At 40.6% G+C, this 72,089-nt stretch overlaps 1 long non-coding RNA gene across 1 annotated transcript; it reads left to right on the top strand.

Moving 5' to 3' along the window:
• The first annotated feature begins 18,474 nt into the window (after nt 1–18,474).
• LOC124545428 lies at nt 18,475–44,989 on the top strand. The gene is made up of 4 exons (XR_006967627.1): nt 18,475–18,519; nt 29,311–29,397; nt 40,970–41,106; nt 44,714–44,989. It is a non-coding gene; the product is annotated as an uncharacterized LOC124545428 (long non-coding RNA).
• Nucleotides 44,990–72,089: the final 27,100 nt, after the last annotated feature.

Below are 72,089 nucleotides of genomic sequence, written 5' to 3' on the forward strand. Positions count from 1 at the left end.
TACCTTTTCTTCACGTTATAACTGCCATCAGTTTCGTCGCTCCCAAGTCATCAGTGGGAACGTCAGGAAAGAAATCCAGTAAGTATATGGCCTTCTCGGTTGACAAGTGATCGATCTCGACGTCTTCCTTGCCCCCAACGGAATTACCAATGGTATCGTAAGCTCACAAAATTTACATGTTGGTGCTTTGTAAAGCTACCCTCTGGCTCGAATGTTTTATCAAATAACAACCCAAAGTTTGCGATACTGCCAAATGACTTCCCCCTCTCACGCGGAATTTGAAGTTAAATAGTGGTATTTAATCGGAGTCGCTTAGTAATAACATCTCGTCCGAAATTTCCATCTTACATGTACCCACATCTGAAACCAATGATGGAATTTTTCAAGTTGAATCGTTATTCCGGTAACAATTCTCGCTGACTAGGGAAATTTAACTGCGTGAGTCCAAGCATACACAGCTTTTTTCCGCATATAACGCAAATGAAGGGAACAGTAGCAGTAAATCCTGCTGTCCTACTGCACATGTCAGACATAATAATTAAAACAGTTTCCGTTCCGTGCAGCTAGTCACTAAGACATTGCACATTTTCCCTTACGTACCAGCTGGCAAACTCACTTAACATGGTTGGTACTCACTCACCTGAAACATTTCTGCACTAATTCTATTCTCATTACCGCCCTTACCCAATGATGTCTCTACCTACAGCTTATTAAACTCGATTCTATCTTGTTCATCAACAGCACCACGAAAACAAAAGTTAAAAAAAAGTACAGATAATCTTAGCTGTTGTGGACTTTTACTAACAGCCTACATTTTAAATAGATGACGTGTAACTAGCGTTCAGAAGTTGAAAATATTTAATATGACTGTCGTTGTAGCAAGTCGTATGGACTACTAGTATACTACTACAACTACATTTATCACTACAACTTAAATTTCTGAATTAACTTTAAACGATAAAAGTTTAAAAGTACTGTAGAATATGGCACAAGCATTCTTGGGAACCAGTATACATTTTTTTCAAAATTTTTAAATATGAAGTACATGACTAGATTATAGTACTTACGAGAGATGGGTGTAAAGTACACCTTCCCCGTTGGTGCCGGAGGAATTTAGTTGTAGGGAGGACGGTTCCAGTTCTTCGAAGAATGAAAGTAATGTCAACTTGTCTACAAACGTCATTTCAGTAACAGACACGGCTGTAGTCATACATTCCCCGCCCGACGTCGGCAGCATGCCGGTTGATACAACACTTCATTTAAACTTCCGACATAGTAACATTCCTACTTATTTTTAATTCTGAACTCAGTTTTACTTTCCTCGAAGCATTAAACGTAACAGCTCTGAGGCAGACACGGTGAAACAGACCACTTCAAATAGAACGCCGGCCACGCATCTTAAACATAGAATTAATAGAATGTAAAGCTATTATAAAATATAAGGCACATAGTGTTCTCAACCACACACCGCTGCCACTACAGAACTCAACCAAGGAGAGTGGTAGTAGTGGTAGTACTGAGTTGGTTTTATATATGTATATGTGTGTGTGTGTGTCTGTGTGTGTTAGGTTTCGCTATATTTATTAAAATCCACTGCTTGGTACAAAAACAACCTCGCAGTCATTCAACTCCTCAATAAGATAAGCTTCAGAGACGGTAAACAGGGAAAGAAATCACACAATAAGCTCTTGAACATCATAATAAATTAAAATCCGGCATTACTGGAACGGTACCATGTCCATCGCGGCATAATTCTTGACGTTTCCACAATGTAAATCATGAATCTTTGCCTATTGTCAGTTTGAAATAGTTAATTGTTACCTCTTCACCCACGACGATAATACAACACTTACTTGAACCGTAATAGTTTTTCTGTGATGCCTCCTCGACACATAGACTTTCTGTTGTGTCAAAGTAAGAAGAGATATTAAAAGACTATGCCTTGGTCAAGAACGTTTACTGATATATGCCGCCTTTCGCAATTGAAAGCTATGCAGTATTCATACACTTTGCCAACAACGATGGGTGAGAACGAAGCAAACAACCCCATTTATAAAATACTGATTGACATTTGTGCACGATGAGTGTACAGACGGTCTGTTGCTGTTCCTATCTCTCTGCTATAGACGTGCACAGCAACAAAATAGCTAAGGAGACACTTCCTGCAAACGTAACATACAGGTCCTTGTGTATTCTCTGCAATTCTTATGCTACATTCGTTGATATAAGAAGTTAATTGTGGAACGTGATGATGGCTCGAGATATGATAGAAACAAAGTAATAACCAAGTTCTTTTTCTTGCCCTCCTTTCTAGCGAACAACGCTTCGTCCATCTAGGGGCTAAACCACGACGCAAGCAGGTGGATGAGCTCTTACCAACCAACAACCTCACTGACGTACAACGGCTACTGACAATTCCAGGCCTGTTGCTGTTCACCACCGTAATAAATGATAACATCTTCAATAATAAATGCAGACTGCTACGATATCTGTCGCTCTTTCAATAATACGTGTAATAGCAGCACCATATGCAGAAATAACTCGCACGAATATTAATTTCCACAATTCTGTTGGAAATAAACTACTTCTTTTCCTCATGATGATTTGATTTATTTTGTCAATTCATCCCAAAACTTCAGTCTCAATAAAGAAGCTCTTCCTTTCACATTTTTCCTAACTGCCTACAACAAAATATCCTCGTTTCCACACAAGTTCAGTCATAAACGACTGATCCTTGCTTTGTGCAATAAGAAGTTAACAAAATAGAAGTTATGACTGTGATTAACAATAACACTGGTCAATCATTACTAAGGTATTAAAAAATTGTAATGACACACATAGATACCTGGATTTCACCCAGTACAACTAAAGAAGCAGCTAAGTGCCACAGAAACAGTACAACTAAAGAAGCAGCGAAGTGCCACAGAAAGAATACGACCGTTTGATGAAAGATATTATCCAGCAACAAAATACAACCTTACATTAAAAAGAATTCGTTAGAAAAGAGAAAATTTTGTTTACGGTGAATATACACACCAAGGGCATTAGTTAAAGGGTCGTAAAAGGTAGGAGAACCAAAATAATGCCAATCAGAGAGTTCAGATAGAAAAATGCAACTAGAACGCCATCTGAAATCGCTATTTCGTAAACAGCAGCACACCTTGCCTTGTTAATTCGCTTAAAGTGCTATTTCAGTTGACAGATCGCAATTTCACTCATGGGACCTTCTCCTCAAACTAAATCCATAGGGTTTTCTATCAAACCTAAGCCCCAGTTTGGTACTAGGTCAGTTTGGGGAACCATGTAACCCTTACTGCTGCTATTGTCGGAAATAATCAGAATGACGGTATACAATTAATAGTAGTTATCAGCAACGAATGATCCAGTCTCTGACGACGCCCTAATTCACACTCTATCTCTCTTCTGTCCTCTGAAACCCTACTCCTTTCTCATATTTTCATAAAGTCAGAAACTTCCTCATAACAAATCTGAAATGCAAATCGTCAAGTAGGAAGGTATTTACTGTATTGTATTGTAAAAATCATCCGACATTACGGTAAACAACATTGTCAACAAAGTATATGAGATAGGATACTTGGCGATTTGGGAGAAGAAGATATTGCAGGTCTTGTAAATAAAACCGTTTTAAATCCAAACTACACTGCAAGGCCAGCTTACGTAAGAGAGTCGCTAGAAGCTGCACCATAATGACACTCGGCGCCCAATCTCATGGCAAAACCACTTGGACTCCGATACCTTTTGAGGAAGGTCTGAAGTAGACGCACACAACCTGCACACTCTCCATGCCTATGTTTATCATGCGAATACAGCATTCACTATTGAAGGTACCTGGCGACTTAGCAGAAGATTTTATTGAGTGCATTCATTCTGGGATTAACACATTCACGCTAGGACTCTATCTACAAATTTTAACATCTAGCTTGCCAGACTCAGACCTGTGGTGTTGCTGTCACCTGTGGGAGCCACACGGCATGGCCCAAAGGTGAGTAAATTGTGTATATCATGGTGTTGCATGTGAACTAATAAATTCACCTTGGTTCTTTGAACGTTAGTACTGCTTTTATATATGTATAATAAAAATGGGGGTCCCTATTCAAAAAAACACAGTTGATATCGTTTGACCTATGGCAGCGCCACCTAGCGGGCCAACCATAGCTCCATCTCGTTTCCCACTTCAAGCTAGGCGAGCTTCGTTCTTTGTAGTTTTAAGGACCACCCTTTATATATATATATATATATATATATATATATATATATATATATATATATATATATATATATGTGTGTGTGTGTGTGTGTGTGTATGTATGTATAATGTATTGTGCTGGTGCTCTGAGTACACACTCGAGAATGTACATAAGGTTTGTCCCCTGCTTTGTCCCCTGCTCTTAGCCAGCAAATTCTATAGTTTTTTGTGTGACATTTCCCATGCTAATTCTGAATTTTGTCAACATTGGTTATAGTTTTTTTGGAATGACATTTTAAAGAACTGTTCCACTTCTAACATGGGCATTAGTCTCTGAAAGTTGCCACTAACATTTTTCAGAGGGCGATATGAAAATACTTTATTCCATATCGTCTTACAAGTGACCAAGATGGTATTCAGTAATACATTAGAAATTCCGCAAGAGCTGCGGTCGTTGACTGGTCGAGACACGCATCTGCTAGCTGCAGTGTCTCCTCAACGGATGTTCGCCAGTATCTGAGTGAACAGGGGACGAGTATGTCTAATTCTGGACAAACAAAGTTTTAATTAATCGCTACAGGTAGCAGACTATACTGGGCAGACTAACCTGACCAGTTTGCAAAATGCCGCTAGATGGTACTTGGGCGTGGCTGGTAAGTTGTGAAACCAAACATACTCGTTCATTTCTATGGCTCTGAAATAGCAGGTTTGGGTTGGCCATGACAGTGGCTGTTTTCATTTCACTATTTATTTCTTTACATTTGCTAGATAATACAGTAGAGGTTTCCAAGAACTGAAAGCTTTCCAGCTGGCTGCACGAGATATCAGTCCTGTGAAGAGGATTGGCCACCATAAAAATGTTAATCCCTGTGAGAGGCGCGGCCTAAGGTGGGCAGATAGGTATTCATGACCACTCTAACAACCCTACCCCTCTTTCTCCCTCCGCCGGCAGACCAACAAGCACTTTTTTTGTCGTAAGAATCATAGAATTCTCCACAGAAGCCATTTAGTCATATAAGAGACCGCTAGCCGGGTGTGGTTTCCCTCATGCCGTCTAAATTTTCAATACAACGTCTCATAATAACGTCCGGTTTAAACATAGAGAATGTAGATTTCTTGCTCGGTCATGCTATTAATTTCTGGCATGCCCACACGTTTTCGTTCTTTCTACTTGCGCAACATTGGACAGGCGTTTTTGAGAATTGTACCATGTGGTAGGGGAGTTCTTCTGCCTTCCTCAACACCTAAGAGCTCTATTGGGTCAAAAAAGAGAAAAATCTACACGAATAGGAGATCGTTTAACACCTTCATTAGGCTTTTTCTGGTCGGCATTTGCAATCTTCGCCACCATTGTCCAACGAATTTCTTCTCTGGCGAAATGCAGCGAAGATCCAAAGAGAAGCATAAGGAGATCACCTGTACATTTCAGCAGAGTAATGAATTCGCTCTAGGTTTCTGCAGAGTTGTCACTTCACTTCAGGTTTCTGCAGAGTTGCAGCTTCAGGCTAGGACAGGAGAGGTAACTGATGATCTGAACCTTGCTGCCGTTGGAAGGATTTCAGCACTTGATCTTTAAGTACAAATGGACTGCTGAATCTGACACTCGAGTTGTTGGTGCTGTCTTCCGATTTTTTCGCTCTTTGCCCGCCTGGTAAGACGAATCTCCGTTGCCCGCTTGGTCGCCTTTCAGACGCGAAGTTCATTCAGTTCCTTCAGCAGACGAGTGCGGATTTTAAGGCCACGAATCAAGCTTGTTGCCCTCGCTTGCACGTTTTGGCAAACGTATGGTGTTCCCTCCTAAGTTTCTGTGTGCTTGCTACATTTAACTATTCAACTTACGTGGTCACTGGTCTTATCGGCAAATTATTAACGTAACTGTGTTTCATCCTCCCCACCCATATGTACCAAGGATATACTTCTGAGCTATAATCTCTCGTCCGATTGTCAATAGTTTCTTTTAATACACTGAGGTGGCGAAGATCATGAATTAGCTAAATGCACGTATACAAATGGCAGTAGTATCGCGTACACATGGAATAAAAGGGCATTACGTTGCCAGAGTTGTCATTTGTACTTTGGCGATTCATTTGAATAGCTTTCTGACGTTATGATGGTCGCACAACAAGAGTTAACAGACTTTCAACACGCAGTGGTGGTAGGAGCTAGACACATGGGATATTCCGTTTCGGAAATCGTTCTGGAATTCAATATTCCGTGATGCATAGTGTCAAAAATTGGTCAAAAGGGCATCTTGTGACTAATGCGCTTTTGACATATTTATTATTTTATAAATGAAATATAAGTACGGCCAGTCTTTCACGGTAATTCCATACTCTTAATTTGTATCATACGTTTTTAGTCACAATTCTGAGACCATGTTACAGACCATTCTTTGGTTCAACTTCTGTGAAAGACACTCCTAGCAGTGTCGAAACCCGGTTAATTCGTTAAAAATTAGTGACCGAGGGCTGTTTTCTATTAATTTCATTTTTAACTCTTTGGTCTCTATAACCGACGTATCTCCGTCCACTGGCTTCAAAGTTATAACAATGTGAGATACTTTTCAAAAGAGTGGAGAAGATATTACAAATATTTCCTATCCTTTGGACTTACGCTATACCAGAAACTGCTTCTGTCATGAAAAAGGAAGCTTTAAATTCTATGGAGTCATGAATTGCTCAACATGAAAAAATACTGCTATGGAAGTTACTCCACTTGTTCATATTAAGGACGTGACAATTATAAATTCATGTTCGCATGTGTGTTGCTATGTGCTTTGGCAAGCTTCCTAGCCATTATCCCATCTCTTGAAATACGACATGTAACCATATTTCGGATGTAGGAAATCCTGGCAGTGGGAACTAGCCTCTTGTAGTTTGTAAAATAACCAAGACAGTCGTAACTACTCATTTGTCCTGTGTGAAAATGGCAAAAGTTTTGATTTTATATGGGGAAAACACATCAATTTACAAGTAAGAAACTAGTCTACATGTGATCTACATCAACATCTACATCCACACTCCACAAGCCACCTCACGCTGTGTGGGGGAGGGTACCTTGAGTACCTCTATCGGTTCTCCCTTCTATTACGTAGGCTTTCCAAGCGTAATAAGTCTTGAAAGTCTCTTCGGATCTGCAGCCCGATCCTAGAATCATCGTGACTCGATATTTCGGCGATCCAACTGGTCGCCGTCTAAAGGAAAATGCTGTTTCTGCTGATGAGTCGCGCTGAGAGCTGACGCCGGGCTGCAAATCGACGTGCTATATAGGCCAGCGTTCAGTAGACGGCGCATGCGACGCCCATTACGATTGCTGCCCTCCAAGACCTAGGGCGGCGCCACCTCCCTGTCTTGGAGGGCAGCAACCGTGATGCAGTCGTGTGTCTGACTTACAGCGCCATCTGTTGGTCAAATTTCTGTGACATGTTTTTTTGTCCACTGACCATTCCCCCCGTGTCAGTAATATGCTGTTAAAATTTGAGGTAGTTCTCAAGAATGCTTCTCATTCTACATGCGTTTTGAACTTGGAATGTCATTGTCTACACCCTGGTAAGTCAAAGCATTACGACTGCAGCCCACCGCGGCGTCGGATGACGCCGAGAGGCGTTGCGGCCATTTGACGCGGTAACAACAGTATGTAGGGGGAGCAGATTCGTATGTGGGCTCACCCTAGAGAATATATGGGTTGCAAAAGGGGAAATCAGTTGAGATTTACCGATTTTGATAAAGGGCATATTACTCTAGTCCGCATGGTACCAGGTGACTGAAAACTAATATGTGATATTACTTCTACTTTCTGTTCTTTTTCTAAATCTGTTGACAGTTTTTTCCTGTAACGTACAGTTTGGGCGCAATCTGCTTCAATGTATGTTGCTGTGCTAGGTAATCCATGTTGTTGGAGAGAAATTTTGTCAGTTCGCTCTGTATACCTTTCGGTTGCTACAGCTGTGGATGCAAGTTGTTATTGTGTGACATTGAAAGTGCTTTTATCTCACAGGCATGCGTTACCAGTGATATAATTTGATTAGTCTGTGTATTTAAGACACTATTAATGAAACAGTTCGCCTACTGTTTGTAGTTTCTACAATGTCAACATTCAAGTGCGTGAACGACCCAAGTGTTTGCTGTTGAGTTTGTGGAAATTATACCATGTCTAAGCAGAAAGGGGCTAAAACAGACTTTGTGAAAAAAGCTAGCCATGATTATTTTAAAATGGAACGTGGTGACCAGAACTAGAATTATGCATTATGACGTACTTGGAAAATGAACAGCTCCTCTATAAATATCGACTCTGATTCCGCAAAAAGAGGTCCTGCGAAACTAAGGTCGCTCTGTTCCTCCATGAGATACACAGCGCAGTGGACAACGGCGCTCAGGCTGATGTCGTGTTCCTTGATTTCAGTAAGACTTTTGACACCGTCCCACAATGCCGTTTAATGAAATTATACGAGCTTACTGAGTATCGGAGCAGACCTGCGATTGGATTCAAGACTTTCGTAGCAAATAGACCTCAACACGTCGCTCTTAACGTAACAGATGTTTAGGTAATATTCGGAGTACCACAGGAAAATGTGACAGGGCCGTTGGTGTTCAAAATATACCGGGTGATCAAAAAGTGAGTATAAATTTGAAAACCGAATAAATCACGGAATAATGTAGATAGAGAGGTAAAAATTGATACACATTCTTGGAATGACATGGGGTTTTATTAGAACCAAAAAAATACAAAAGTTCAAAAAATGTTAGATAGATGGCGCTTCATCTGATCAGAACAGCAATAAATAGCATAACAAAGTAAGACAAAGCAAAGATGTTGTTCTTCACAGAAAATGCTCAATATGTCCACCATCATTCCTCAACAATAGCTGTAGTCGAGGAATAATGTTGTGAACAGCACAGTAAAGCATGTCCAGAGTTATGGTGAGGCATTGGCGTCGGATGTTGTCTTTCAGCATCCCTAGAGATGTCGGTCGATCACGATACACTTGCGAATTCAGGTATCCCCAAAGCTAGTAATCTCACGGACTGAGGTCTGGGGACCTGGGAGGCTTATCATGACGAAAGTGTCGGCTGAGCACACGATCATCATCGAACGACCCACGCAAGAGAACCTTCACGCGTCTAGCAATGGGGTGAAGCTCCATCCTGCATAAACATCCTACGTTCCAGCAGGTGTTCATCAGCCAGGCTGGGGATGATGCGATTCTGTAACGTATCGGCGTGCCTCTTGCTCATCACAGTAGCAGTTACAAAACCAGAATCACGCATTTCCTCGAAGAAGAAAGGCCCGATAACGGTAGATGTGGTAAATCCAACCCATACCGTGACTTTCTCGTCGTGCAATGGAGTTTCCACGACAGTTCTAGGATTTTCGGTAGCCCAAATTTCGCAGTTGTGGGCGTTGACAGATCCTCGGAGAGTGAAATGAGCTTCGTCGGTCCACAACACGTTACTCAACCAATCGTCATCTTCCGCCATGTTTTGAAACGCCCACACCGCAAATGCCCTCCGCCACTTAATCGCCAGGTAACAGTTCATGATGCCGGAGGGTACACCTAAGTGCCAACCAAACAGTGTATGGAATTCCAGTGTGACGTGCGACTGCACGAGCACTGAATTCCCCGTGCATAGACGAACCCGCTACAATCTCCATTTCTTCCTTAACTGTCTCAGCAGCATTACACCTTGTGCTCGGTCACCCACTACGAGGTCTATCGTCTAAACAATCCATGGCTTCGAACTTCGAAATCATTCTCGCCACATCTGCATTTGTCAACGGACCTTTACCCGTTCGAGTCCGCTTCCTATGGCGATAGGATCGTAACGCTGAACTAGCACCCAACATGCTGCGACAGCTGGCGCCTCTGATTCTCTCTCTCATTACAGCTCCTTTTATACACGACTGTAATGCGCAGTTTTACTGTCCAGCGCCAGCTGTCGGACATTTTGTGAATTTTTTTTTTTTTTTTTTTTTTTGCTCTAATAGAACCCCATCATGTCAGTCCAAGCACCTCTCTATCTACATTATTCCGTGGTTCATTGAGGTCTCAAATTTATACTGACTTTTTGATCACCCAGTATATAACTGATCTAGTAGAAAGAGTCGGATGTTCTTTAAGGTTATTCGCAGATGATTCAGTTGTTTATAACAATGTAGATCGTAAGAATTTGCAGATCGACCTGCAGACAATTCATGAATGGTGCAGTCTCTGGCAGTTGACACTGAACGTAAGTAAATGTAACATACTGTGCATACATAGGAAAATATATACACAACTGTACAGCTACACTATCGATGACAAACAGCTGGAGACAGCGTCTGCCGTAATATATTTAGGTATAACTTTCCAGAACGACCTCAAGTGGAATGACAATCATTCTTCCCAAGAAATATTCGCGAATGGAACAGGGTTAGAGGGATCAGATAGTGGTACCGAAAGTACCGTCCGCGACACATCAGGTGTCTGGCCGAGTATGATGTAGATGCAGATGATGGGCGCCAAAGACAGTTTGCTGCTGTTGTGTTGAGGATTGAGAAAAGAAAAGACGGATGATATTTGCGATTCCAGTGGTGTGGAGCTGGCCTAAAAGTCGCCTCAATGATTCATACTTCTGTTTAGTTAACGTTCAGGGAAGCCGATCCGAAACTAACAAACACATCGTGTATCCAAGCCTTTTTTCAGCCATCAGGACTGTTGCACATGGAGAAGAAGTGATTGCTCCTCATCTTCCAGCTGTTTCAGAGAAGACGATGACGAAAATGAAGCTGACGCATTTATCGAAGATTATAGTGATGTCTACCAGCCTGAATTCGACTTCACTCCACAATTATTCTCTCTGAGTAAATTTAATGTTCTAGTAGGAGATTTAAATTTGCCTCAGGAATCTGCTGAACTACGTGGCTCCCGGGTAAAAACTATGAATCTTCCGGAACCAGTAACACATTACTCATGGTACAGACATAGTGAGAAAGACCTAGTGGCTTTATTCTCACACAGCGAATCCTTCATTTATTGCAGTAACCCGAGAGATTTAATGAACTTCTATGGCATTGAACAACATCATGAACATTTTCTAGGCTCGCCAACGAGAAGCCTGAAGGCGTGGTACTGCATTATGGTAAAGTGTATGGGCCCATTCCTGTGGGCCATTCAGTTCAACTGAAAGAGGCGTATAAGAACATTAAAATTCTGTTTTCAAGTTTCCCATTATGAGAAACACAAATGGCTAATCTGTGATGACATCAAAATTATGTGAATAGTATTAGGGTTTACAAAAATACTTTGCTACGTACACGAATGGGAGATACGGGCAAGGAAAATATATTGGAGTGAGTGAGTTTGTCCATAACGGAGAAATTTTGTGCCTGAAACTAGTAATATTTTGCACGGACCGCTTGTAGAAGCACACAAAGAAATAAAATCTTGATTCTACCACTGCACACATAATTGGGCTTGATGTATCAGTTTTTAAAGTCTCTGCTTTAAGCAACTTTCCAAAGATATTTCCTTTCATTACACGAGACAATTTTTGTTGATCCTCAGATAAAGGATGAAAATTTTGACAAGACAATGAAAAAGATAGAAATAAACGAATGGCCCGCCTTCCGATCAGTTACTGAAAATGTTCTGGGAATAAAAAACATCCTAATTTCTAGACATTTGCGGAAAACATGTGGCAAAATTTCGAGAAGATGGGATGTAATATGAGTTTGAAATTCCACTTTCCTTCACTCACTTACCGACTACTTTCCAGAAAAGCTGGAACTTTGTAGTGATGCGCAGGATAAACCCTTCCACCAAGACATTAAGGAGATGGCGAGTGGGTACCAGGGGAACCGGAAAGAAGTATTGTGGCCGAATATTGTTCGATGTTAAAGAGGGAGGGCCATCATATACAAGGATCTGCGAGGAAGTCAAAGAAAAGAACGTAAATAAATTGATAAAACGCTATTCCCTTAATGTTTTTAGTCAAGGCAGTCACGAAAGAAATTAGGGGATTCTGTACAATATTTCTTCAATGTATTTTTTTTAAATGCGTTTTGATTAAAAGCTCACCTTGTGTGAAATGGTGTATGAAACTATTTGAGGGTCCAAAAGTAAAAATCGTCAAAATATTTCATCTTATTTTGTGTAAATAACTGACGTGATAGACAAAAATGGAAGTTATTTCCAGAATATCCATAAAAAATTGATTCAAGGACACCTACACCCAACTAATCACCTTAAAAAGATGTTTAAAATGCTGACTAGTGTTATTATTATGCAGAGCCTGTGAACGAGTGCCTTGAAAACGGTGAAGCTGGTCGAATGTTCACGTGATACAGTCGTGAGCACGTATGGAGAGATGTAGATGGACAGTGAAACTACCACTAGGTTCTATGTGGTTGAACATCTACGACTCTTCACAGAACGTGGGGTTCTAAAGCTTGTCTACTCTGTAAAGCAGGATAGATGGTGTTCCTTCGCATCTCTATCGAGAGAGCACAATGCTCGTTCATGCACAAGTGCTACGGAGGACACCGTCCATTGTACGTTGATGAACATGGAGCTCTGCAGCAGACAACCCCCACGTGGTGACATGTTGGCCGAACGCCACCGTCAGTTACAACTGCAAACGGGCAAGGGACCATCGGGATTCGACCGTCGGTCAATGGAAACGTACCAGCTCTTCGGGTGAATCACAGTTTTGCTGCACTAGGTCGCTGGCAGTCTCGACAAACGTACATCGAGCAACGGACACAGGGTGGTGGGAGCAATATTGTGCAGTTGGAGACTTTGAACTACGCTTGCATGGGAAGACTGCTGGGAATCACCTGCACCCCTTCATGTTTGATGCATTCAGCAGTGTAATTCTTCGTATCTCAGAGCCAGAACAGTGCCACAGTGGTATGAGGAGCACTATTAAACTGACGCTGATGTCTCGGCCACCAAAATCGCCTGATGTAAACCCTACGGGAAAAGTGTGGGACGCTATTGGGCGTCATCGCAGCGTGCGCAAGTCAGTGTCCCGTTATGTACGCAAATTACGTGACCTGTGCGTAGAGTCTAAAGCCGCCTACGTACACAAACCTAGCAACAATCTGTCGGATCATGACAACATCCAGCCGCAATGGAAAACGACTTTCGTTTAGTGATTGCCGACCAGTTTGCATACCATATCCGTGACACTCTCTTCGCTATTTCGTGACAGTACAAAACGAGGTGCCTTCTCTGAACTTTTTCAGTGTTCTCCGTAGATCCAATATGATGCGGCTCCTACACCGCACAGGACTACTCCGGAAGAGCACGGACCAGCGTAGTGTACGCAGTCTCTTTGGAGGCCCCGTCACACGTTTTAAGTGTTTTGTCAATAAATTGTGGTCTTCGGTTTATTTTACCCACATCATTTATGTAATCGAACCAACTTCAGTTACTCGTAATTGAAATCCCTAAGTATGTAGCTGAGTTTATATCCTTTATATATGTGTTATTTGTAGTGTAACCGAAACTTAGCCGATTTCTTTTAGTACTTATGTGGTCGACATCACATTTTTAATTATTTAGAGTCAACTGCCAATTTTCACACCATACAGATATCTCGTTTATATTGTACTGGAATTTGTTTTGCGCATGACTTTATAAGACGATAAATGACAGCTCCATCTTCCAACAATCTAAGAGTGCTACTCAGATTGTCTCCTAAATCGGTCATGTATACGAGGAACAACAGAGGGCCTATAACACTTCCAGGGGAACGCCAGGTACTATTTCTCTTTCACTCGATGACTTTTCGTCTATTACTACGAACTGCCCTCACATATGAGAAGTGTGTAAAAGTGCATGTGTTGCTTGAAAGTCCTGATGAAGCTTTCGGCTTTCCCAATAGATTGAAGGTGGAACCCTGTGCTACTCATATTCTTAATGCTATTGGCGTCAGAAGGCTGCTCCAATTCTACCGATGTGATCTACGGTCCAGGGTCCAAGACCACTACTTCATGTTACCCTTTGATCCAAAAGACTGACGTCAGAACCTCGTGTATGGAGGGGGAACACGGAAGATAGTACAGTCTTTGCCGTAATGCGGAAATGGAGTGATTTATCTAACGTCTAAAAGGGCATGACCATTGGCTTTCGGGCAAAGTGCGGAGGCATTTCCAAAACGGGAGGTTTGTTAACTGTTCGTGTGTGAGAGGCACAATGGCGCTACCCAAAGCAAGCGTTGAAGCACTTGTGTTTCGCCACAGCCCATAGACAACACGGGTTAACGACAGCTGCAGACACGTGTACAGGCGAACAGACATGTAGCTGTTCAGCAGCTGACCGTCCAGATGAACTGAGGGGCTGCGATTAGTGTCTCCTCAACGCACGTTGGGGACATCTTGCTGCTTAAGGATCTCCACAGCAGGCGACTGGTTCATGTACGCATCGTGACTGCTCTTCATCATGCCAAAGCACACCTGGACTCCCACTGGGCGGCGAGAGGTGGCATTTTCAGATGAATCACGTTTTATGTTTCATCAGAATGATGGCCATTGGCATGTATGGCGTGAAATGTTTGGAGGCAAAACGTTTAACCCAGTGAAGAGAGTATTAGGGTCTGAGGAAGGATTTAGTGTAAATCCTTCGGTGATCTCATCATTCAGCAAGGCACAGTGGCTTAACACAGTTACGCTTCTATCCTTGGTGGCCATATCCAACCCTCACGTGCAGATTGTTTTTCTTTGTAGTATGCCGTCTACCAGCAGGACAATACAACGTGTGACACATTTAGCAGTGTATGTTTGTGGATCGAAGAGCTCAAGAATGAGTTTACTGTAACACTATGGTAACCAAACTCGCCGATTAAAATCCAGTCGAGTATCTGTGGCCTACCACGATTGGGCTGTTCGCTCTTTAGATGGTTCATATGGTTCAGAGCACTATGGGACTCAACAATTGAGGTCATCAGTCATCTAGAACTCAGAACTACTTAAACCTAACTAACCTAAGGACATCACACACATCCATTCCCAAAGGCAGGATTCGAACCTGCGACCGTAGCGGTTGTGCAGCTCCAGACTGAAGAGCCTAGTACCGCTCGGCCACGATGGCCGACGCCCGCTTTGGATCTTCATCTGAGAAACCAAGCGCGCTGGTTATGGTACTGCTGTTTGTGTGGCTCCACATCCCTATCAGTATATTTCAGAACCCCGTTGACTCTCTTCCTGCATGTCTCACAAGGCTGAAACGGGTACTCACATTAGTTGGACTGGACAGTGTAATTGTTGTATCTCATACAGCTCACGATCGCAGCAGTAAACGATTCTTGTATGTCTGAAGGACATTACAGACGACATCGAACTAACATCGGTATGTATTGAATAGGGGACCTATTAACTTGGGTACTGCATTGTAGGATAACACAGACTGAACGTGGCTGTTCAAATGGTTCAAATGGCTCTGAGCACTATGGGACTCAACATCTTAGGTCATAAGTCCCCTAGAACTTAGAACTACTTAAACCTAACTAACCTAAGGACATCACACACACCCATGCCCGAGGCAGGGTTCGAACCTGCGACCGTAGCAGTCCCGCGGTTCCGGACTGCAGCGCCAGAACCGCTAGACCACCGCGGCCGGCAACGTGGCTGTACTTGCCAAGGGGACAGCAGTTAGCATTTCGGTTGCGGCACTCCTGGTAACTGGGTGCCGTCAAACACCGTAGGCAGAATTTATCTTCGATGACCTGGTACCTTGAACAGTGGGTTTGGTTGCGGTGCTGTCCTGGCCGAGACTTCGTGTGCTGGAGCTCACAAACGAAGGCCACAACATGTTTATCATTAGTTTGAACGGCACAAATATGAGCAGCATCAAAGTCTACTGCTGAGCTATCATACGATACATGACGCTCTACTAATTTGAAAATCTGTTTTAAGATAGGGTCAGGATGCTTAAGAACCTGATCAAGTATGCGAGGATTTGACCTTTTGGGGTAATGGTATCAGTTATCATGGCATCACTAATGTTCACATTCACACATGGATTTGCACTGACGTCAGTTACCCTATGCTTATGTGTCTACTTGTGTTACTGATGACAGCAAACCAATTTGTATCGCATACCTACCACATTAAATTGTTTATCTTAGTACTGCACTATTGCAGCAATTACTTCCACGTAAGCAAGACTTTCATGGTGACGTTGGAAAAAGAATTGCAGGCTAATAATCGGTATACTGGCTCTCGAACTGCTCCAAGAAAATATGGTTGCCTGTCTCGACCTTCATTGTGATGCACCATGAAGTGGGAGACGAACTCTGGGTGCTACTCTAAACGTTCCCCTTGTTGAGAATCAAATGTCGGAATGGCGGTACGGGAACAGGCGGTGGTGCGCCGTTTTGTTCACTTTCACGGCGATCAGTCTGATCATGACTTCTCTGAGCTGCAGCATCTGCTACTCCAGAAGTTCAGCTATCTGATTTACTGACAGTTTTGCGGAGGTGGCCATGGTCAATACGCGCAGAAATTATACTTGCATAATACACTACTGGCCGTTAAAATTGCTACACCACGAAGATGACGTGCTACAGATGATAAATTTAACCGACAAGAAGAAGATGCTGTGATATGCAAATGATTAGCTTTTCAGAGCATTCACACAAGGATGTCGCCAGTGGCAACACCTCCAACGTGCTGACATAAGGAAAGTTTCCATCCGATTTCTCATACAGAAACAGCAGTTGACCGGCGTTGCCTGGTGAAACGTTGTTGTGATGCTTCGTGTAAGGAGGAGAAATGCGCACCATCATTTTTACGATTTTGACAAAGGTCGGATTGCAGCCTATCGCGATTGCGGTTTACCGTATCGTGACATTGCTGCTCGCGTTGGTTGAGATCCAATGACTGTTAGCAGAATATGGAATCGGTAGGTTCAGGAGGGTAATACGGATCGACGTGCTGGATCCCAACGGCCTCGTATCACTAGCAGTCGAAATGACAGGCATCTTATCCGCATGGCTGTAACGGATCGTCCAGCCACGTCTCGATCCCTGAGTCAACAGATGGGACGTTTGCAAGACAACAACCATCTGCACGAACAGTTCGACGACGTTTGCAGCATTATGGACTATCAGGCCGGAGACAATGGCTGCGGTTACCATTGACGCTTCATCACAGATAGGAGCGCCAGCGATTGTGTACTCAGCGACGAACCTGTGTGGACGAATGGCGAAACGTCATTTTGTCGAATGAATTCAGGCTCTCTTTACAGCATCATGATGGTCGCATCCGTGTTTGGAGACATCGCGGTGAACGCACATTGGAAGCGTCTATTCGTCATCGCCTTACTGGCGTATCACTCATTGTGATGGTATGGGTGCCATTGGTTACACGTCCCGGTCACCTCTTGTTCGCATTGACGGAACTTTGAACAGTTTGCGCTACATTTCAGATGTGTTACGAACCGTGGCTCTACCCTTCATTCGATCCCTGGAAACCCTACATTTCAGCAGGATAATGCACGATCGCCTGTTGTAAGTCCTGTACGGGCCTTTCTGGATACAGAAAATGTTCGACTGCTGCCCTGGCCCGCACATTCTCCAGGTCTCTCACCAACTGAAAACGTCTGGTCAATGGTGGCCGAGCAACTGGCTCGTCACCATACGTGAGTCACTACTGAAGATGAACTGTGGTATCGTGTTGGAGCTGCTTGGGCCGCTGTACCTGTACACGCCATCCAAGCTCTGTTTCAATCAATGCCCAAGCGTATCAAGGCCGTTAGTTATTACGGCTAGAGGTGGTTGTTCTTAATTTCTAGCTTCTGTAAAACTTCGCCATTCTTGGAGGTTTCGCGTTCTTTCAAATTTGTTATGCTTTTTTCGTCGCTTCTGCAACAGTGTTCCGAACTGTAGTGTGTAACGTGGCGGATCAGTAGCATTAGGTATTAATTTATTTGGTGTATGTTACTCGACAGCTGTCGATAGTGTTTCTTTTAGTTCAAAGCATCATATAAATAAATAAATTAAAAACTAAAAACTTTACATAACCATACTTCGTATCTCGTAAAACGTAAACGTTTTGTTTTCTGGCTCTTTCGCGTAGCCACGCGTCCCTCAAACAGTGTCATGTAAATTCATTTCCCTTTTCCTTTTCGGAGTGCTATTATCACACACATTTGTGAACAACGGATAATTTTCTGTGACGTACAAACCGCCTGGTAGCTTTTATCTGACGACTTTCGCTTTACGTAACAAGGGGAGCTTACTAGCCTATAAAAGGCGATGGTTCTGACTCCTGGCTACTATTCGCCATGCAGAAGACACTCCTTGTCGTCATTGTGGTCGCCGCCTGTGTCGGTAAGCCAGTTCTCCGAACAGAGCCACGTAACTTCGTTTACAATTGACTCTTACACGCATTTTTAAGTTGAAACAGATATACCAATAACGATGTTTGACCTCTAAGTTTCGAAGAGGCGAACATCTGGAAACTTATTACTTGATGCTAATATTTGAGACACTCCGTTCATCCATTCGTTCTCTATATGTATCACCTTTCACTGAACTGCACTCCATGCGTTCATCAGTACATAAGCCTTTATTCATTTGTTCTTGTATACTGACTGACAGGTCGGACTCACCTGCATCATACTGCTTGACACAAAATATTACAGGTGGAACCATAGGCCTAACATTTACTGACCATATCCGATGTGTAAAGAAAGGAAAAGGTAATGGGTAAATGAGGCAAGGGTCGCGTAGAGCAAATTCAGACTATGTGCACCCATTTACCTAGAAATAAACTCTGGGAAAGGAGATTAATAATACCAGTCAGTTAATGCAAGCTCCAAAAACAGCAGCCGTTTGGAATAAAATGGAGCATGAAGTTGCTATGTTCATATTTTCTGAGCTGTGGTAGCATTCCCGTTTAGATATTTGATTAAGGGGAGTTCGTTTGACCCATATCTAAGTGACGGTTCCTTGAAGTGTTGTCACTAAATCTCAATAATGCAATGAACGCTGTGCTTACATATCGTTTCGATGACAAGACGATGGAAAAGAATTTTCTTCTAAGACATATTGGCTATACTACGGATTATTTATTGTGGTGATTTAAAGTAGCAGTTACGACATAGGTATCATACAAATTCCCACAAGTTAAACAGTAAATGAACTACCTTGATATTTCGTAAATACCTTTAATGAACATATGAATTTTTGTCATTTTGTGCTCACACGGGTGTGTTTATATTCCAGTTTCGTTAAATGAAGATTTAGTTCCATTTTAATGCGACACAAAGAGACGACGAGCGATTATGGTAGCTGTATGGTACTGTTCGCAGCGTTCGCCACTTAGGTCTACAGGCGTTCCTGCTGCAGTCAGTTCGGAAGCTAAAGCCATTTTGCACATATTCGGTCATCCGTGACGCAGTGTGGCTCATGTGCTACTTCTTTACCGGAGAGGGCTTTTTACTGAGTAATAACAGCACTACCATACTGGCTCTAAATCTTTGGTGTCTCTTCCATTGAGTCGAATAATTTTAGTTCTCACGTTTGCAGATAAAAAATTCTTACATTCCTCCCGCCTTGATTTAGAACGAAAAGGTTATTTGTTATGAAATTGACTGCTACTACTCTCGAAACAAACAATCTCTGCGCCAGAATTACTTCACAAATACACTCTAAGACAAAGAGGGATCTATCACGAAAGGATGGGACGGATATCGGTCGATGTAATGTGCGTGTACAGCCAAACAAATGATTGCAGCTTCAGGAAAAATTTGATAGTTGATTCAAGAGGAAAAGCTTCATAAATTGAGCAAGTCGTTTACGCTTTGGTCCACCTCTGGCGCTTACGTGAGCAGTTATTAGTCTTGACATTGTTTGACACAATTGTTGGATGTCCTCCTGAGGGACATCTTGGCAAATGCAGTCCAAATTGCGCTTTAGATCTTCAAAATACCGACTTGCTAGGATGTCTTTCCAATAATTCTCCTTGCTTGGTAAGGTATGTTTAGGAAAGCACGAAGGCAAGCAGCAGAAAGTCTCGCCGTGTGCAGGAGGGCGTTATCTAGCTGACATGTAAGCTCATGTTGACGTGCCATAGATGGCAAGAAAACGGGCATAGAATGTGCTGTACGGTTGCCGTGGATGACACTCAAAGTGGTTCTGCTATTAAATTAAATGGCACACCCATCAATGCGTGTCTGCAAGAAGGTCTCCACTGGTCATCTGGGTCAGTTCGTAGTGGGATTCATCACTGTAGACACTTCTAATCCAGTCAGTGAGATTACAGGTCGAATTTGCCCGACACCACTGAAAACGGGCTGTAGGTGAACAGAGGGCTATCTATGGCTGTTGGCACAAGGGTCGCGGTGAGCTGAGCCCCCTTTCTGTGAGCCACCTATTACAGGTCGTTGTGGTCACTGAAACACCAGTTGCACGTCGGGTCCATGATAATGATGACACCGGGACTGTTTGCCTCTCTGACGATTTCTTGTGCCTCACGTTCTGTTGTCTCTCCAAGTCGAGTGCTTCCTTCTTGATGCTGTGTTCGACATGGTTCCCCATTCCTAACAACATCGTAATATGGAGGCATCGCTGCTCTTCAAATTTCGAGCGATTCTGTGATTACTCGAACCAGCTTCTTTGAGCCCAACTACACCTGCTCTCCCAAATCCTGATACATCACCCACCTGTCTGTAAGGCATGTTTCCTATCCAACTGAGTACCGGAATGCAGTTCCCAAAGACTGCATGTCCTGGTGTCGATATGTTTCCCATTTACTATCTGTGCCTTTTCCAGCTGTGCGGTGAAGTCACAAATCAAATATTCATCAATCGGCAGCGAATGTTTTGCACTTTCCTCCATAGCTTTAGGAATATCAGTTTGTGAGCTTCATTCTCAGCTGCCCCAACCGCTGCTGTTTTATGCAGCCCGCCAACCTGAACTGGCCTTCAAAATCCACGAACGAGGTTTGATATTTTATCGGTCGCTATGCAGAAAGTATCAGTCTGACAGAAAAAAATGAAGAGACCTTTTTGTAGGAAACTTCATGTAGTTAAATGCTGTACCGGAATTCGTTTTCGCTGGAGCCCTCGATTTGCAAGATATTGAAGAAAAACGTACAAACGTGACCTCCAAATGCCCCTTCACACCCCCACTCATCCCTCATTATTCAGATTTCTCTGGTCTTCATTGACTGGTCTTATTACGCTACCGGCTTAGTGGAGCAATAACAAATTATAAAATTAACGTCTGTGTAGATTTTAGGTAAGAGGTTAGTGAATTTTAGGAGCATAAAATGAACAATTATATCGTTGTATTCGTCTGGCCTTCTGAATATTAAGCTACTGTCGTTGTAAGGGTTATGTCTCGATCGAACTGTCGAAGTAATTAGTTTTAGCGTAAATTTTACAAAAGTCGATTTCCTTTAGTTACACACAAAGGCATGGTTAAATTAATAATGTTGACGAAATAGCTGCGATGCTAGCGATGCTAGTAGCGTAATAGCCCAATCTATAGGGACAAACAAAGGTCGAATATTGCTAATAGTTCGAGTAGTCGGAAATTTGTCTGCAGTGGCAGGAGGGAGAGCCACGAACAATATCCTAGAAATCCTGAACGGTGACTGATGAGTGTGAGGGTGGAGGGGCATTTGAATACCAGTCTTGTATTTCTTTTTTTTTTTTTTTTGAATATCGGAAACCATGCCATAATGAGGAAACGTATCCCAGTACAAAATTTAACCATATCAAGTTTCCTTCAAAAAAGTCCTCTTCAATGTTTCTGTAGGAATAGTAGGTCGTGCGTAGCGAGCGAGAGGATATGAAAATATTGTGCGTGGATTCTGAAGATCAGATATAATATTGCGGATTCCATAAAATGACAGCATTATGTTTAATGGGAGCTTAATAAACACACACACACACACACACACACACATATATATATATATATATATATATATATATATATATATATATATATATATATATATATAATACAGGGTGAGTGACCTAACGTTATCGCTGGATATATTTCGTAAACCTCATCAAATACTGACGAACCGATTCCACAGACCGAACGTGAGCAGAGGGGCTAGTGTAACTGTTTAATACAAACCATACAAAAATGAACGGAAGTATGTTTTTTAACACAAACCTACGGTTTTTTTTTTAATTGAACCCCGTTCGTTAGTTTTGATAGCACATCTGAACATATAAACAAATACGTAATCAGTGCCGTTTGTTCCACTGCAAAATGTTAATTACATCCGGAGATGTTGTAACCTAAAGTTGACGTTTGAAACCTCCGACGTTCAGTTGCGTGTTGGAACAAACACGGGCCACGGTCGGCGAGCAGCAACTGCAGGGACATATTTACGATGACAACTGTGTTTGCAAGTGTGGCTGTAGTACACTGTTGTGGTTTGGTCTAGCTGTCGCAGTGTCCGCATGTAGCGCTTGCTGCTACTGTTATTCTGCATTCGTCTCCGCACGCAGACCTACTGTAGTACATCTACATTTACATTTATACTCCGCAAGCCACCGAACGGTGTGTGGAATTCAGGTGTTTGATTGAACGAAATCGGTGAAGTATCGTCTGATTTGCTGTCATTATTACTTTCAATAACGTCAATACGACTGGCCAATTCATCATATTTTTCAGTCAGTATTTTTACCTGTTCATCGTTTCTAGTGTCACAAGCATTAATTTGTTTTTGTATCTTACGTGTGGTTTCGTTCAAGTTTTTAACGTCTGCTTTGATGGCATCGGGATCCTGTATTAATTCTAATTGTTCAAGTCTGTCGGTCACTGTCTGAAAGTCTACTGTATATGTATCTGTTTTTGTTTTAACATCGGAAATTTCATCACGAAATTCGGTTTCCAACTGTTTGATAGTATTAATTTCGTCCGATACTGTAGCAATATTGTTGTCTACGTATGTTTTTGTTTTCGTAAACAATTTACGTTTATCTTAATGTCACTGTGCGGTAATTGTTTCCATGACTTGTCGTTTTACTTTATTTTGTTCCTGTATGAATTGACGGTAACGCGTTTCACTGTTTTGTAGGTGGTGATTAAAACGTTCGTCAATTTGACTGTTCTGTAGGTCGAATTTCGCATCTACTTTTGCATCCAGTGTGCGCGAAAGTTCTGCTGGCATTAATTTAAACTCCTCGCGTAAATGTGCTGTGTTTTCAGAGCATTTTTTAGCGACTGCACTACTTTCGTGTCTAAGTGATTCTGTCGTGGCTGCTTGTATATTACTTAATTCTTGTGCAACAGATCTAATTCCTTCACTACTTTTACTAGCACAAGCCTTAATTTCTTCACGTAATTGTTCTTTAGTATCATGACATTGCGCGGCAACGGCTGCAATCTGTTCACTAAGCTGTCTGGAATTGTTGTCTAATTTTTCATTAAGGTTGTCATGTTTTTCACTAAGTTGTTTAAAATTTCCATTAAAGTTGTCTTGTTTTTCATTAATTTGATGTTTCAGATTTTCATTATTTTCATTAAGTTGTTGTTTGAGATTTTCACTAAGTTGTTCGTGATTTTTCTCTTGTCTTTCATTCTGTTGTTTGGAATTTTCATTCTGTTGTAGCAGTATTGCCATAATTTGATCCAAGTCAAAATTACCTACTCTATTCTCTGTGCTGTTTGATGGCGTACCTGCAATTATCACGTTTTAAGTAACCATTTGGTCATTCTGTGATTCTCGAAAAGGTTTTCCACTCGGATGTGCACTGTTAGTCACTACCTCGGAATCAAATAAATCTGTCGTATTTTGAGTACACTGTTCATTTTCGTTAGAAAAATTCATTTGCTCACTATGCGAATTTTGCAAACCGGGTGTGTTAAACTGGGCAGCGTTCATTGCAACAGAACGTCCCGCGTCATCAATTGTCGTTAAACCAACAGAGGACACAATTGAATTTATTTGTTCATCAGTAGGATCAAAGTCAATATTAGTGGTCGGTCCGCACTTATTGTCTGTAAATGGAGGACTGTCACTATTACACTGAGTGTCGCAAGTATTATCGGTCAAACTATTCGAGTCAGCTATTTCGCTTATTGCACATCGCGATGTACTGTTAACAGTTTTTCGCGGCATTTTTACACAAATCGAAATTAAGCACAAAAATGAAACAAAGACAACGCAAAAATGCAACAAACACAATCACAAGAATGAGCAACAACTTGCCGATGATCTGTGAAAGAAAGAGTGACAAATTAGTAAATGTGCTGCGCCAGATGCAAACTACATTTAAGTAAATAAGAGCAGTTATATGACTACTTATCAGAAGATTCACAAATAAATACGATCCTGGCCGGATGTCGCCAAGTGTAACCTCCCCACAGAAAATGTTACATGAAAAGGAGCCAAGTGTAGCCTGCCCAAAGAATTGTTTATATTTAAAATATGAACCATGCGTAAACTCCCCACAAAATAATAACTAAATGAATTTTTTAATATTGTAACCTCTGAACAAAATTGGCTCCCATTTATTGTCTGTGTGCAGAAATGCATTCACATTTAATGTTACCACAAAATTCTTTTCTTATTTAATGTCAAGTTCGAAACAGAAAAATTCCTAAACACCGAAATAATAAAAAGTTTAGTAACCTGATAAATTTTATGTGGACATCAGCGCTGCCCTTCGGCCCTGTATTCTGAATAAAAAATCAAAAATTCTTACCTCAATAAATACTGCAAATATATCTGCTCTTAATTAGATATTTTTCGACGCATCTTCGTGCAATGCTGCCGTATATTTTTTTTTGATTCTTGGAAGGAATGATCATGCATTGGAAATATTCTTTAAATTGAAATGAATGCTTTTCTTTAAAGGAGTTACTTTATATTATAAAAATTATTATTGGGGCATTTTGTGGAACAAATTAAATTACAATTAACATACATTATTAAATATGCGCAAGGCTGCTTCTTTACCTTCTAGAATAATACTCATCCTCCAGAGTCCTGACCAGAGTTGCGAGCACAGCACACAGCCGACACATGCCGACTCCCGCCGACTCACGCGGACTACACCAGACTACTACTGTCCACTCGCGCAGACAAGCGCAGACTAGCGAAGCAACAACTAACGACAACTACTCTCTGGTCAGAGACTCTGTCATGCCTCGCCCATCGCCGGCAAAACATACGTCTTACAAGGTCAAGGAGGTGGTGGCTTCTGTGACAGGGAGACAAATAACGAGATTCATACGTAGTGATTGATACATCTCTATACTTAACGTGATTCTCAGCAAGTCCGGTGCAATAACCAACGTAAGTTTGTGAGACAGGCCAAGTCCGATGTCCGCGGTAGTAACGAAGGCTGAATGACAATGCTTAGACTAGACAGAGACGGAGGAACTACAGCATGACTATACTTGACTATTGTAGAGAGCGATGGGTTGTCTATTAAGTCGTTTTCGTAGCGGTACAGGGCGCATGGGCTGAGGAGGGCGTGTCTCTGAGCCGGCCATAAACTGGTGGTGTAGTCACATGGACTACCGCCAAGTTCTAGATGTGGACTCAGGTGGCGTAGTATCGGCAGCGCCCGACGTCACACGAGGTAAAACGTGTACTTGCACCCTGGGGAGTTAGTGATGTAGACAAAGGTTATGTTTGTCACGTAACTTATTTAGACGAAGCCATTAACAAGGATGTGAAGCACTGGACGTGCTCAAATTGATGGACATGTTAGATGTAACACACACATTCGTTCATGGTCAGTTTTGTTTATCTTTCGTTACCGCTACTGGTGCCTTTTTGGATTACATCATAGTAGGGCAGTTTCGTTCAAACAACTCATATACGTCTTCTTGGATGTGGCGACAGCATTTGTGTCCAGCTGAGCTGCCGCTGCGAAATTTCACTCTTCATTTTTACCGTTTTGTGATACATGGTATTTGGAAACCGTCAAGATGGAACAAAATCAGTAGTTTGTGCAACCTGAAAGTGAGCAATTTCTGATCGGTTACTAAAAATACCAGGGTCGTCGTCGCATGTAGATGTAGTTTTTGAAACACAGACGAAAGATCGATACTCGAATATATGATATTCATTGACGCATTGCCAGCGTGTTTTCAGAAAATTCGTTCTTGTGAAACGCAAACAGCTCTTAATTCGCAAGAAATAATGAGTGCTATCGACGGGGGATCTCAAGCTTATTGTATATTTCTAGGCTTCCAGAAGGCTTTTGACACCGTTCCTTCAAAGAGACTTCTAATCAATTGCTGTCTATAAAGTTCACTTCAGTTACCCGACTAGACTCATGCGTTCCTGTAAAATAGGTCTCAGTTCATAGTAATGTACAGAAAATCATCGAGTAAAATGGTAATATTCAATTCAAATCTTCCTCTTTTTCTTCAGTAACGATTCAGGCAACCACCCTACGAAGACAAACACATCCAGTTTTTATAAAACAGTACTATTATCTGGCATTCCCAAAAGAAGAGTTATGGTCTCTCTGCTCTCCCTAACCTATGTAAAAATTTCAGGAGGCAATCTTTGTAGCCCTGTTGGACTGTTTACAGATGATGCCTTCGTTTGCTCTGTAGTGAAGTCTTTAGAAGATCAAAACCAATTCCAAAATAGACACGGTATCTGTATTGTGCGAGAAGCGACAATTTTCTCGGAATAGATAAACCATAAAGTCATCCAAATGATTAAGAAAAGAAAGGCATTAGATTTCGGTTACACAAGAACTTACACAAATTTAAAGTCTCTCAATTGAACTGAATATCTGTGAATTAAAGGACAACTTACATTGGAAAGACCAGATAGACAATGTCATGGGGAAGGCAACATACAGACTGTGTTTAACTAAGACTTAGAAGATATAACATTTCTACTAAAGAGACTGCTTACAGTGCGGTTGTACGTCCTTTGCAAGTCATTAAACGAAAGTCTATTTTTATTGCGACGAGATCTTTTCGAAATTTCAGTCAACAATATTTTCCCTTAATGTGAAAGTATTTTACTGTCACGTACCTACGTAGGGAGAAATGAACATCTTAATAAAGCAAGAGCAATCAGAGTAGCTACAAAAGTATGTAAATGTTTATTTTTCTAACGCGCTGTTAGAGAGTGGAACGGTAGAGAAATAGTCTGAAGGTGGTTCGAAAATCCCTCTATGTACCACCTTAATTTGAACTGCAGAGTAGCCACGTAGATGTAAATGGCGTATCTCTTACTTAAAGGTGGTGGTAGTCGGCACAGAAACGATATTTACAGGATGTCAGAATGAGTTAGATGTCCCCGACATAGAAGAGAACCACTAGTGTGCCTAGGATTGAACCCCTTGGCACTCTGAATAGAACATGCTCCCAGGACGGATTTCCTTCCCACAGACAGCACGTAGGGCTCTGTTTCTCACGAAACTTTCACGTAACTACAGCACACTATCCAAATAATATAGCTGCCGCGTGTTTTCTGGGCATTATACCACTTTCTTGTCCATCAAATGCTTTGCCAAACTCAAGCAGTGTCGTTATTGTAGCCGCATGTTTGCCAGTGGCATATTTTAGGTTCCCATGGTGCCGTGATGCTTACGAAATCCGGACTGATCTTTGTAGCAGAAGTTGTACAAGTTTACCAGTTATGTTGTGATATACAGCTAATGATGGTTTCTATCTTTCACCCAAGTTACAGATATCCTTTAACAGGACGCGGGGCTCGTATTATTATACTAAACAGAATGTTTGTCGTATGGAGACATAAGCCAGATGCTCACGAATTTTGCAACTTTCTTGGAGACACTGTTTATTTGGGACCTTTATATTTCTACAGATTGATTCACGAAGATATGCAAATATTTTAATATGTTATTTTATAAGTAAAACAAAAGAAAAGATCTTCAGGTAAATCTACGTCCGCAAATGTTTAGTTACGGAGTTACGGCTAATAAAAAATTTTGTCTGAAATTTAGCAACTTCGCTAATTTGAAGCCATCGCAAATTTATAACAGTTTAAAGTAAAGCACGATTTCCATTTATTTTGTTGTTATTGATCCGGTGGTTGTAATAAAACATGTACCAGGCGTGTATCTGCAATAGTTTTTCGGAACATGCAAAGAAGCCAAGACGTAATCTGATAAAATTTTAATTTAGTAACGACTTGGGCCATTTCTTTTTTAATTCCAGACAGTGCACAACGCTTTCAACAGAAGTTGTAGAGAAATTTATTTTGGGGAAATGATGCTAATGAAGTTAACTGAAACTGTGTGAATGTGTCAGATAATCAGCTATCATTAATACCGTTGCAGGCATGAATTCATGTTGGATGTTCTGGAAAACCACTGCGGATAGACGTCTGGGACACGTTTTATTAGATTCACCAGACCAATAACAACAACAACAAAATTGAAATCGTACATTAACCTCGTACAGTTTTGCGATGGCTTCATATTAACGAAGTTGCTAGATTTCGCATCAAATCTTTTATTACCCATAACTACGTAACTAAACATACGCGGACCTATCTTTATGTGAGCTTTTTTCATTAGTTGTACTTGCTGGATAACAGATTAAAATATTTGCATATCTTCGTGAATCATCCTGTATCCATTCCGCTTGGGACTGTCACGACGGTGATTTCTGCTGTATGGGGTAGACAACGGATATTAAATTATGTCCTCAGAGTTCTGGTGCTGAAATTTTACCATACCTTCTACATTGTCAAACTTTCGCAGCAGCTACATCTGTAACACTTTATTGTATGCAGTGAGATGCGTGGGATGTAACAGCAACAATCTCACAATGTTATGAGTACTCAATCTTCTTAGCTATATTGTTGGGAGAGTGTCTCCTAGTAAGTTCCTGTTCACACCTCAAATTACATAGAATTAATCTTATAGACAATTATGTGAATCTAATTCCCATTGAATGGATGACTGGTAAATTATTGCAGATTATGGAACTGTTTTCTCATAACTCAGTGGTCAGTTGGCCATAGTAAATACAGGCAAAGCATCGAGATATAGTACTATGAGACTTTTGATGTAGACAATGTACATTTAGAACCTCTTTAGGTCTCTCATCTAAATAAATTTACTTTTCTGGTGTGAATAATGAATTACTGGTGTAGTGGCGTTGTATGACATATTGAAACAACAAAACATTTCCTTTGCGCAGTGGCCATCTCTGCACAGGTGGTCTGTCCCGAGGAGTGCCTCGGGCTGGCAGGAGGGTCTCCTGTTACAGAAGACAAACTGCAGTCTGGTTTGTATATTACCAATACATGTGTCTGAAAAAAAACTGCTGAACCAAATATTTTTAAATTAATTGAGTGTGGAAATTTGTTGATGCTTGTGGTAGTCTCAAATATTTACTGGTACATTCTAAATACATTCCCAAGGGCACATTTATACAATGAAAATTTACATATGTTTATTTGCTTTTAAGCTACGATTTTATTTTTAAGGGATGATTTTATGTCAATCCTTACTTTTTGAGCACGATTATTAATTAAATAAAATTTTCAGTGCCTCTTGAACATAAAGAAGCGCCCTAGAAAAAAATGTTGATACTAACTTGTGAGACTATATTTGCTAATGAGGAAACTGAGTCTTCCTTCTGTGACTGTATTACACTCGTAAAATAAAACACAAACCCCCTTCAGTCACAAGACGTGATTTTACATCAACGCTTGATGCATTTAGAGCCCTAGTGCCCCTTTTGAGGTGCTTGATGAGTCGACATCATACTTTGATTTTATGTTGAAACTTGTCCTGTCGCGATTGAATAGGTATATTATAAAACAGTACATTGTGACTAAATTTTTTACGAAGCCAAGATAATATCAAAAAATTATTTACTGTTAGCAGTTATGGTTAAATTGCTTTCAACTACACTATGAGCAGACTATTTATTAGCCGTCAGTCTTGCTGCTGCGTTGATGCGGCCCACTACAGATACCTCTCCTGTGCTTAACGTTCTCGTCCCTGCACCTTACCCCACAATTTATCGGCTGGGGGTATTCGACTCTCTGTTTTCCTCGATAGCTTAACGGATGTCCTGTCATCCTCTACCTTCTTACTGTAGTTATTTTCCATATATACCCTTCCTCGTCGATGTTGCGAGGAACCTACTCATTTCTTACCTGATCAGTCCACCAAATTTTCAACGTTCTTCTGTAGCACCACATCTCAAATACTTCAATTTTCTTGTTGTTGTTGTGGTCTTCAGTCCTGGTTTGATGCAGCTCTCCATGCTACTCTATCCTGCGCAAGCTTCTTCATCTCCCAGTAACTACTGCAACCTACATCCTTCTGAATCTGCTTAGTGTATTCATCTCTTGGTCTCCCTCTACGGTTTTTACCCTCCACGCTGCCCTACAATACTAAATTGGTGATCCCTTGGTGCCTCAGAACATGTCCTACCAACCGATTCCTTCTTATAGTCAAGTTGTGCCACAAACTTCTCTTCTCCCCAATCCTATTCAATACCTCCTCGTTAGTTATGTGATCTACCCATCTAATATTCAGTATTCTTCTGTAGCACCACATTTCAAGGGCTTCTATTCTGTTCTTGTCAACACTATTTAACGTCCATGTTTCACTTCCATACATGGCAAGACTCCATACAAATACTTTCTGAAACGACTTCCAGACACTTAAATCTATACTCTCTGTTAACAAATCTCTCTTCTTCAGAAACACTTTCCTTGCCATTGCCAGTCGACATTATATATCCTCTCTACTTCGACCATTAACAGTTATTTTGTTCCCCAAATAGCAAAACTCCTTTACTACTTTAAGTGTCTCATTTCCTGATCTAAATCCCCCAGCAACACCCGACTTAATTCGACTACATTCCATTATCCTCATTTTGCTTTTGCTGATGTTCATCTTATATCCTCCTTTCAAGACACTATGCATTCCGTTCAACTGCTCTTCCAAGTCCTTTGCTGTCTCTGGCAGAATTACAATGTCATCGGCAAACCTCAAAGTTTTTATTTCTTCTCCATGGATTTTAACACCTACTCCGATTTTTTCTTTTGTTTCATTTACTGCTTGCTCAATATACAGATTTAATAACATCGTGGAGAGGCTACAACTCTGTCTCGCTCCCTTCCCAACCACTGCTTCCCTTTCGTGTCCCTCGACTCTTATAACTGCCATTTGGTTTCTGCACAAATTCTAAACAGCCTTTCGCTCCCTGTATTTAGCCCTGCTACCTGCAGTATTTGAAAGAGAGTATTCCAGTCACCTATGTCAAAAGCTTTCTCTAAGTCTACAAATGCTAGAAACGTAGGTTTGTCTTTCCTTAATCTAGCTTCTGAGATAAGTCGTAGGGTCAGTATTGCCTCACGTGTTCCAATATTTCTACGGAATCCAAACTGATCTTCCCCGAGGTCGGCTTCTACTAGTTTTTCCATTCCGGTTTTTCCACGGTCATTCTTCACTGCCATAGAATGATGTGCTTCAAAGTACATTTTTAGAAATTCCTCCCTCAAATTAAAGCTTATGTTTGATACAAGTACAATTCTATTGTCCACTGCTCCTCTGCTTTTTATGTCTCCTTGCTCCGTCCGTCTTGGCTTATTTAGATGCCTAGGTGTTACTTAATGTACTTCACGATCACCATTTCAGTTTACAATTTTCTCGCTGTTCTCATTTCTGGTACTTCTCATTCCTTGCGTCTTTCTTCGATTTAGTCTCATTCCATATTCTATATGAGTACACCGTCCACTCCATTCGTTAGATCCTGTGATTCTCTTTCACTTTCGCAGAGGATAGATGTGTCATCTGCAAATCTTATCATTGATATCCTTTCTCCTTAAATATTAATCACAACCTTTAACAGTTCTCTGATTTCAAAAATGGTTGAAATGGCTCTGAGCATTATGGGACTTAACATCTGAGGTCATCGGTTCCCTACAATTTTGAACTACTTAAACCGAAGTAACCTAAGGACATCACATACATCCATGCCTGAGACCGGCTTCGAACATGTGACCGTAGCGATTGCGCGGCTCCAGACTGATGCGCCTAGAACCGCTCGGCTACCACGACCGGCCCTCTCTGATTACCGTCATTGCTTCTCGGTGTATAGAATGAACAGTAGGAGCGAAAGATTGCATTCCTATGTTACGCCGTTTTTAACCATCTACATCTACATTTACATCTACATCCATACTCCACAAGCCACCTGACGGTGTGTGGCGGAGGATACCTTGAGTACCTCTATCAGTTTTCCCTTGTATTCCTGTCTCGTATTGTTCGTGGAAAGAAGGTTTGTCGGTATGCTTCTGTGTGGGCTCTAATCTCTCTGATTTTATACTCATGGTCTCTTCGCGAGATATGCGTATCAGGGAGCCCTATACTGCTGGAATCTTCGGTGAAGGTATGTTCTCGAAACTTTAACAAAAGCCCGTACCGAGCCACTGAGCGTCTCTCCTGCAGAGTCTTCCACTGGAGTTATCTATCATCTCCGTAACGCTTTCGCGATTACTAAATGATCATGTAACGAAGTCCGCTGCTCTCCGTTGTATCTTCTCTATCTCTTCTATCAACCCTATCTGGTACGGATCCCACAATGCTGAGCAGTATCCAAGCAGTGGGGGAACAAGCGTACTGTAACCTACTTCCTTTGTTTTCGGATTGCATTCCCTTGTGATTCTTCCAATGAATCTCAGTCTCGCATCTACTTTACCGACGATCAACTTTTTATGCTCATTCTACTTTAAATCACTCCTAATGCGTAACCCCAGATAATGTATGGAATTAACTGCTTCCAGTTGCTGACCTGCTATTTTGTAGCTAAATGATAAGGGATCTATCTTTCTATGTATTCGCAGCACATTACACTTGTCTACCTTGAGATTCAAATGCCATTCCATGCACCATCCGTCAATTCGCTGCAGATCCTCCTGCATTTCAGTACAATTTTCCATTGTTACAACCTCTCGATACACCACAGCATCAGCTGCAAAAAGCCTCAGTGAACTTCCGATGTAATCCACAAGCTCATTTATGTATATTGTGAATAGCAACGGTGCTATGACACTTCGCTGCGGCACACCTGAAATCACTCTTACTTCGGAAGACTTCCCTCCATTCAGAATGACTTGCTGCGTTCTGTTATCTAGGAACTCTTCAATCCAATCACACAATTGGTCTGATAGTCCATATGCTCTTACTTTGTTCATTAAACGACTGTGGGGAACTGTATCGAACGGCTTGCGGAAGTCAAGAAACAGGGCATCTACCTGTGTCTGTGGCCCTCTAAGTCTCGTGTACGAATAACGCGACCACTTCTCTTCCAGTCTCAGTGTACTCTTTTGGTTCCTTTACATGTTCTATGTTATCCATCTTTCCCTTTAGCTCAACCGTATTTTTCTCAGAATTTCGAACATTTTGCACAATTTTAAATTGTCGAACGCTTTTTCCTGGCCGATAAATCCTATGAACATGTCTTGACTTTTCTTCAGTCTTGCATGCACTATCAACCGCAGGGTCATTGTGAGTTGCCTCTCTGGTGCTTCTGCCTTTCCTGAAGCCAAACTGATCGACATCTGACACATAGTCGATTTTCTCTTCCATTATTCTGTAAATTATTATTGTCACCAATTGCTTGCATGAACTCTTAAGCTGCTTCTGCGGAAATTCTCGCACTTGTCGGCTGTTGCCACCCTCGGAATTGTGGAGTTCAGCTCGTAGATTTTCAGTTACACGATGAGTGTGGGAGCAATGCACTTCATTGATGTGCAATTTTTATTTGTTTATTGGATTTTAGGACGCTACGTTGGTTAGGCATTTTGTTTAATATTTTCCTGTAACTCAGTGGTTAGATCATGGTTCAGTCCAGTATTGTGTTCTGAGAAAAAATAAGAGTTTTAGTAATGTAATTATTTTTGTAGAGTACAGCTGTGGAATTCCTTTGTCAGCCTTTGAAACCTAAAATATTAACACAATAGATAGAAAACTTAAAGTAATTGCAATAAATATTGTGTATTCAGTAAAAACAATGGATGAACTACCCAGCAAAATACAAGCTAACGTCAGTAATAGAAAAACTAATTAGGAAAACTAACTGTCAGCGCAAACTTTCACCAGCGTTTCCTGTTTTAACACAAAATCACAAAAAACCACTTAGAAAAACCAACATAAACATAAATTTCTCCAAAACAACGAACTTGAACACCACGTGCCTCAGTGATCATTAACACTCCAGTAACAGAACATAGTGGAATATATAAATCATAGTCAACAGTTGCCCCCCTTGTGGATAGGCAAAGCAGAAAAAACTTTCTGTACATTTACGATGAATTAACTGATGCTTTTTGACTGAACCATGTAACTAACCACATGTACCCTAAAAAACACAGAGTAAGTGACATGCGCATCAACCTAATTGTAGACCACATAGAACATAATGGTAGAAAGTATAACCAACTAGAAATATTAGAAAGATAACTTTACACGAACAAACATAATCCAAAAATATGTTAAACGAACAAAGTACATTTAACTTCCATGGATTATAAAGAAATTTTATAACATTTTTTCCCTAAGGAACCAATTACTTTATAGCTCCCCCATTTCTTACCATACAGTTACACCTGATATCTATACAAATAAATATTTTACGATGACATCTATGTGCTACTACGAATGTAACAACTTTTACCTTCTTCTTAGAAATAACATCTCAGTGTGTGCGTGTGTGTGTGTATGTGTGTGTGTGTGTGTGTGTGTGTGTGTGTGTGTGTGTGTGCGTGTGTGTGTGTGTGTGTGTGTGTGTGTGTAGAATGGTAACTTCTTTACATTTTTATTCGTGTACATCCACTGCAACTAATGTCAGAAAGATTTTGCAATCTCGGATAAATGTAATACATTAGGTACACCTGCATGAACGCTATCAATACCTGTTTGAAACTGTTAAAAATATGTTAACATTTTGATATTCCCTGATTTACTCTGAACAATTTTTAGAAATGTGCTGTTGGACGTAGGGAATGTATATTTATGTTAATATGTCTGCTTATATTTTACTTAAAAACATGTAACGACGACTGAAAATATTAAGTAATTTTTCATGTTGTCTTAGTTCTGTAAAAATTGTAATCATAATGTGCTACTTTGTCCTAATCTATGTAAACTTAATAGGAAAATTATTAACCTAGCTCGAAAAATGATGTAGACAGATTAAGCATCAGCAGATGTGCCCCAGGACTCTAGACTAGTTGTGCGTTTACACGAAATCACCATTTGTGCCTCAAGGCTATTTGTGTTTTATTTTGCGAAACATTTGTTGTTTCATAAAAATGGGATTCACTAAAGTTACAGTTCAGTACTATTCATAAGGGAGTACTCAAGTTCCCTTAAATTCGTTATACTAATACAGACTTATTAAATGTTGTGATATCTGTGTTTGATTTTACGAAACTTTTGTAGTTTCATGAAAATGGGATTCACTAAAGTTAGTGTTTACTTTTCATAAGAGAGTACTTGAGTTCCGTTTAATTCATTATACTAATACAGACTTATCAAATGTTGTGATATAACGCCAAGACAACCTGTTCAGTTAATAATAATTCAGATTTATGGTTAAACATGACTGTTCTTCTTGGAAAAAACGCATGAATATGGAAAAGGTATCCGCTGCTATGAATACATACTGGTGTCCAAATTTCGATCGCGGCAAGCAGCCTATAAAACCATTCGATATCCCGATATCCCATTCGTGGTTATCTCCACCGATCTACACGTAAAATACCCCGCTTAAGTATTCTGAGCTGGTTTACTCATTACACATTTTTAGCAACTTCTTGCGAAATTCTTAACATCTGCGTCACCTCGGGCCCAATGACGTGCTCCATGACCACTTCGGTAGCTTTATAAATACCGACGATAAATGAATGTACTGTAACACGTCAGTCCGTACACCTATTGTAACAACGACCTTACATTTAACTTCACCTAGACATACTACAGAGGATTTTCCTCCTTCAGGAGAATTGGATAACTATTCTCTCCAAGGTTTAATCTCCCTTTAACACCGTTTATTCTGCATCCTGTTTGCGACGCTTCTCTATTCCATCATAGAGTGTGGGGACTCCTGACACTGTAGCGCTGACATCACTTACCAGTTTAGACTTATCTATAGGTAACAGTTCCTGATCGTGTTGATCTTGAGGTCCGAACATTCTACAAGGTTTATCAACCTTGACGTTATCGATACCATCCGTATGCCTTACTAGATATTTAAAGACTTATTTATGGGATATCCCATCTGTCTCTCCTGAACACTCATCGTAGGTACCATAATATCCAACTAAGGGCTTCGGTGACAGTTTCCAATATCAAGGTTGTTGGTTCAAGACATGCATTAAAATTTTCAAGTGGAAATAACCGTGTTAGTGCCTCCAGTTCGTAAGTGGGATACTTTTGTTCTGAGTGATTTAATGAGCGAGAAGCGAAAGAAACTGACTTACACCCATTCTCATGTTATTCATGCAATACTACACCTAATGCAGCTGTGATGCATAAGTCTAAACAGTAAAACTTTTTGAAAACCTGTTAATGACAACAGGGGCCCGAAGGGCCTACAAAGGCCACTTTCTGCAAAACTGTCTACCGTTGTGACTGGTTAAGAATCACCACCTTTGTCTTACCCCCGGTACAAATCTCTAGAAAAAGTTAGCCGCCTGGACAAAGCATTCTCCTTGCTTCCTGTCTCATAGTCCAGGAAAATTTATTATTGTGTTTATTCTCTCAATGTCTATGGCCATGCCCTCCACAGAATCTACATGCTCTAAAAAACGTACCGATGGAGAAACAAACTAAATCTTCTCTTAAAGGCTTCATCTAAATTTATCTGATGGTACACTTGGTTCATGTCCAGAGTTTTAAAAACTTGAGCCCCTTGAACTAAGGAAACCATCAGCGGAGATAACCAAGAGGACCCGAATGAAAAATAGCTTTCTTCTTCAGTTAGCAGTAGTCAGTGACCATTCGAACTCCACCTAGTGCCTTATCCACAGTAAATATCGGGGCTGAATAGGATGGTTACGAGGAAAAAATGACGCCTGACTCAATTTTCTTTCTACCACGTGTTCCACTTACATCAACCGGTAATGGGGCTTCCTACCTAGTATAGAATCCGTTACTTGATCTTTGTACCTGCTCAGGTGTGTAAGACTTAATTACCGAGTCGATTCATCCGGAAATTTATCACAAAGGCTTTGAATCCTCGGTCTACCGTTAGCTGGTAAATGCTGTAAATTTTGCCTTTCATCTTAATCAGTGCGCTGAAGTTCCGGCACCAGAACTTGACTATTATACACGGGGCTGTCGAATGTCAACGAAACGAAAATTGCTTGCTTGCCTTATCTTGAATTCAACACAGCGATCCGACCAACTGCGAATTAATCCTGTCTGCGCAATATCCTTGAATCCAATGATAGCATCTACCACGAGATTCTCGATTACCTGTAACCAATTCTTCCATGTAAAATCATGTGTAACCAATACAACTACCACCGAATCTAAAAGCGCACGTACTTGCTCATTACTAATATGACAACAGATAAATTGTAATTTACGTACGGGCTTATTTATGACGCCCGCTGTTCGTTGGACACAAGACACCCGACCTAACTCTGCGTTCTTTAATTGACATCAATCACTAGTTATTTTGGACTGATTACCACAGCCGCTAATGTGGCCTTCTTTGCCACACCGAAAAAGTTTCACACCACATACTAATAGTGCAGTGCGGCTGTGATCTTTTCTTTTCCTTGGGAGTTACTCGACAGTTAACCTTTCGTCTTTGGTCAGTATACATAGGACACTGAATGTGTATGACCAGTCGATCTGGCTGTTCAGAAGTGGCTGGCTTGGAACACAAAGCTGCTCTTCCTTCATTGTTCGGACTTAAATGCTCAGAATAGGATAAACACTTGTCATTACTGCACCCAAAATTCAGGGCTCTCACACTTCGTTTAACCATACTAATATAATCCCCGACAGTTGCACTCAAACCTGGTTATTTACCACATGTAGAATGTACTATTTCTTTAACAATTTCTAATTGTAAACTCCGTCACTCTTATCCTCGAGATCTTATAGTACTTATAAAAATTCAACTGTGTTGATAATCGCATTTTAAGAAAATTCTGAAAGGGTTTGGTGATTTCGGCAAACATCTTAACTATATTATCCACATGGTTCATCAAAATTCAAATTCTGTGGGGTACCTAGCAATTCACCTGTACCGTCCCATATGCGTCCATTTCTACCCGACGGTTTTCTGTGTGTTAACTTTTCCGTCCTCTGCTATCACTGATTAAATAATGCCATCTATTTTGTGTTCGTCTAGTCTTAAGCATACGCTGTTGCACTGCTGTCGTGACGGTAGTGATAATCCATCAAATAACTCTTTACAGGCGTGTATGTGTTTAATTGAAGCATACAAAAGCAACAGCACTCCACAGCTCTCAAATGGCAACTTTTGCCAACCCCTCTGGGTTTGTGGTCGGTACCACGGACAGGTGTTTTAATAACTGGAGTTGGTCAGCCACGCTACCGTCACTGCTACCGACCCTGACACGCAGCTTGTGGAGCAGTTCATCTACCCTCAGCAACTGAGGTTCACGAACAGTTCGACCACACATCCTGAAAAACAAAGACCAACTTTACAGAGAGTTACCATGCAGTGTCTCAGCCCAAACCCACCCCATACCCGCGGTACCACCCAGCACGCTCTGCAGCTACCACTGGTGAGCAGAGCGATGTTATTTGGGAGAGGAGCTTTGGCAATTTGGGTTTAAAAACGGTTTAAATGGCTCTGAGCACTATGTGACTTAACATCTGCGGTCCTCAGTCCGCTAGAACGTAGAACTACGTAAACCGAACTAACCTAAGGACATCACACAGATCCATGCCCGAGGCAGGATTCGAACCTGCGACCGTAGCGGTCACGCGGTTCCAGACTGAAGCGCCTAGAACCGCACGGCCACTACGGCCGGCTGGCAATTTGGGACTGGGATACAGTTGTGTGGAAACTATTTTTTCATTCAATCCTTCAATTTCGTACTTCATAATAACAAATTTTGGGTCTTCCGAATCTGAGGAAAATGTCGACCGTCCAACGTCTATAGAGTGAACCCTGCTCCAGACCTCAGATCTTCACCCCCATCGTTCAGTGTGGCTTCGGCATCAAGGACGCCAAGGGCCTCAGATCCACTGACGGTGAATGGAAGTCCCAAGCCTGGTGAAATTGATTATTAAACGGGTTAAATGGTTAGCACAGCTACCAGTTAACACAAAAAATAGCAGAATTAGTTGCACACTAAACAGGTATTACCATGCGCATGGTTAGTAGTAATGATCGCTATGAATTAATAGATATACTAGTGGAAATTCACCAAACTACAACGAAACTGACTCTTAACCTATCTGTCCCTTATATGTAAGGGCGTTTGTTATAAGATGTCACTTAGAACTGTCGTTCAATAACCCTGTTATCTTAAGACATCACTAACCATAGCTTATCCGGATGGACCGCAGTAACGAACATACGTTTTTCCTCACTGCCACGCTTCAGTATTTGACAGTAAACAATGTACAACGCGAAAACACAACGTAGTATTCATCGTAGTCTCTTTCCAACAAAAGGCAACATTTAAATACGCATACAGCTAACAGCATTAAGAAAACTTCATAAAATACGGCCAGCGAAACTCGGTGCGCGCTCGGACATGGCAACAATGAACCACAAGTTCTCGGTCAATCCAGACAGATACAAACTTGATCGAGTGACAAAATAAGCAACAATGGTGGAGCTGATTACAATCAGTACATCCTTGTTCAGTCGCAGCTCCTTAAACTTTTAAACAGAAAAACAAGGGGGACAAAGTCCCATTTCCGCCAGAATTATGTAATTGATTCTCTGTCAGTGATCTCTGTGAACTTATTGAATCCCTGATATAGGCTATCTTTTATTTCTTTATTTATTTATTGTTCCGTGGGACCAAATTAAGGAGAAATCTCCATGGTCATGGAACGAGTCAATACATGAAATTATATCACGATTATGAAAACAGATAAAATTAAATATAAAAAAAGATATTCAGGTGACAACTCGTAAATTTAAATAAAGAAAATCATTAATGTAACACTGAAATTTGCTTAATTTTTAGCTCTTCCAAGAGCTCCTCGACAGAATAGAAGGAGTGAGCCATGAGGAAACTCTTCAGTTTAGACTTAAAAGAGTTTGGGCTACTGCTAAGAGTTCTTGTGGTACCTCATTGAAAATGGATGCAACAGAATACTGCACTCCTTTCTGCACAAGAGTCAAGGAAGTGCATTCCACATGCAGATAGGATTTCTGCCTACTATATCAGTACAAGTTATCGGGCAGATTCCGCAAATTCAGAGATCTCAATAGCCAACTGATAGCACAAAACACCAGGCAGACAATCTTATACTCCTGGCAGTTCACATGGAGAAAGAAAACGCAAAGTCCAGAATCACAAATTACACTTCATTGCGGTAACATCGTAAGCTAATCGGAACGCACTTTCCAAGACGTGTTGCTTCAACTGACAGAAATGCAACGACGCTCACAAAACTCACAGCAAAATAGCGTAGATATCGGTGTGTGGTTGCCTGCAGCAGAAACAAACACTAAACTAAGCTGGTAGACTGATGCTGAATCTAGTTCACACTTTCAGATTTTGTAAGTGGATTACCACGCCATCGGATATCTGAAAAAAACGACGATTGCAAACAATTTTACTTCCAGGAAAATACTCAGCAGTAACTAACTCAACTTTTCTGCACAGGACACCATGGAAGGAACCTGCCCCCTCAACGTCGACAAGCGCCATTTCCTGCCTCAGCGACCACAGCAAGGGGCAAGCCGGTAGACCGGGCAAATAACAATACCGCAGTGAATGATCCAGGATTTTGGTCTAAACTGGTAATTAGTTTATCACTAGGTGCATGTGGCTTTTTGTTTTTAGGAGTAGGGTGGACTATACTCCTTACCGATGGAGAATGTTGTGTCCCATACTCGCAGGAAAATTTAAATAATCTGACGGAAGAAAACGTCACGACACCAAAAAAAAATTTGACGTAGAGTAAAGACATTCTTCGAATACATTTTATATGTTATTAACAGTGCAAGATCACAGGTTAATGTTAGCGTGAGATGATCCACTGAAAATCTGAAGTGCTGGTACATTAATAACCGTAGTGACTTCCAGAATGTTGCTTGAAAACGCACATGTATTATGTTTTACGGGTACCGGATGTCAATTTCTTCTATAGTGTTCTACGCTTGTTGCACCCTGTCGGTCAATACAGGGATGATGAACGCAGTTTGTGGATGACGCTGGAGTTGTCGTCTGATGATATTCCATATGTGCTCGATTGGAGAAAGATGTGATGATAGATCAGGCCGAGGCAACATGTCGACACTCTGTTGAGCATGCTGGGTAAAAACAACAGTATGTGGCCGAGCGTTATCCTGTTGGAAAATACTCCCTGGAACGCTGTTCATGAATGGCAACACAATAGGCCGAATCAACGGGTTGTTGTGCAAATTGTCTGTCAAAGTGCGTGCGATTGCCATAAGAGTACCCCAGCTGTTATATGAAATCGCATTGCAGACCATGACTCTAAGTGTAGGTCCATTGCGTCTAGAACGTAGTCAGGTAGGCTGCAGGTCCTTAACTGATCTCCCTATAACCGAAACACAGCCGTCACTGGCACCGAGACAGAACCTGCTTTCATCAGAAGAACAAGAGACCTCCACCGCACTCTCCAATGGTTTGGGCACAGCGGAATGCACGCTACAAGGCGTCTGCCTCAGAAATGTCCTTGAAGTAACAGATTTATGACGGCTTCCTATGTCGCTATGATGCCAACTGCTGCTCAAATTGCTGCTGCAAACGCAGTACTATGCCCCAGAGCCACACGCCGAACACATGGTCTTCCCTCTCGGTACTGCCACGTAGCCATCCGCAGCCCGATCTTCTTGAGACTGTGTAATCTCGTGACCACATCTGTCAGTAGTCATGCAGAGTGGCTACGTTTGCTCCAAGTCTTCCTACATTATTGAAGACGGAGCATCCAGCTTCTAGTACTATATTACACGACCTCGTCCAAACTTAGTAAGGATACTGCCGTCTTTGTCACCATAAAAGTATTCTTCACTAACATGAGTACACCATGTTCACTATCAGAAGTAACCAGTGCTCACGGCAGCTCCTGCGTGTATTAAAAGCAGTTCTCACATCACACAATTATTTCTTGGTGTTGCGACTTTATTTTCCGCCGGTGTATGTCTGCCGAGGCTGGCACGATGCCGTCTGGAATATTTTTGATTATGGTACGCATAATAGTGTCGATACCTCTTGCTTCAGAAAGGATTCTCATTACTGCTTTTCTTATTTCACGTACTGTAATGTGGTTTAAGTAGTAAGCTTCAGGGTCATGTAGCCTTAATTTTCTTTCAGAATGTAGTTCTTATTAGCATTTGGGCTGACTGAAGCTGAAAAAACTTCTTCACCTTGCCAGCTGGCTTTTTCTGTCCTTCACCCAAGAGCTCGTACAGTGGCACCTAAGGTATGCCATATTTTGGCATTGCAGACTTATTGCTTTCCCCGGTTGAGCAATTTTCTGTATCCTTCGTAGCACCAGTTGGCATCATACCTGTGGATTAATATTTCTCGTAATTCAGAGTTTTGGATTATTTCTATAGGAGCCATAAACTTATTAATAAGTTAATGGCTCTTGGCTCATTTGCCGGTTTACTGATTATTTTATGTTACAGCGTTTTTGAGCAATACGCACTAGAGATCCACGGTCGATATGGCAGGAGTTGTCGTTTTACCTATAACTCATACACTGTTATTCTTTTTCAGTGGATTTGCGTGTATAAGAATGCGTCGCAGCCAGTGAGGTTGGTGGGGTGTAATGGAAGAATCCTCATCTGGTTCCAATTATTAAATATTTATCATAACATAAACTCCCACTACGAGAGTAGCGGTAATGGTGCTTCGTTTCCGCGTACCAGTATGCAGTACGAAAATAACACCTGCCATAACTAGCGGAACATGTAGTAGTGTCTAGGCTTAATGACCGATGACATTAGCAATTTGGCCCCATAAGACCTTACCACCATTTTCCAGTGTACTGTTAGTACTGCTACTAGTACTACAGCAACAACTTAAATTTTAGGATTAACTTTAACTGATAAATTTTTTAAAAAATGTAGAATGTGGTAGAAGAATTAATTGGAACCAGTACATACTTTTTCAACATTTTAAAATGTGAAGTAAATGATAGATTATAATACATATGAAAGAGAGAGATGGCTGCAAAGTACGCCTTCCCCGTTGGTACTGGAGGAATTTAGCTGTAGGAAGGATGGTTACCGTACTTCGAAAAATGGAAGTATTGCAAAAATGTCTACAAATGTCTTTTCAGTAGCAGACACGGCTGCAGTCGTATCTTCCCCGCCCGACGTCGGCAGCAGTACCGCTCGATACAACACTTCCCTTAAACATCCGAAGTAGTAACATTCCTACTTATTTTTAGTTCTTAAGCGAGTTCTACTTTCCTCGGGGCATTACCCCTAATTGCTCTCAAGTAGACACGCTGAAACAGAACACTTCAAATAGCACCCCTGCCGCATGTCTTAACAATAGAATAAATAAAATGTAAATTTATTGCAATACATAAGGCACACAATGTTCTCACCCACACTCAGCTGCCACTACACAACTCAACGAAGGAGAATGGAAGTACTTAGTTGATTATATATATTAGGATCCACAATATTTATTAAGATCCACTGCTTAGTATAAAAACAAATTCGCAGTCATTCAACTCATGAATAAGATACGCTTCAAATACGGTAAACAGGAATAGAAATCACAGACTAAGCATTTGAACATCATAATAAATTCAAATCCGGCACCAACGGAACGGTACCATCTCCATCGCGACATAATTCTTAACGCTTGCACAATGTAAATTATGAGTATTTGCCTAATGTCAGTTCGAAATAATTAATTGTAATCTTTTCACCCACGACTGTAACATAACACTTATTTGAACCAAGTGTTGTGTCTGTGATGCCTCCTCAACACAGAAACTGTCTGTTGTGTCAAACTATGAGGAAATATTAAAAGGCTAAGCTTTCGTTAAAGTAAGTTAACTGATTTAGGCCGTCTTTTGCACTTGAAACCTATGCAGTATTCATACTCTTTCTCAATAAAGATGCGTGAAAACTTCGCAAACGCCCTCATTTATAGAATACTGACTGACGACTGTGCATTATGAGCGTACAGACGGTCTGTTGCTTTTCCTACCTCCCTGCTAGAGACGTGCACAGCAACTAAATAGCTGAGGAGGCACTGCCTGTCACAAACAGATCCTAATAGGTTTGTGTATTCTCCGCAATTCATATGCTACATTCGCTGATATATGATGTTAATTGTGGAACGTAATGATGACTCGAGATATGATAGAAACAAAGTAACAAAAAAGGTTTTTTTTTGTCTTCTCCTCCTCTCTAGTTTACAATGATTATCGCAAGTCCTGGCTAAACCACGACGCAGGAAGGTGGATGAGCTCGTACCAGCCCACGACCACACTGACGTAAAACGGCTACTGACCATTCCAGGCCTGTTGCTGTTAACCACCGTAATAAATCATGACATCTTCACCAATCAATGCAGAATATTAGCTAAGGTATCTATCGCTCATTCAATAAATTGAGTAATAACAGCACCATGTGCAGAAATAGCTCGCACGAATATTAATTTCCGCAATTCTATTGCAAATAAACTACTTCCTTTCCTCATGATAATTTGATTTATTTTGTTATTTCATCCCAAAACTTCAGTCTCAATAAAGAAGCTCTTCCTTTCACATTTTTCCTAACTGCCTACAACAAAATATCCTCGTTTACACACAAGTTCAGTCATAAACGACTGGATCCTTACTCTGTGCAATACAAAGTTAACAAAACCAAAATTTTTGACACTGATTAACAATAACACTGGTCGATCATTACTGAGGTGTTAAAAATTGTAATGACACACATAGATACCTGGATTTCACCCAGTACAACGAAACAGGCAGCGAAGTGCCACAAAAGAATACGACCGTTTGATGGATCGTATTATCCAGCAAAAAGATATAGACTTACATGCCAAAAAATTCGTCAGAAAACAGAAAATTTTATTTACGATGAATGTATACACCGAGGGCATTAGTTATAGGGTCGTAAAAGGTAGGAGAACCAAAATAATGCCCATCAGAGGGTTAACATAGAAAAATCCTACTAGAGCGCCATTTGAAATTACTATATCATAAACGGCAGCACACATTGCCGTGTTGATTTGCTTAAGGTGCTATGTCAGTTGACTGAACGCATTTCGCTCATGGGACCTCCTCCTCAAAATAAATACATATGGTTTCCTATGAAACCTAAGCCCCAATTTTGTACTAGGTTAGTTTGGGGAACCATGTACCAACTGACTGCTGCTATTATCGGAAATAATCTGAATGACAGTATACAATTAATAGTAGCTATTTGCAGTGGATGTTCCAGTCTCTGACGACGCCTTAGTTCACACTCTATCTCTCCTCTATCCTCTGAAAATCTAGTCCTTTCTCATATTTTCGTAAAGTCAGAAGCTTCCTCATACAAATCTGAAACACAAAACGTCAAGTAGGAAGGTATTTACTGTATTATATTGTAAAAATCATATCACATTACGGTAAACAACATTGTCAACAAAGAATATGAGGTAGGAGAATTGGCGGCTTGGGAAAAGAAGATATTGCAAGTCTTGTAAAAAATACCGTTTTAAATCCAAACCACACTGCATGGCCAGCTTATGTAAGAGAGTCGCTAGAAGCTGCACCATAACGACACTCCGCGCTCAGTCTCATGGGAAAACCACTTGGACGCCGATACCTTCTGAGGAAGGGCTGAAGCAGCCACACGTAACGTGCACAATCTCCTTGCCTATGGTTATCAGGCGAATGCAGCAGTCAGTATTGAAGACTCCTGGCGACGTAGCAGAAGATTTCAGTCGGTACATTCATTCTGGCATTAACACGTTCCTGCTAGGACTCCATTTACAAAATTTCACATCCTCAGACCTGTGGTGTTGCTGTCACCTTTGGGAGCCACACGGCTTGGCCCAGTAATGAGTATATAGAGTTAATGATGGCGGTGTATGTGGCCTAATAAAATCACCTTGATACCATAAGTACTGCTTGACTATCAAAACTGCGTACAGTGATTGGCGACACAAAAACAGGAGTTTATGGACACACACACACACACACACACACACACACACACACACACACACACACACACACGCGCGCGCGCGCACAAACACACACACACACACATATATATATATATATATATATATATATATATATATATATATATATATATCGATGGATTTGCGATATCCACAAATACAGATGGTGGTAATTTGGCATTCACAAGTTATAAAAGGGTAGATGGACGTCGCTATCCATATTTACAGATGGTCATAAGCATTAACAAGTTATAAAAAGGCAGATGATTCATGTGAAAAGGTTTCCGACCTGATTATAGCCGCACGATGGAAACTAACAGACTTTGAACGCAGAGTGGTAGTTGGAGCTAGACGCATGGAGCATTTCATTTTGAAAATCCTTTGGGAATTCAATATTCTTTAAGCCACAGTATAAATAGAAAGCCGAGAATACAAAATTTCTGGCATTACCTCTCACCACGGTCAACTCAGTTGCGTAGATCTGAAAGTGTTAATAGACAAACAACACTGCTTAAAATAACCGCACATATCAATGCGGGATGTACGATGAACGTATTCGTTAGAACAGTGCGGCGAAAATTGGCATTAATGGGCTGTGGCAGGAGACGTTGGACTAGAGTGCCTTTGCAAATAGCACGACATCGCTTGCAACTCCTCTCCTGGCCTCGTGACGGTGTCAGCTGCACCCTAGACGTATGGAAAATTGTGACCTCGTCAGATGAGTACCGAGTTAAGTTTGTAAGAGCAGGTGGAAGTAAGGCAATACCCCACGAAGCCATAGACGGAAGTTGTCAACAGAACACTGTGCTACCTGGTGGTGGCTCCTCAATGCAGTGGGCTGTGTTTACGTGGAAAGCACTGGTCCTCTGGTCCAAGTAGTTGGAAATGGTTGTGTTCGCCTACTTGGAGATCCTTTGCAGTCAGTCATGGACATCATGTCCTCAAACAACGACGTCATTTCACCTGACCACAGTTGTTCGCGATTGATATCAAGAACATTCTGGACAACTCGAGGGAATGATTTGGCTATCCAGATCGTCCAACACGAATCTCATCAAATATTTGGGAGACACAAATTTTTACGATTACATATAGCAAAACACGGGTTTCGGCAAATGTTAGAACGTCGATGAGAAAGTATTTTTGTTTGGTTAATGTTTTTAGCACTGGTAACATATGAGATATTGAAGTTAGTAATTTATTTAAATGATCCTGTATACGTTCTACAACTGCATTCGATAGCTCTTGAGACAACAATTACAGCGATATAGCGTTTGGTAAGGTTGGCGTTGAAATCTGTCGTAAAGAATTGAAGAAATGTCGTAGAATGTGAGAGCACCGTGGTCGGAAATGGCATTTATTGTTCAAACGCTGCCAAGCGGGCGTCTCGGACTAGGCTGAGTAGTGGCATTCCGTAAGATAGGCCACGGCTAAGAGAATAAATTTTTATTTCCACTCGTCTCGACTTACGACCCAGGTGTAGGTCCACCTACGAATGTTGTGTATGGAAATACGACGTCGGCTAGAATCTAGAGTAACAAAAACAGCTTAGAAAAACTATTTTACTTTTGCTTATCCTCCCAGATTTACATGAGCTGAAACTGAGATATCAAAGTTCATTCTTCAAAAATACACAATCCAAAAAGCGACTACCGTATTAAATATGTAAATGGCTCTAAGAACTATGGGACTTAACATCGGAGGTCATCAGTCCCCTAGACTTAGAACTAATTAAACCTAACTAACCTAAGGACATCACATACATCCATGCCAGAGGCAGGATTCAAACCTGTGTCCGTAGCAGCGGCGTCGTTCCGGACTGAAGCGCCTAGAACCGCTCCACCACAGCGGACGACTCTTCGTAAAGAAACGTTGTTTCATGCTGAATGTAAGCGCCTAATGACAGTGCTACTAGGTACGTGCAATACACGCTGTCGACTTATTTGACAATGGAATGCAATGTCGTACAGAAGTAACTGAAATAAACAAATTGCTAACGATGATTTATTAACCATCCAAACAGATAACGTGGATTTTGTCTTTAAAAATATCCTTATCCATTATTTAAGCTTTTCCTCAAACTGTTGACCATCGACTGAAAGTCATATTTGAAACCGCCGTTCGAAAGAACGATGAACACATATAATTACAGTGGATGATACGGGAGAGCGTGCATTGGTGATTCGACGAGACATACCTTTTGGCGTAGTTGAGGCCTCGTCATAGATCGCATCTTTGAGTGTTTCTCAAGGAAAGAAATGAAGAGGTGAGAAAGCTGGAGACCTCGTAGGCCATCTGACAAGAGAATTTCATCCTATCCGACATCCAGGAAAGTTCTTATTCAGTATTTGCGATGCACCACAGGTCGAGTGAGCTGCACAACCGTTGTGTTGCAGCCACATACACTGCCGAATATTCAGTGTTACGGCTGTTGATATACTTTCCGGGATGTGAGGTCGTGGTCCAAGAACTTAGCGATATATGGACAGTGACTCTACAAAATTGCTAACAATTTTTATCTTTGACAAGGTGGTAATCCATAGTCAACCTTATCTTTGCTATAGATTATCACTGCTCATCACGTGTCACCTGAGCCACTCAGGCACCCGACCAGTCAGTCGGCAAGACTCAGCGGAGCAACGCCTCTGAGGAAGTCCAGAGCAGTCCTGGACGAAACGAAAGGAGCAGAAAAGTTCTTGGACCACGACCTCACTTCCCGGAAAGTATAACAACAGCCATGTCACCCGGTCGGGAAAGCCTTCATTCTACATCCAGTGGTACCTCTTCTAGAAGAACCGGAAGAATGTTTGAAAGAGTGCGTACTAATGTCTGTCTGGAGCACCTGAGAATGTTAAAGAGCACGCGTTGGAAAAAAGGTGGGGCGTGTATCAGTTGCTGAAGGGAAAACCGACAAAGCTCTGAACGACGTTCGCAATCATGGTCGTCGAGTTCCTGATGTAGCGACAGGTGACAGGGATTGAAATTCTGTCGATGCTGGATGCGAATGACGCTCGTGCTTCCACATTCCTTAGCAATATGCTTCGTACCACTGTACGGATTCATTAGTGTCGTAGCCCGAGCAGCTTTTTTTGTGTTCTCTGTCAGTTGCAATTTTCTTCCTTGTCCTCCCTTTGCCGTTCTAGCAGCCTGTCCGCACTAGCGTCTTAATAATTCGTTCAAGTGCCTGACGCATCGGACACTAGCGTTCCGGGTAGACAACCCTATACCGTTGTACTCGTTTTACGGCATTTCTTTTACATTTACCATATAAATGCGGCGTATCCAACTTCTCCTCATTGGTGTACGTGTCTACACGCTACGATTGTTGAATCAGAAGTGAGCAGCCTGCAGTGCACACAGGTAAACAGGAAAGTGTGTTGATATTCTGTCACAACATAACACGAAAGCTCTCCTTTTGGCGGTGTTAGAACAGATTACGACTATTCCGGCCACAGTGCTCTAAAATTCTAGGACATTTATCGAATTTGTTTACCACAGGTTTCAACGTCAAAATAATCAAATGCTTTATCAGTGTAATTATCATCTCAAGAGATATCGATTACAGTTATAAGAAGCATACGGTTCCGTTAAAAAAAAAAAAAAAAAAAAAAAAACATAATTCCTTCAATATCTCCGTTGATGTCAGCGCTAACAACATTAACCAAACAAAAGCATGCGAGTCCTTCGACGCTGTAACCTCGTTTCGGTATGTGCAGCTATTCACGAAACGAAATAGCTGTTACGTCTTACGTGACCCACAGTGTACAACTAGACTGTGCTTTCCACGACCTAATGGGTCCTTGGAAATTAAGTAGAAAAAATTGACTGATATTTGATATCTGATCGAATAATTAGAGTAACTGAGATCACATTTTAATGAATTCGAATCATGACTTTGATAATCGGTCGAAACTGAGAAAAAATTTCAGTGGCTTGCACTGCAATTAATTAATGCAATTTCCTTGAAGCGTTCGCTTAATTTTGTGATTGTAGTTATGTGTCCATCATGCTGTCATCTACGTGTTACTTTCGGAGCAATAATTATTCAATGATTGTAGACACTGTCAACGCAAAAGTGCAAGTACGTGCCTGAAGGACAGCCACATATTTCTTTTACTAGGTATACAATACTGTTTACGTTATTTGTGTGAATAGCTTCATACGATTTCTATGCGAGTCTTGCGGTATGAGTCATTCTTCATAGTGACTGTTACACGTGCGGTAAGAGCTTTTTTCTGAAATATCTCGATGTTTATGCGTAACACGTATTTCAAATAACAAAAGTATTGCTGCATGTCTATTGGAAAAATACTTCCATGAGCGATACTTTTAATCCTCGTGCATAGAACTAGATATAGATAACTGTCATTGCTCTGAGACATTTTTTAAAGTTGCGATTCCTCGGACTTTCTTAATCTGTTATACAGATGTTAAACGTGATGCGACTTCCATCTACCTCATAAAATTGAAGACAAACGAAAGTAGTGAGAAGAATAGAAAAGTTGCCCATGAGCAGAGACAAACAAAGCACACTAACTACCAGTTAACCAGAAACTGAGAAATAACAACGCCATGGGAATAGAATCTGACAAAGGGAATAGCACGGTAATCTGCAACTGTACGGGCCAAACAAATAAAGTTCTAGATTTCTTTGAAATAAATTACTAAACAGAAATACCACATGATTAAACAAATAAATATACAACCCAAATCAATAAACTAATAATGAACTAGCATACTTTACTAACAAATTACGAAATGAAATACATCATCATCAAGACACAATGATGTAAACTTAGAGGTTAGTCAGATCAACAATCTAAACGAACATGTAAGTAAACACATAATTAAAAATTCTAAAACACCAACCAATAAAGTAAAATATATGTAAATCTTGAACCAAGCCAAATTTCTATCGTTCGGCATTACAACCCTATACACGAATATTCCCATACAAGGAACAATAGACATCATCCATCAGAAGCTCTTCAAATACCGAAAATTACCAACCACAGGAATACGAGAGGTAATAGATTGAAATGTTCCCTTAGAAAAATTTATGAATTACCGTGCTGATAAAACTCTTACATTATTTGCTTTTCAAACAGCTGAGCAAAACTTAACATACTCAAACATTCACTAAAGTGACACACAATAATTTTACCGCAACGCAATCTGACTTTCAAAAATCCCTACAAAATAATGGCCCTGACTAACATTAACCTATACCTTTCACAAATCACTTACCTCACCAAAAATCTTCGTTACTCAAACTACTGCAATACAGCGAGAGCCACTACTGCCAGCTAAATAAAAGATTCAAACTACTGAAGGCACTAACTACTAATAGGCATAGTTAGCAAATGAAAGATTTGGTAGAGAACAAACAATGTATTTACCTCAATAGTGTTCAAAAGTCATAATGTATATAGCAGTTCATTACATCCAGTCTTACAAATTTCAAAACTCCGCTATCTCTCTCCCCACATCCACCACTGCTGGCAGCTCACCTTCAACTGCGCAACGCTGTTAACATCCAGCTGCCCAACACTACAATAGCAGACAACAATGCAAACTAGCCACAGACTGCACACAGCACAGCCAGTGATTTTCATACAGAGCGTTATGTAACGTTGCCAATAAGAAAACATAAACAGCCTACTTACAAGATCTCCTCAAACTGACATTGACACTAAGCCACATTCTATTTAACAACAAAGTCTACTGACAAGGTGATGGGATAGCTGCAGATAGCAGAATAACTGGAACAATAGCTGGTGTCTTCTTAGACCGACAACAAGAAACATTTTTCAAACCACACAGTCCACTCGTGATCAATATTATATATTATTACAGCTACATAGGTGATACACTACTGCTAATGCAAGGAACAGAAGAAGATGGACATCTAATCCACCAAGAGCATAACAATCAACACAATAAAATAAGATTGACTATTGAAATGGAGATAAACAAATCCTTTGCTTTTCTGGACCTAAAAATAAGCTACACTAAAACAAGCACACTTCCGAAATTTATAGAAAACCGACCACAACTGACACCCTAATAAATTACAATCCCTGGCATCCACAATCCCTTAAGTATGTGTTGTTCCATTCTTTGAGAAACGGAATTATACATCTGCTACCTGAACCACAGACCATAAGCAATGAAATAAAAACACTAGTATGTAAAGCATATAAAAACGACTTTGATCCATACACAGTAAAACGATTATGTACTGAAAGGAGCCAAAACACCAGCCTACAAACTAAAAAATCACACTCACGAGAAATTCTACAAAAAAAAAAAAAAAGAACAGCATTTACATGCCTGTCATTTATAAATGGGAATATCTAAAACAAACTAAATGCCACGTTAAGGTTTCAAATTTCTAACAACTTAAACACAACAATCATTCGGCAAAAGCCACAATACCAGAATACACATATGCTGCAATATATAAAATTAATAGCACAAACTGCGAAAAATATTGCATAGGACAAACAGGACGTAATTTCCACATCTCGTAAAGGCATTATACAGGAGATTTCAACATTAAATCATCCACCTTCTTTCTGCATGTAAAAGCTGACGATCTTAAAACAGAGGTCATTGAATCAGCAATCCAGACACTAGACATTATTGCAAAAGGAATTAGTATGGACAATCCAGGAAAAACCTCCACATAAATGACAATCCACAAGAAATTGTAAATGAATAAACAGACCCGAATCATAAACACTTTTAGAAAAAATTCATTATCATTTTGAAACGACAAACCAAATTGCAGTGTATGCCAAATATTGCACAAACAAGTCAAACTACAGTATCTATGATATAGATAAACAAATGTAAATATATAGCGCTTCTGGACCAGACTACTGACCGTCAAATCTTAAAAAAAATACGTAATTATTCACAACATATGACAGCAAGAAAATTACGACCATATACGGATCAAGGACATAAATGCTTTATAACAACTTAGCACAAATATAAACATGGATCAAGTCAACAGGCCGACTACATGGAAAATAATTGCTTGTTAATGATAAGACAGAAAAAATTGCGACTAGACAGAGATGCATCCCTTACATACTTTATGCACAACTCAACTTAATTAAATCTTTGTACGTATTCTATGTAAAATTCTATCTGACTGGCGACACCGATTCTATTTGTAATGCTCGCAGATGGTACTAGAAAATAACGCCGAAATAAGCTTATAGTACGAATGACTAAGGTAGTTTAAGCAGATAAGAGGAAACAACTAATTATTAAAATTATAACAATTGGTTTTCCTCCTTAGAACCGGTTAGAAAACTGCAGAGCAAGGGGTGACGAACATGGGTACGTTGAAGAATAATAAACCAGAAATGTCAATTGATTTCATATCTCCTAAGAATAGGGTGGTACTTACCAGAACCACGCTAATACTCCATGTAAGTGTGCGAATTCTGATAGACAATTATGCCAGGAAAGTTCAAGAAAAATTTGCGATTAGTGTTTAATTGAATAATTAACTAAAAATATTTATAAATTTACAGCTTATTCCTTGATTTCTTGGCACAATTCATATAATTTTATTGAGTTAAACTACACGATTATTAATGAAAATAATAAATATGTTTGTGAATTATTATTCAATTCGTTGACTGTATTTACTTATTTACGTGCCACTTTGTTAGAAAAGAAACAGTCAATTGCTTGTTTTTGTTACCGTGTCTGTCAGAGACGTATCTTCAATTAAGGTTATAAAAATCATTCTTCCTGTTGTATGTACAATAACAAAATAGTGGGAGCTTTTAATCTTAGATTCCTCTGTTCAAGGGTACAACTTCTTGTTGATTAAAATTTGTAGACTTGCTAGGGAATACCTAAGTTGAAATGGACATGAGCAATAAGTATAGTTAGAATGAATCTAGTGGAAGAAGATGACTGTAATCTGGAGAAAGTGGACAATGGAGTAGATTTAGAGAGTCAACAGGAATCTAATCAGCTGGATAGCCTTAACAAGTTACAGGAAGGTAACTTTTGGAGCATAGTCAGTGGAAAGGCCGGCCTGTCGGGAAAGCAAGCCGCTGGTGTCAGTTAAGGGCCCAGTTCAGATGTTCACAAAGTCTGTGGCGAGGCCTCACTGACAGCTGATAGAGAAACAACTCTGCATGAAATAAACACAGAAATCAATGTGGGACGTACGACGAGGGTATCCGTTAGAATTAAGTGGCGAAATTTTTAGATTATGGGCCATTGCAGCAGACGACCGACGCGAGTACCTTTGCTAACAGCAGAACATCGCCTGCAGTGCGTCTCCTGGGCTCGTGAATGCATCGGTTGGACCCCAGACGGCTGGAGAACCGTTGCCTGATCAGATGAGTCCCTATTTCAGTTGGTAAGCGTTGGTGGTAGGTTTCGAATGTGGTGTAGACTCCACGAGACCATGGACCAAGTTGGTCCAAATTGTACAAATGACTCTAGGCACTATGGGACTTAATATCTGACCTCACCAGTCTCCTAGGCTTAGAACTAATTAAACCTAGCTAACCTAAGGACATCACACACATCCTTGCCCGAGGCCGGGTTCGAAACTGCGACTGGGGCAGCCAAGTGGTTCCAGACTGAAGTGCCTAGAAGCTCTCGGTCACCACGGCCGGCACCAAAACGATGGCGGTTCGATAATGGTGTGGGCTGTGATTCCATGGATCATTCACTGAAAATGGTTATTTTAAGCTACCAGGAGACCACTTTCAGCCATTCATGGTGTAAGTAGGCTGTTTATGTTTTCTTATTGGCAACGTTACGTAGTGCTCTGTATGAAAATCACTGGCTGTGCTGTTTGCAGTCTGTGACTAGTTTGCATTGTTGTCTGCCATTGTAGTGTTGGGCAGCTGTATGTGAACAGCGCGTAGCGTTGCGCAGTTGGAGGTGAGCCGCCAGCAGTGGTGGATGTGGGGAGAGAGATGGAGGAGTTTTGAAATTTGTAACACTGGATGTCATGAACTACTATGTATATTATGACTGTTAAAGTAAATACATTGTTTGTTCTCTATTGACATGTTTCAATTGCTAACTAGGCCTATCAGTAGTAAGTGCCTTCTGTAGTTTGAATCTTTTATTTAGCTGGCAGTAGTGGCGCTCACTGTATTGCAGTAGCTTGAGTAACGAAGATTTTTGTGAGGTAAGTGATTTGTGAAAGGTACAGGTTAATGTTAGTCAGGGCCATTCCTTTGTAGGGATTTCAGAAAGTCAGATTGCGTTGCGCTAAAAAATATTGTGTGTCAGTTTAAGCGCAGTCATGTGTAATTGTTGAAAGGGGACGTTTCATATGTCGACCCTTAGCCGAGGATACCTCACTGGAATCTTCTGATTTTTTCTTGTAGTTTGTGTAATTAGTGTAGCTACTGTTTATTGTTAGTGCGTAATTGTAGAGAGATTCTCCTTTACAGTTGCAGTCTTTCATTGTTGTACAGTAAAACAGTTGTGGCATGCATGTAGATTTGCACCAAGTATTTCGCAGCTGCACTTTCAATTAACTACATATTATATTCAGTGCTATGTTAACGTGTTCTTTTATTTTTGCTCTTAAAATTGTGCTTTTCTGTGTTATCGTGTGAAATATTGTGACAATAATGGCATGTGAAAAACGTAACACTAGGCTTCAAAGTAGACTGAGAAATAATAGTGACGACGAGCGTAGCTTATCAGCACCACTGTGTAGTGAATTAACAGACATTCGAAGTAGTAATTTGGTTATTGTGCATTGGGAAATGGAGCGGGAGGCAAATAATGGTGTATACAGTGAGACAGCAACAGCTCGCCTCAGGAATACGAAGTGACAGAACACAATATTGCAAATACTGTAGACTTAGGTTTTGGGTCCTCACCATTTTCTCAAATGAGTCAAGACACATTTTCTGCTTGTCAAAATGTGAATGTTGCCGGTGAAAATGCACTGCCAAAAAGCATAGGGAAACAGATTCCAGACACTAACACATTATTATTACAATTAATGCAACAAATGGAACAAAATCAGAGACAACTGGGACAAAATCTTCAAAAGTTAGACACAATGGAACAAAATCGGAGACAAACACAGCAAAAGCTTCAAAAGTTAGAGACAATGGGACAAAATCTTCAAAAGTTAGACACAATGGAATAAAATCTTCGGAAGTTAGACACCACACTTGAACAAACACGTGAAATGTAACTACTGAGCTACATAACATTGAATCGAAATGTCAAAAAGTCTGTAATGACGTAAAAACACAAATTTGTGAGCATTTTCAACCTATTTTTTCGCGGCATGAAAACGCATTACAGAATCACGAAGTAGCCATAAAAGAACTGCAAACCATTGTACATGAAAATCATGAGACCTTGTGGGCTAAAATTGACTCAGTAGCATCTACCGATTCGGTTACGCAACTTCCAAAAACTCAGGAAAACTTAAAGGACACAGTAGATTCGATTTCAACACAAATGGACACTCTGAAACTTGGTTCAGAAAAACACACTGAGGAAATGTGTTCACTATCGGAGAAAGTAGCCGAACTTTCGGATCAGGTCACTAACTTATCTACAAAGGTAGATGATGATCTGAATGACACAAGACCCGTAGCCTTCACTGACACAGAAGAGTATGAACAAATTAGAAAATTCAAACAAAATCAAAATCAAATCAATACACAGTACAAAAGAGATATTCGAGAAGTACAAGATCAGTTGACGCAGGTAATACAAGAATTACATATTTCATAGGACACTCGCGCTCCAATACGGGAAGAGGGACATAGAAATACGGAACAACCACAAATTAATAACACAGGACACTTCGGAAATTATGAAAGAAATTGGCAAGGCGCAGTGGCTTTTGAGATGGAACCGCCAAAACGAAGTAACAATGAGTGATGTGCGACTCGCCGACACGATGATTTCGACTGTAAGCTGTTCATTACTACACGTAAATTCAAAACATATAAGAATTCTGACAACGACATTCATCCACAAGCATGGCTTCATCAATTTTCTCATTGTTTTCCTCCCAACTGGTCATTGGAGCACAGGTTAGAATTTATGTGTGGCTACCTGGTGAATGAACCAGCTGTAAGATTGCGATCGGTCATTCACGATTGTCACAGTGAAGGAGAATTTTATCATGCTTTCCTCTCAGCGTATTGGTCTCAAGCTACACAAGACCGAGTAAAACATAATATCATAATGATGAAACGTTTCGAACAATCTGAATTTTCCAGTCTTATGTAATATTTTGAAGACATGTTGCACAAGAACCAGTATCTTTCAAACCCATACAGCCCCTGAGAACTCATCCGCATTTGCTTAATCAAACTGCCTGAACATTTACGACATGTAATTTTAGCAGGACGTTGCAAAGACGACATTGATGCTTTTCAGGGACTGTTACAAGAACTGGAAATTGACACTGACAATCGCGGAACGCGAAAACAGGAGTACAACAATTACAGGTCACATCTGTCACAATTCCGGGATGACAGAAATAAGATATGAACATGACAAGGCTATTCTTACAACGTAAATCGTGACCAAAACAGACACCACCCGTATGACAACCGTTGGCAGAGTAGTAATAATTACAGGGAAAGATCACCTCTCTGCGGTAATGACTATCACAGAGACATTCAGAGAAACAGACAATATGGGAACCAAATTAGTTATTATCAAGGGAGACAGAATAACTTTAGACGCAACGGTCCAGCGCGCAGTTATGACTCAGGGAGAAATTCTCCACCACGTGACCGACAAGAGAGAAACTATGGAATCTACCGACATGACGACAGACGATATGATCGTAACCACAGACCTGAACTGCATCAGAACTGGCGGGATTTAAACAGGGCAGGGCCCTCTCGTCACGGTGAATTAGTAGAAGTTAGGTCTCCAAATCCCAATAACGACGCGCGCCAACAAAGAGACAATAGGCAATGACTCACACCGCTGGCAGCCACAAAACGTACTTATGAAACTGACGGCGCAGCTGCCGTAGCTAGTAATTACGTAAAAATGGAAGACATTAGGGACATCTTACTCCAGGAACACGACGTAAACCTTAACAACATTGCATATCCTGTGATTCACATTACTGTAAATGACGTAAAATATACGGCAGTACTTGACTCTGGCAGTCCCATTTCAGTAATTAGTGAAAGAGCTTTTAGCAAGTGCAACAAATCGAACGATTGCCCCACACTCCCATTACGTAAGATTGAATTACAAGGTTGAATCTTTGGAAAAAGTGTAGATGTACGCCAACAAACCGACTTAGAATTCTTTTGTCAAAGCCACAGCTTCTCTATGAACTTTCTTATTGTTCCATTATTGTCGACGGAAATTATACTGGGAGTAGACTTTTTGAATGAATACAATGCAATCTTAAGCTTTCACGATGCTGAAATAAGTTTAGAGAAAGAAGGTAAGTCAACAGCTTTAAATCTGAAGACTGGCTCTCAAACCATGACGAGGAACTTAATCGGCTTTACCTTCTGTTAGACAACAGTTCGGAAATTTCTATGGAACTAGACACTAACAATCACTCTGCAAGTACTGACAGGGATGATATCGACGGCATATTTGAAACTAATGAGTTAATTCAGAATAAAATTCAAACAATTGAGAATTGTAATGACACTGATAGGCAGGACCTTTTTGAGATTTTACAAGCACATTCCACAGTTTTTACTCACAAAACAGGAACAATCAAGGGATTTCAATACCAATTTCGTGTTCGTGAGCATACTAAATTTTGTGTTAGACCATACGTAATTCCAGCACATTTTAGGGACTGCAGAAATACAATCTATCCTTGACGAGGGCATTATTGAGCCTGCAGTAAGCTCATACAACGATCCGTTACATGTTGTTGAGAAGAATAATGGATCGATCAGGCTTGTCTTAGATTCGAGACAAATCAATACTATCATTATTCATGAAACAGACCGGCCGCTGACGATGGAAGAACTTCTTCAATATTTTAATGGTGTAAAAGTGTTGTCTTCCATTGATCTCAGATCCAGCTTTTATCAGATCGAACTTCATCCAGAATGTAGAAAATTCACAGCATATATTTGTTTCGGCGTTTGTTATCAGTTTCGGAAACTTCCTTTTGGTTTGAACATTTCTTCGGCAGCATTCATTCGCGGGCTAAATTCCATATTACCTGAGTTCTCAATACGTCACATCAACTTATTTGTGGACGATATTCTGATAGCAGAAGCCTCATGGGAACAACACAATCGCATCCTCAACAGCGTGTTACATATTTTTGCAGAATCTGGAATTACAGTTAACATGGAAAATCTGAATTCGGTAGGACAAAGGTGAAGTTTTTGGGACATACTATTTCTTCTGAAGGCATTCAGCCGGATCCTGAAAAGTTAGAAGCGATCAGAGCCATTCCAGTTCCATCCACAAAAAGACAAGTCCGCAGTTTTCTAGGTCTCGTAAATTTTTACCGTCGTTTTCTGGATATGCAAATTCTTGTTACACCAAAACTTTGTTCTCTCACTGGAAAAAATACTATTTGGAACTGGGACGAACAAGCACAGTTGCAATTCAATTCTTTGAAAGAATCGCTCCTTAACGCGCCAATACTAGCTCATCCAGAACTGTCACAAGACTTCTGCCTTAGCATGGATTCTTCTAAAGTCGGTCTTGGTGCACATTTATTTCAAGAACCCATAGAAAATGACACTACCGTTCAGAAAACCATTGCTTTTGCTAGCCGAGTGCTAACAAAATCTGAAAAAATTATTCCGTTACTGAATTAGAAGATTTAGCTATCGTTTGGGCATTTAATAAATTCCGTTTCTTTCTTTCTGGTAAGCACATAAAAGTATACAGTGATCATCGTGCATTACAATTTCTCATGTCTTCAAAATTAAATCATGACAGGTTAAAATGTTGGGCACTGTTTCTGCAAGAATTCCGCATCACAATAGTCTACATTCCCGGCAAGGAGAACATTGTTGCGGACGCGCTGTCACGCGCACCAGCTGGGCTTGAGAAAAGTAACACAGAAGGCAACATTGAGAAAAATTTCAGTATTCTTTACATTCAGAAAGTCGCCTTTGAAAACTTCATCACCACATCTTTAAAGGACATTGCTCATAAACAAGATAAAGATCCGATTTGGAAAGATATCAAAAGTAAATGGCATGAAAAGACACACACTCAGATTTGGCATTATTACCTGGTTAGAAACAACATACTCTTCAAACGCTGCACTGTTGATGACAAGCTATGGGTACTTTGCATTCCCGACGATTTTGTTAATAAGCTCATTTGGTACATTAATTTCAGCTACGCACATTTTGGCCCACGAAAATGTTATCATATTCTTCGAACGACTTGTTATTTTAACAATATGGAAACGCGAATTCGAAGAGTCTTGTCTATTTGTAAACTTGGTCAAAAGGCGAAACCATCTACTATCTCACATCATGCTCCGTAGTTTCCTATTATTCCTTCTAAATTAAAAGAATTTGCTGCTGTTGATCTCTTGGGGCCCCTTGTCAGAACATCGAATGGATTTTCGTACGTTCTAGTCGCTGTTGAACTTACTTCAATATTTGTTTCTTTCACTCCGTTACGTAAAGCCACTGGACGGTCTGTATCCAACGTCTTTGTTAAAAATTTGTTACGTGAAGTTGACCACGTTGCTAAAGTCATTTCAGATAACGGACCGCAATTCAGATCTGCTGTTTGGTCATGCATGCTTCGTAATCATAAAATCAAACCTGTTTTTATTTCATTGTATTCACCACATTGTAACCCCTCCAAACGGATTATGAAAGAAATCAATAAGCTTTGCAGACTTTATTGTCACAGAAAGCATCAGCATTGGGACAGATATTTACACTTATTTCAAAACGTGCTGAATGAAATGCCTCATGACTCCACTGCTTTAGCACCTACTCTTGTACTGAAGAATGAAGAACCACCGAACAGAATCAGAGAGCTTGTACCTTTCCCGAATACACGTAAACCTCGACACAAAGACATCATTGAGTTGGATCTTAAAAATATAAAATTTGCAGCAGACAAAAGGAGAAAACTACACGGTAAAGCAAATGCAAAGAAATTATATATTGGTCAGAAAGTTCTCATTAAAGCTCATTCATTGTCACATAAGAAGAAACACTTGAGTCACAAATTCTTTCTAGTTTACAATGGACCTTACAGAATCCGACGTATACAACATGATAATTGAGTTGAAGTTGAAACTCTGCGTACTTGGAAGAGTATAGGTTTACACCACATCTCACATGTAAAACCCTTTACTGAAAGATAATCTGCTTTTTAACTTTGTCTTTGCCATAAAAGGTTCCACTTCACGTTACTAGTATGCTTTAGAAACTGTTACCATGCAACAATGTTTGAGGTTAAATATCCAGTCAAGAACCAAGAGAACTTATTTAAACAGAAATTACGAAAGCATTGTTATTGCGACAAACGACACAGTGTTATTTTGTGTGTACATTCTTGCTTGTTAGTTGCACGATTACGTAGCGACTATAAGGCTCACATACTTAGAACATATACTGGTACTGCTAATGAGATTCTAATGCAACATTTTGGTTTACTTGAAAATACATTCTGGATTTAAGGTACTTTCTGTGAGATACCAGATGAGACAGTGGTTAGTTTATGTGACAGCTACACGATTTTATCACGACGCTACTAATGAGTGACAACTTACAACGTTGCTTTTGCAGTGTTTCTGTTTCATATCTGCAAAGTTTTTCTGTATTATTCTGGAAAGTAAAACATGTTTTAGTAGTAACTTTTGTGGTATAGATACAATGAGACAGCCTTTTCTGTAGCACAACAATACATTACAGCACAGTAATTTCTTCATCACAACAATAAGCGTAATGACTAAGATATCTATACGCAAAGCATTTCACTTTTGCTTATCATGAGGTAAGTACATTGACTTCTGCAGAACTTAGCTTTCAGAGGACAATAACTGCGACACTTCCGCAGAGATTATCTTACAGCAAGACGCACATTTAGCGCTACAGGACACGTATTTGAGTGATTAATTTTGTACTTGAAGTACAATGATACAAAGGTTTTCCGTAATACATTTCATTCCATTCTGATCTGTAACACCTGAGGGTATAATTACATTAATCCTCAGGGGGGTACACGCTTACTTTGTGTACCATGTGTTTGGCAAGCACAAGGAGCCCTAGCCAATATGGTATTTGCTTACACAACTTTACACATCGGTACTATATTTCTCTAATACATAAATTACACAGCTATCTGATCTTTTATCTGAGAGATAAACATTTATTTTACTACATCAGTGACACATGTTTACGCAATTACACAGTTGGATAACTTCACACTTATGAAACTGTATTTTGTCTGTACTTTGTGAACTGTTCATATTTTTTCGGACCCATTGTGATATTATGAGAGCTTTGACTGATGTATTTGGTATGGGATCACGATTTTTAAAGTACGTTTGAGGCAGATGACACTTTTGACATGAGCAGAGAATTTTTTTTTTTCATTATTGGAGGAAGCTATGAAAACTTTGACAGTTGACTGAGGTGTTATGATGTTGTTATTATGATGACTATGTGTATTATGCTATTGCGGTATGTTTATGATCAATAAGCTGATGCTATATGAGTTATTTGATTAAGCCACGTAGCTGTTATGATGAGATATTGAAGAAGTGTCGACGAATAAGGTAAGGAATAATGAGTAGTGTTTAGGGACTCTGGTTTGTGAAAAAGGTTGTTGGAAACCAAGAATCGTACTTTAAGAGTTATGAAGTGTGTGTAAAGGCGTGAATGTATCACAATGCCGGCGAAAATTTTTAGGACACTGTTATATTCATAAGATTTTGTTTCTACACATTTGCAACGCGAATTCTCGACCCGTGGAATTTTGTATATGAGACTGTCACTGTAGCGGAAACTGCTGGCGTAAATGTTTCCGTAAGAAAGTTAAGTGACCACCTGCACGTAATGCGTCGTTGGCACCCAGCTGCGTCAGACGCCAGGAGAAAAAGCCACTAGTCTGTGCGTTTTCAGAGGCACAGGTAGAAAAAAAACGGGAGGCCCTTATCCTCGCTATTGATATTCCTTTGTAGAAAGCATCCCAAATACGACATGCTCAAACTTGAAAACATATGATTACACTATGGAGCTCTTAATTTATGATTTACTGAAATGCCTAATGAAATGACGAGAAATATTTTATGTCTATACACCTGATTATGACTACTGTCTTTATAGTTGAGAGATTTTTTACTACCTTATGAAATGCCATATGGCTTATGAATGATGTTTCATGCCTTCCTTTGTACATATTTTCATTTTTTTTAATATCTAGTTTCTAGCTGCACTGCAGCATCAGTTAAAATAGAATTTTATAGATGTACTAATATAAATATTTTCTGTCTACAGATCCAGTAAGTACTAATTTTGTAATACATTTCCCAAAAATGGGGGAGCACAAAGACATTTCCCTTCATAGGAATTGCATACAGAATTATCTTTTCAACTACTTTGTAATTTTTTTTGTATAATAACTTCTTGTGGTGCACCACTTTAATTACATTTTTTTTTGCTTGAGCTATGTCATGTTTAGATATTAGTTATTTCATTTGCTGCTGCTGTTTGCCAGGCCTAGTGTTACTGAATTTGACTTTGTGTTACTCTGCTAAGCCAGTTTACTACCGATTTATTTTTCTTGTTTGCTGCTCATTGCCTTATATTAGTTGTAATATTGTTGCTTACTTTGCCAATTTGATTTTTTTTGTCATTGCTGTTCGTGTTAATTGTTTTGTGCTGCTGCATTGCCTCGTCCCTTAGTTTAGCATCTGAGCTCAGTAGATTTAAGTTAGCTTAAGAGGGGGTAGCCTATAAGAGAATGAGTTGCGATGAATTTGAAGAAATGCACTGAGAGGATATACGAGAAAAGTACAGAAAGCATGCTTGGATAGGATTTTTTTGGCTGGAGCAAATATCGAAATAAGACGAAAGATCTATGGAATGAAGTTTTGGGTTGGACTGCAGTACCAAATGTTACACTGAAAACGAACCCTGTCCTTTCCTTTTGTGTTATCCCACTATGTGTTTGTGTACCCTTGTGTATTTGTTTTCTTCCTGTCTCTGTGTAGTTTCATAGAATTTTTTCTTCTTCTAATACTAAGCTACATTCACTATGATGTGGAATACTGTTATCCTCAAATATAATTGGCATTAATAATATGTTATTTACCTTGTAAATGTGCTTAGACATTATTTATTCTGTTTTCTTTTAATGCTCATGTGTAAAGTTGATGTTTCAAAAGTTATTCTGATCTTTTATGTATTTACTTATGTCATAATTCCTGTAACACTGATGTATATGTTTATTTCTATTATGTTCTAAAGCCAGTACCACAAATGTTATCTGTATTGTTATGTTCTTTAATGATGTATTTTGTACCTTTGTTATTGTATTCTTATGTTATAAAATTGTAATTGACACCAGTTCATCATATTATTAACTTGTAAGTTACATTTCACTGCACACGTTTCTGTTGGTCATAGCATATTGACAATATGTGAGAAGTAGGGACTGTTAGTGTTTGCAGGTGTGTTAATAATTCAGCAAGGGACTGGGTAACAGCATTGCTGGTTCTAAGGACAATTCCACAAACTTTGTGAGTGCACAAGTGGTGGTATATGGACTTACTATATTCTCCGCAAGGCTCTTCGATGGTGTTTGAGCACCTGCACGGTCGCAACAGATGGCTGCCGGCCATCTCTACAAGGACTACAGTGGGTCTGCATCTTTGATGACCCACCAGTACCATTATTTCTACAAGGACTGCAGTGGGTCTGCACCTCTGGTGGCCCACAAATACCGTAATCTCTACCAGGACTACCGTGAGTCTGCTCTGTGATCACCTACCTAACAATATTCTTCAAAACGTCGAATGACTCTGCTGTGGGTTTGCTCTGTTGTGGCCCATTACCTGTCAGCATGTCAAGAGTCAGCACTGTCTTTCCGTTGGAAGGACAACACTGCTTCTTCAAGACTGCATGGAAATCCACTACTTCTGTGTGCATTGTCTTTTACTGCTCAGACTTTGAGAAAAACACCGCAATTTTACTGTGATGAATGAACAGGACTGTCTTTATGGACTGTGAGAAAATTTTAGCTTTTGACCAACATTGTATCAATAAGTGTGTGCATTTGATATCTTCGGTATTGTAATTATGAAAAATTTTATCAAATCGTTATTGGCCAGTGCCCAAAACAATTTGTAAAACTATTTGTGGGGAGCATGGGGGCTATGTAAGTAGGCTGTTTATGTTTTCTTATTGGCAACGTTACGTTGCGCTCTGTATGAAAATCACTGGCTGTGCTGTGTACAGTCTGTGGCTATTTTGCATTGTTGTCTGCCATTGTAGTGTTGGGCAGCTGGATGTGAACAGCGCGCAAGCGTTGCGCAGTTAGAGGTGAGCCGCCGGCAGTGGTGGATGTGGGAAGAGAGATGGCGGAGTTTTGACATTTGTAACACTGGATGTCATGAACTACTATATATGTTAAGACTGTTAAGGTAAATACATTGTTTGTTCTCTATTAACATCTTTCAATTGCTAACTATGCCTATCAGTAGTTAGTGCCTTCTGTAGTTTGAATCTTTTATTTAGCTGGCAGTAGTGGCGCTCGCTGTATTGCAGGAGCTTGAGTAACGAAGATTTTTGTGAGGTAAGTGATTTGTGAAAGGTACAGGTTAATGTTAGTCAGGGCCATTCCTTTTTAGGGATTTCTGAAAGTGAGATTGCGTTGCGCTAAAAAATATTTTGTGTCAGTTTACGCACAGTCTTGTATAATTGTTGAAAGAGGACGTTTCAATGTACTTCATGTTCCCAACAACGATGGAATTTATACGGCTGACAATGCTCCCTGTCATTGGACCACACTTGTTTGCGACTGGTGTGCAGGACGTTCAGGACATTTCGAGCGAATTATTTTTCCACCCAGATCGCTCGACATGAGCCCCATCGAACATTTATGGACGTAATCGAGAGGTCAGTTTGCGTACGAAACCCTGCACCGCCAACACTTTTGCAATTGTGGACGGCAGTACAGTCATCATGACTCATTACCCCTGCTGGGGACTTTTAACGACGTCCATGTCTCGTCAAGCTGCTGTACTAAGCTGGCAAAAAATAGATCTGACACGATTTGAGGAGGTATCCTATGACTTAAGTTGTCCTGGTCTATATCAATGTGTAATTCGCATGTGTAAAGACAATACTGATCAGTCGTTTCCATGCGTAAGCAGAAGGTACCTCCCCCCATTAATACATCTGCGGGAATAGCAGTTCGGTACCCATTTCTTTAACTCTTCATTGGGCTACCTCTAGTAACATTGATTTAGATAAGATGTTTCGTTTGCATGACTGTATTCTTGTATTAAATTAATTCGCTTGATCATTTCGAGTGGTTCCTCACTCTACTGCTCACCAGAGCTTGGTCCTGTGCATCATAGGGGTATGCACCCAACCACAATCGACACTCCGTACATTGCAACAAGGAATGACAAAATTAGAGAATTTAAAGGGAAGTACAGTGTGGTCCGAAAACAATATACTATTTCAATGTGTTATGTTGTCAAAATTAACTATCGCTGTTTTACAGCTCGGTTATTGGATGAACGAATTCATGGTCTAGTTTGTATTCATTGCTGCTGAATGTAGTTGTTTTCTGTTGCCTTGGTTACCGTAACATGTTGCAGAATGGCTATTCCACAGCAGCAATGCCGCACTGACTCAAACCTCTTTCCAACGCAGTCCTAAAAAATCAAATCTTCGTCCTAGTCAGGAGTTGCAACTGCCTCCAACAACAATTTGCTCTGTGATGTCGGTCGCTTATAAATCTGTGCAAGTTACAGCTGTTACAGGTTCTACCTCATCACGACAAAAGCAAATAAGTGGATTTTTCTGACGAGTTTCAGAATGCTCTTCACAATGATAATAGTTTCGAACAACGTATCATACTCAGTGATGAAGGGACTTTACCCACAAATCTGCTTATGGCCCATTTTAATTTGGTGGACACACAACTAATAATCAGCAGTATCTTGTTATATTACAAAACTGCTTGTTTCCAAGGGTGAAGGCAACCTCGTATTTCAACAAGAGGGCGCACCACCTCACTGGTGTCACCTAGTGCCAAAATATCTGAACGAAACTTTACAGGGCCGTTGCTGCTGACATAGCGCTTTTCAGCCGGCCCCCGCGGTTACCAGATTTGACGCACTGCGGCTTCTTCCTGTCTTCCTGCTGGTTTTCATTGAGGGCAACGTTTGTGCACCAGTACTACCACAGAACCTAGAGGAGATGAAGAACCGTACCCGAGCTGCCATTGCGTCAGTGACGATCGACATGTTTATCCTGGTATGGGAAGAATTCGAGTATCGATGTAATGTCTTGCATCTGGAGAATGAACTGAACATCTGTAATCTAAACTTCAAATATTTGCAAATATGTGTCTCAAGTATCATAGCTGTACGGCTTACAGTTTAGCAGATATGTGCATTCGAAATAGGTAAGTTCTTTTTCAAACACCTTGTATACAGGGTGAGTCACCTAACGTTACCGCTGGATATATTTCGTAAACCACATCAAATACTGACGAATCGATTCCACAGACCGAACGTGAGGAGAGGGGCTAGTGTAATTGGTTAATACAAACCATAAAAAAATGAACGGAAGTATGTTTTCTAACACAAACCTAGGTTTTTTTAAATGGAACCTCGTTAGTTTTGTTAGCACATCTGAAAATATAAACAAATACAAAATCAGTGCCATTTGTTGCATTGTAAAATGTTGATTACATCCGGAGATATTGTAACCTAAAGTGGACGCTTGAGTACCACTCCTCCGCTGTTCGGTCGTGTGTATCGGAGAGCACCCAATTACGTAGGGATCCAAAGGGAACGGTGATGGACCTTAGGTACAGAAGAGACAGGAACAGCACATTACGTCCACATGCTAACACCTTTTTATAGGTCTTTTTCACTGACACACATGTACATTACCATGAGGGGTGAGGTACACGTACACACGTGGTTTCCGTTATCAATTACGGAGTGGAATAGAGTGTCTCTCGACATTTCAGGCCAATAGATGTTCAATGTGGTGGCCACCATTTGCTGCACACAATTGCAATCTCTGGCGTAATGAATGTCGTACACGCCAAAGTACATCTGGTGTAATGTCGCCGCAGGATGCCACAATACGTTGTTTCATATCCTCTGGGGTTGTAGGCACATCACGGTACACATTCTCCTTTAACGTACCCCACAGAAAGAAGTCCAGAGGTGTAAGATCAGGAGAACGGGCTGGCCAATTTATGTGTCCTCCACGTCCTGTGAAAAGCCAGTCGAACAACCTGTCAAGGGTCAGCCTAGTGTTAATTGTGGAATGTGCAGCGGCATCATCATGCTGATACCACATACGTCGACGCCTTTCTAGTGGGATATTTTCGAGCAACGTTGGCAGATCATTCTGTAGAAACGCGATCTATGTTGCAGCTGTTTGAGCCCCTGCAATGAAGTGAGGACCAGTGAGGGGGTCGCCAATGATTCCGCACCATTACAGTCCACGGTCGCTGTGGTTCTACCTGTCTAAGCTAGCGAGGATTGTCCACGGACCAGTAATGCATGTTCCGTAGATTCACTGCCCCGTGGTTTGTGAAACCCGCTTCATAGGCAAACAGGTACAACTGCAACGCATTCTCTGTTAATGCCCATTGACATAATTGCACTCGATGATTAAAGTCATCGCCATGTAATTGCTGATGTAGCGACACATGATACAGGTGGAAGCGGTGACGATGCAGTATGCGCATGACACTACTTAGACTCAGTCCACCGGCTCTCGCAATGTCCCGTGTACTCATGTGTGGGTTCATGGCAACAGCAGCTAACACACCAACTGCACCCGCTTCTCCTGTGACGGGCCTGTTACGGACCCGTTTGCGTGCTACGACCATACCTGTTGCATACAGTTGGCGGTAGATGTTTTGCAATGTGCGGCACGTTGGATGCCCTCTGTCCAGGCACCGTTCTGCATACACCCTTCAGGCTTCAGCTGCATTTCGTCGACACTCGCCATAGATGTGTATCATCTCCGCCTTTTCAGAGTTCGAATACACCATGGTCACAGATCCTACATCACTACACTATCAGCCGGCCGCGGTGGTCTAGCGGTTCTAGGCGCTCAGTTCGGAACCGCGCAACTGCTACGGTCGCAGGTTCGAATCCTGCCTCGGGCATGGATGTGTGTGATGTCCTTAGGTTAGTTAGGTTTAAGTAGTTCTAAGTTCTAGGGGACTGATGACCACAGATGTTAAGTCCCATAGTGCTCAGAGCCACTACACTATCACAGACGTCTGGTAACACGGTGTACTACAGTTGATCTGCGTGCGGAGACTAATGGAGAATAACAATAGCACCAAGCGCTACATGCGGACACTGCGACAGCTAGACCAAATCACAACAGTGCACTACAGCCACACTCGTAAACACGGTCGTCATCGTAAACATGTCCCTGCAGATGCTGCTTGCCGACCGTGGCCCGTGTTTGTTACAACACGCAACTGAACGTCGGAGGTTTCAAGCGTCATCTTTAGGTTACAATATCTCCTGATGTAATTAACATTTTACAGTGCAACAAACGGCACTGATTACGTATTTGTTTATATGTTTAGATGTGCTAAAAAAACTTACGTGGTTCCATTTAAAAAACGTAGGTTTGTGTTAAAAAACATACTTCCGTGCATTTTGTATGGTTTGTATTACACAATTACACTAGCCCCTCTCCTCACGTTCGGTCTGTGGAATCGGTTCGTCAGTATTTGATGTGGTTTACGAAATATATCCAGCGGTAACGTTAGGTGACTCACCCTGCAAGTGTAGCTGCCCTTCCTAACAGCATCCCATACAAACACAGCAGTGGCGTGTTTACAGCGGTCAGTCGTATTTTACGTTCTTTGGCTATGCACTTCTCTGTTTCAAAAAGATTAACTCGATATAGTCACACGGTCGAGCCCCGAATGTCTGATTTCATGACCCGTAGCTCATTTGCAACAAATAATATATCTGCAGCTGTGATCCTGCAGTCAAACGGTGTACACACTGGCTACAAGTGTGAGTTAATAAAACACACAGAAACGAAAAATAAAAGTTATATGAGTAATTTAACAACGTGTTCTTTTCTGTTGTCTGTAATGGATGTACCTGAGAGAAAATTACGTTGAACCATGTTTATTCAAAAAAAATTTTACATAAATGGAGTGGTCCTGTGATATTCAGCTAAAAAGCAGACAGAAAATATCATTGTCAAATTCAGTAAAGTTACGTTGGCCTTGTTAGGAGAATGGTAGAATAATCCCCTAACTAACTAGTAATCAAAGACCCACAAAAATGAAGTTCATTTTCTGATCACAGTACATGAAAACACCAGCTTAAAACAGTTCAACTTTCAACACATTGATTTACAAACTAACACACATGATACCTTCAGTTCAGCAATACTAAGAGAAACAGTTTAAGTCCCACTCTAAAGCACATTTAAACTTCTGGAATTATAAAGTCCCTTCCGAAGTTAAAGTATAGTAGTGAATGTTCCCCAGACGGAGCCTGTCACTGACATGAGCCAATATTACATGTCATCACACACAGGTCTGCCTTCTTCCAGAACGAAAATCCCAATTTACAGAATTGCTCTCCTGAGCTCTTCATTCGGGAAGTCCCAGTCGCACTTGAACCCCGTATTGCTCTGCTACTGTCTGCTTTTCCATTGTCTCCTCTAAAAATACATTGTTATTAAGCTCTACAGACATGATTTGAATCAATATGACAACTTTCCTGCACTAAACTAATATATCATAAAAATATTGAAATAAAATAAATGCTATATATACAGTCTCCACTTCACTCCTGTAGTGTTATGCTACTGTCTGCTGATACAAGGACTGAAGGCGTTCTCTAAAAAAAATACATCGATCTGAAACTCTATCGACATGATTTGACTCAACATGACCACTTTCCCACACTAAACTAATATACTACAACAATATTCAATTAAAAGAAGGTTCTAAACATTTGGTTGCACTCAGAATATGCACAATGAATATAACTACAGATTGGTTCATTTATAAAAAAGTCAACATTCTTGTGAAATCCCATCATAATAACTGAGAACAGATTATCATTAATAATTATTTAGAACACTCTTTCTGTTGCTAGAAGCTTCTTTAGGCTCTCTTTTCAATGGTGGTGACCGCTAGCACATGCGATTGACCCCTTAGAATTAGCCCAGTTTTGCACTTGTAGTCAGCATTTAAATAAAATACCTTTAAAAATAATAAAATATTCTTAAATAAATACAAGTATGAAAAAACACGAGGTGTTCATACTCTATTGGTTTACTTTGTAGCCGGCCGAAGTGGCCGTGCGGTTAAAGGCGCTGCAGTCTGGAACCGCGAGACCGCTACGACCGCAGGTTCGAATCCTGCCTCGGGCATGGATGTTTGTGAT

Source organism: Schistocerca americana, chromosome 8 (genome assembly GCF_021461395.2).
Source record: "Schistocerca americana isolate TAMUIC-IGC-003095 chromosome 8, iqSchAmer2.1, whole genome shotgun sequence".
NCBI lineage: Eukaryota > Metazoa > Arthropoda > Insecta > Orthoptera > Acrididae > Schistocerca > Schistocerca americana.